At 43.1% G+C, this 60,948-nt stretch overlaps 2 protein-coding genes and 1 pseudogene across 2 annotated transcripts; 1 reads left to right on the plus strand and 2 right to left on the minus strand.

Moving 5' to 3' along the window:
• Positions 1-8,371: 8,371 nt before the first annotated feature.
• On the minus strand, positions 8,372-59,805 carry LOC121538978 (platelet-activating factor receptor-like). Its single transcript, XM_045212337.1, has 2 exons — positions 59,657-59,805; positions 8,372-11,015 (listed from the first exon to the last, which is right to left on the minus strand). Exon 2 carries the CDS (start codon positions 10,971-10,973, stop codon positions 9,849-9,851), a length of 1,125 nt encoding a protein of 374 aa, XP_045068272.1. The 5' UTR covers positions 10,974-11,015; positions 59,657-59,805; the 3' UTR covers positions 8,372-9,848.
• On the plus strand, positions 26,253-31,201 carry LOC121539702 (peroxidasin-like protein). The gene is made up of 5 exons (XM_041848417.2): positions 26,253-26,516; positions 27,442-27,781; positions 29,525-29,667; positions 29,948-29,975; positions 30,088-31,201. The coding sequence occupies exons 1-5, from the start codon at positions 26,303-26,305 to the stop codon at positions 30,221-30,223; spliced, it is 861 nt and encodes a 286-aa protein (XP_041704351.1). The 5' UTR covers positions 26,253-26,302; the 3' UTR covers positions 30,224-31,201.
• Positions 32,972-34,044, minus strand: LOC121539701 (annotated as a pseudogene).
• Positions 59,806-60,948: the final 1,143 nt, after the last annotated feature.

Consider the following 60,948-nt stretch of genomic DNA (forward strand, 5'->3'; position numbering starts at 1 on the left):
AACGATAATGAGATTTCTTCCATTAGTAGAGAATTACAGCTGATGAGGATGATGTGTGGTAATGGTGGTGTGAGAGTGACAATGTACCAAAATAAAATATAATGTACTGGGATGGTGCCTCTCACATTATCATGTCATTATTCTGGTTTTATAACATTGGATTGCATTTATCAATAGTTTTATATGTTGCCGAACCCTGCTATTCAATGAATGTATCAATATTTGATGCACAGTAGTACTTTATAGCATAGGTTTATAAAGTATTTGATTTTAGTGTAAGCCTGTGGCACATCAATGTCAATACAGTTCAATTGAGTGTTCCTCTTCTTCCCTTAGGCAGTGTGTATGCAGGAGTGACAGGGTTGGTACTGGTTCTCCTTGCCTGGGTCTTACTGCTCTTGGTGCTGCTGTGGTTCTGGAGGCAGCGGGCCAAAGAGAGGGCCGGTCAAGAGACCCTGGCCATCAATAGTGCACCGGCCAAAGGTGAGTGACACTGTCAAGTATACTGCACCATATCAACAGTTCTGCCAAGCCTTCAGCTATACTGTAGAGTAATAATTGTAATATGTAGGCTACTGTAGTTACAGGAAGTAATGGGTTGTTATTTAGCCAACCCAAGTAGAGGCACCTGTGATTCAATCTATGATTCAATTTGTAAATGACCAAAATATAGGACTATAGTAGGTTTCTGAAAAACCTACAATGTTCATTCAGGCATTGTGAGTGTTGGTTTAACATACTGTGATGTATTTTCCATGTACTTCCAGGATTTACTGGACCTGAAAAACCACCAAAGTAAGAGTATGATGAAGAATCATATCTGTGTGTTTTACTTGTGTCTTCCTGTGTATGCGATTATAATTAGCTGATCACTATGTTGATCATGTGTCTGTTGTCATCCACTAGGGGGAGGAGTCAGCCCCAGGCCCAGACTGGGGATGAGGGAGAATTTTACATGAACTGTGGTGAAACCAAACAAGCCTACACCGACCTGTACCCCGCCTACATGACAGGGGATGATACCTACCCCACCTTGGGATGATACCTACGCCACCTTGGGATGATACCTACGCCACCTTGGGATGATACCTACGCCACCTTGGGATGATACCTACGCCACCTTGGGATGATACCTACGCCACCTTGGGATGATACCTACGCCACCTTGGGATGATACCTACACCACCTTGGGATGATACCTACACCACCTTGGCATGATACCTACACCACCTTGGCATGATACCTACACCTTGTCGTGAGAGAGGGTGATGGGACTTACCCAAGGACAGGAACAACATATGCATATGTGACATGAATGTAACACTAAAATAGCCTGCTTGATAAACCACATACTGTAGATAACAGAAGAGATACATCCCCCTTTGCTCACTCTAAAACAATGTGGGGCAGCTTCCCAGACACAGATTAAACCTAGTCCTGGACTTAAAAACTATTTCAAGAGATACGCCATTGACCATGCTTTTTCATCCAGGACTATGTTAAATTGGTGTCAGAGAAACTGGCCTTAAGAGAGTTCGAGTTTGTTTAATATTTGAAGAGAATCTAGATTTGACTTGTAAAAAAGTAAAGAGGTTTGAAAAGTGTTATTTTTCTTGTTTGTCTTCACTCATTTGCAAGACGCTGATAGTGATCTTTCTCAGAATCTTTTAACGGAAGCCTTGAATAAAACATTTATTGTGAAACAAAAAAACAGGTATTTCAATAACAATATATCTGTTATATAATATTTACATTTGAGAATGCAGTACAGCGTGCTACACAACACATTTTAATTGCATCCCAAACATAGAGTTACAGTTACTGCAACATTTATACCAGAGGTCCATTAACTTTATAACCCACTCATCTCTGTTAATACTTCAGTAGCTGGCAGTTGAGAAGTCATCAAGTTCATCACATGGTTACCAGCCTTGTAAAAGGACTGTGAAGCTTGTTATTCCCTCATTCTTTACAATAACTAGCTTTAACAATAATTGCAATGCATCACATATTTTTTAAAGTCTGGTAACACTTTATTTGGATAGTCTGTAAACCATCTACAGATGGACTCTCTACAGACTATCACTAACATTTCAACTATCTTCTAACCCCTAACCCTTATCCCAACCCTAACCTTAACCCAACCCTTATTCTAACCCTAACCCTAACCTTAGCAAGCAGTTGCTTGTCAACAAATAGTGTGTTGATAGTATGACCTCTCTGTAGAGCATCTACAAATGGACTATCTGGACTATCCAAATAAAGTGTGACCGAAAGTACTTCTGGGCTCCCAGTATTTATTTTGCAATCTTACAAATTTGCATTAACAAATACAATTTCACAGCGCACCACACGTGAGAGTAGGCTAAAAGACTCTGTAGTCTAAAATCATAGTAATTCTACATAGCTTGTTTGGCAATTACAGTTTCAGTTCATTACAAAGATTTGCTTATCTCAACATTCATGAACTTTACGGACAGCCAACATCCTGAAAAGCTCATTGTTATTAATATGTGTCCATATTAGACGATCAAGACAGAGGAAATTGTAATTCCTTGCTCATGACTAGCTGTTGTTCAGCACAGAATTTAGAAGGCTCCAACAGCGATAGGACTATCCGAGTAAATGAACCATATCTATTTGATAGATTAATTATTAATGACTCATTATTACACCCTGAAACTGTGTGAAATGTGTTAGAATGTGTGAGCGTAGGACCAGTAAAGATTATGACATTGTGTTACTATTTAACAATGTGAGTAAGAATTAGGCCAGACAACAAAGGACAAGGAGAACTATTTTATCAAACGATCTAGTCTAGTGGCTTGGGACTGAGTTCATAGAGCTATTGTGCTATCATTTATAGAAGCTCCAGTTCCCTATGAAACTTCAGATTTTCTCCTCTGATTACACTAGAAGAACAGGAAGAAACAGAGGTGATGAAATTGAAGTCACAAGTCTGTCACAAGAACAAAGTGTAAGATACGTTGTGAGATCCAATGTACAGTACAACTGAAAAGTGAAAACAAAGAATCAATGGTCCAAAGACTCCTGAAAGCATATATTATAGCTGGCACAGTGGCCAGGAAAAAATCCCTACAGGGAAGAAATCTACAGAGGAACCATACTCTGGGTGGGGCTGTGTGGTGTTGCATCTGTTCATGTGAATGTGTCTGAATGAACATGAGGCTACATAACAGATTGCATGTTCTGCACTATGTGTGCATTGTCAGGTGTGGGTGTGATGAGATGAAGCATCCTGAGGATGTGGTCACTATCAACAGTCAGCATTAGCATTAGCCACAATGTTTACAATACAATGTTAGCTAGAGATTTAAATCTCAAGCTGCTGCTGCTCGCTATGGAGCCGCTGGCTCACATTTACATTTACATTTTCGTCATTTAGCAGACGCTCTTATCCAGAGCGACTTACAAATTGGTGCATTCACCTTATGATAGCCAGTGGGACAACCACTTTACAATATATCAAAAAAATTTTGGGGGGGGGGGGGGAGGGTAGAAGGATTACTTTTATCCTATCCCAGGTATTCCTTAAAGAGGTGGGGTTTCAAGTGTCTCCGGAAGGTGGTGAGTGACTCCGCTGTCCTGGCGTCGTGAGGGAGCTTGTTCCACCATTGGGGTGCCAGAGCAGCGAACAGTTTTGACTGGGCTGAGCTGGAACTGTGCTTCCGCAGAGGTAGGGGGGCCAGCAGGCCAGAGGTGGATGAACGCAATGCCCTCGTTTGGGTGTAGGGACTGATCAGAGCCTGAAGGTACGGAGGTGCCGTTCCCCTCACAGCTCCGTAGGCAAGCACCATGGTCTTGTAGCAGATGCGGGCTTCAACTGGAAGCCAGTGGAGTGTGCGGAGGAGCGGGGTGACGTGAGAGAACTTGGGAAGGTTGAACACCAGACGGGCTGCAGCGTTCTGGATGAGTTGTAGGGGTTTAATGGCACAGGCAGGGAGCCCAGCCAACAGCGAGTTGCAGTAATCCAGACAGGAGATGACAAGTGCCTGGATTAGGACCTGTGCCGCTTCCTGTGTAAGGTAGGGTCGTACTCTGTGAATGTTGTAGCGCATGAACCTACAGGATCGGGTCACCGCTTTGATGTTAGCGGAGAACGACAGGGTGTTGTCCAGGGTCATGCCAAGGTTCTTTGCACTCTGGGAGGAGGACACAACGGAGTTGTCAACAATGATGGCGAGATCATGGAGCGGGCAGTCCTTCCCCGGGAGGAAAAGCAGCTCCGTCTTGCCAAGGTTCAGCTTGAGGTGGTGATCCGTCATCCACACTGATATGTCTGCCAGACATGCAGAGATGTGATTCGCCACCTGGTTATCAGAAGGGGGAAAGGAGAAGATTAATTGTGTGTCGTCTGCGTAGCAATGATAGGAGAGACCATGTGAGGATATGACAGAGCCAAGTGACTTGGTGTATAGAGAGAATAGGAGAGGGACTAGAACTGAGCCCTGGGGGACACCAGTGGTGAGAGCACGTGGTGCGGAGACAGATTCGCGCCATGCCACCTGGTAGGAGCAACCTGTAAGGTAGGACGCAATCCAAGAGTGAGCCACGCCGGAGATGCCCAACTCGGAGAGGGTGGAGAGGAGGATCTGATGGTTCACAGTATCAAAGGCAGCAGATAGGTCTAGAAGGATGAGAGCAGAGGAGAGAGAGTTAGCTTTAGAAGTGCGGAGAGCCTCCGTGACACAGAGAAGAGCAGTCTCAGTTGAATGACCAGTCTTGAAACCTGACTGGTTTGGATCAAGAAGGTCATTCTGAGAGAGATAACAAGAGAGTTGGCTAAAGACGGCACGCTCAAGAGTTTTGGAGAGAAAAGAAAGAAGGGATACTGGTCTGTAGTTGTTGACATCGGAGGGATCGAGTGTAGGTTTTTGAGAAGGTGTGCAACTCTCGCTCTCTTGAAGACGGAAGGGACATAGCCAGTGGTCAAGGATGAGTTGATGAGCGAGGTGAGGTAAGGGAGAAGGTCTCCGGAAATGGTCTGGAGAAGAGAGGAGGGGATAGGGTCAAGCGGGCAGGTTGTCGCAAGATTTCATCTGGAGAGAGAGGGGAGAAAGAAGTCAAAGCACATAGGGTAGGGCAGTGTGAGCAGGACCAGCGGTGTCATTTGACTTAATAAATGAGGATTGGATGTCATCAACCTTCTTTACCAAAATGGTTGACGAAGTAATCCAAAGAGAGGGAGGAGGGAGGGGGAGGAGGAGGAGGATTCAGCAGGGAGGAGAAGGTGGCAAAGAGCTTCCTAGGGTTAGAGGCAGAGGCTTGAAATTTAGAGGGGTAGAAAGTGGCTTTAGCAGCAGAAACAGAGGAAGAAAATGTAGAGAGGAGGGAGTGAAAAGATGACAGGTCGGCAGGGAGTCTAGTTTTCCTCCATTTACGCTCGGCTGCCCGGAGCCCTGTTCTGTGAGCTCGCAATGAGTCGTCAAGCCATGGAGCAGGAGTGGAGGACCGAGCCGGCCGGGAGGATAGGGGACATAGAGAGTCAAAAGATGCAGAAAGGGAGGAGAGGAGGATTGAGGAGGCAGAATCAGGAGATTGGAGGGAGAAGGATTGAGCAGAGGGAAGAGATGATAGGATGGAAGAGGAGAGAGTAGCGGGAGAGAGAGAGCAAAGGTCGCGACGGTGCATTACCATCTGAGTAGGGGCAGAGTGAGTAGTGTTGGAGGAGAGCGAGAGAGAAAAGGATACAAAGTAGTGGTCGGAGACTTGGAGGGGGAGTTGCAGTGAGATTAGTAGAAGAACAGCATCTAGAAAGATGAGGTCATGCGTATTGCATGCCTTGTGAGTAGGGGGAGACGGTGAGAGGGTGAGGTCAAAAGAGGAGAGGAGTGGAAAGAAGGAGGCAGAGAGAAATGAGTCAAAGGTAGACGTAGGGAGGTTAAAGTCACCCAGAACTGTGAGGGGTGAGCCATCCTCAGGAAAGGAACTTATCAAGGCGTCAAGCTCATTGATGAACTCTGCAAGGGAACCTGGAGGGCGATAATTGATAAGGATGTTAAGCTTGAATGGGCTAGTGACTGTGACAGCATGGAATTCAAATGAGGAGATAGACAGATGGGTCAGGGGAAAAAGAGAGAATGTCCACTTGGGAGAGATGAGGATTCCTGTGCCACCACCCCGCTGACCAGATGCTCTCGGGGTATGCGAGAACACATGGTCAGACGAGGAGAGAGCAGTAGGAGTAGCAGTGTTTTCTGTGGTAATCCATGTTTCCATCAGCGACAAGATGTCGAGGGACTGGAGGGTAGCATAGGCTGAGATGAACTCTGCCTTGTTGGCCGCAGAACGGCAGTTCCAGAGGCTGCCAGAGACCTGGAACTCCACGTGGGTCGTGCGTGCAGGGACCACCAGGTTAGAGAGGCAGCAGCCATGCGGTGTGAGGCGTTTGTATGGCCTGTGCAGAGAGGAGAGAACAGGGATAGACAGACAAATAGTTGACAGGCTACAGAAAAGGCTACACTAATGCAAAGGAGATCGGAATGAAATTAACTAAACATCTGGGGAAATGAGGCCTCCCTCACTAACCTTTCACTGAAACACACATTCTTGCACTCCACCATAGAAATTTGTGTGATGGTTGTTTCCGGTCATCCTTTGCCCCTCCCCAACTTTTTCAGATGGTCCTTGATGTACAGGAAGAACTTCCTGGTGGCGAAGCAGTAGACCACAGGGTCCAGGAGGCAGTTGAGCCCCATCAGCATCAAGGTGACCTGGTGGGCGTCGTTAAGCCACTGCCTGGTCCGCTGGTCCCAGTCCATACTGCCCCAGCCCTCCTTGATCTCCAGTACAGCCAGAGTCCAGGGGCCCTGCACCACGTGGTGGGGGAGGAAGCACACCACAAACACCCCCACCACGGCACACAGCATCTGCAGGGCCTGGCCCTTCACCCCCCGGGGCATGTATGAACTAGAGCCCCGAGTCTGGATAGGGGACTGGGCGAGCAGGGCCCGGGAGATGAGCAGGTTACAGACTACTACTACGAAGAAGACCAATACGAAGCACACCACGATGATGAGGTGGGTGGCGGCCACCGCCGCCACTACAATCTACAACCTTGCCCCCCTTCTTGGCTTGACAAATTCTTTGATGAGTGTGTTGATGGGTATGGTTTGGATACACAAAGACAGTGTGTTCATGGTGTGTCACATGTAGTGCAGTCAGGTTAGAGGTTTATGGGGTCAAACCTTTCAACAGAGGGTTCTACGTGGAACCCAAAAGGGTTCTACCTGGAACCAAAAAGGGTTGTCCTATTGGAAGCCTTTTCTAAGAGTTAAATCTGGATCTGTAATCTGTGTGTATTTCAGTACCACAAAGTAGTTCTCCATGTCCCCTCCTATCTCCCTAGAGAGACTCTCCAATGTGAGGGTGTGGTCCACACCCAAGGACCTGGTAACCAGGGAGGGGCAGAGTGTCACCCTGTACTGTCAAGCCACCTACCACCCTCCCTCTGTCGTCTTTGTAAATAATCAAAATATAGGACTATAGTAGGTTTCTGAAAAGCCTACAATGTTCATTCAGGCAATGTGAGTGTTGGTTGAATTTACTGTGATGTATTTTCCATGTACTTCCAGGATTTACTGGACCTGAAAAACCACCAAAGTAAGAGTATGATGAAGAATCATATCTGTGTGTTTTACTCGTGTCTTCCTGTGTATGAGATTATAATTAGCTGATCACTATGTTGATCATGTGTCTGTTGTCATCCACTAGGGGGAGGAGTCAGCCCCAGGCCCAGGCTGGGTATAAGGGAGAAGTCTACATGAACTGTGATGAAACCAACCAAGCCTACACCGACCTGTATCCCGCCTACACAACAGGGGATGATACCTACCCCACCTTGGGATGATACCTACACCACCTTGGGATGATACTACACCACCTTGGGATGATACCTACACCACCTTGGGATGATACCTACACCTTGGCATGAGAGAGGGTGATGGGACTTACCCAATGACAGGAACAACATATGCATATGTGACATGAATGTAACACTAAAATAGCCTGCTTGATAAACCACATACTGTAGATAACAGAAGAGATACATCCTCCTTTGCTCACTCTAAAACACTGTGGGGCAGTTTCCCAGACACAGATTAAACCTAGTCCTGGACTTAAAAACTATTTCAAGAGATACTCCATTGACCATGCTTTTTCGTCCAGGACTATGTTAAATTGGTGTCAGAGAAACTGGCCTTAAGAGAGTTAGAGTTTGTTTAATATTTGAAGGGAATCTAGATTTGACTTGTAAAAAAGTAAAGAGGTTTGAAAAGTGTTATTTTTCTTGTTTGTCTTCACTCATTTGCAAGATGCTGATAGTGATCTTTCTCAGAATCTTTTAACGGAAGCCTTGAATAAAACATTTATTGTGAAACAAAAAACAGGTATTTCAATAACAATATATCTGTTATATCAGATTTACATTTGAGAATGCAGTACAGCGTGCTACACAACACATTTTAATTGCATCGAAAACATAGAGTTACAGTTACTGCAACATTTATACCAGAGGTCCATTAACTTTATAACCCACTCATCTCTGTTAATACTTCAGTAGCTGGCAGTTGAGAAGTCATCAAGTTCATCACATGGTTACCAGCCTTGTAAAAGGACTGTGAAGCTTGTTATTCCCTCATTCTTTACAATAACTAGCTTTAACAATAATTGCAATGCATCACATATTTTTTAAAGTCTGGTAACACTTTATTTGGATAGTCTGTAAACCATCTACAGATGGACTCTCTACAGACTATCACTAACATTTCAACTATCTACTAACCCCTAACCCTAATCTTAACCCTAACCCTTATCCCAACCCTAACCTTAACCCAACCCTTATTCTAACCCTAACCCTAACCTTAGCAAGCAGTTGCTTGTCAACAAATAGTGTGTTGATAGTATGACCTCTCTGTAGAGCATCTACAAATGGACTATCTGGACTATCCAAATAAAGTGTGACCGAAAGTACTTCTGGGCTCCCAGTATTTCTTTTGCAATCCTCCAAAATTGCAAAACAAATACAATTTCACATTGTACCACAGGTGAGAGTATGCTAAAATACTCTGTAGGCTAAAATCCATGCAATTCTACATAGCTCGTTTGGCAATTACAATTTCAGTTCATTACAAAGATTTGCTTATCTCAACATGCATGAACTTAAATATGTGTCCATGTTAGGTGCTCAAGACCGAGGAATTTTCAATTCCTTGCTCATGACTAGCTGTTGTTCAGCACCGAATTTAGAAGGCTCCAACAGTGATAGGACTATCCGAGTAAATGCACCATCTATTTTATCTAACGATCTAGTCTAGTGGCTTGGGACGGAGTTTATAGAGCTATTGTGCTATCATTTATAGAAGCTCCAGATCCCTATAAAACTTCAGATTTTCTCCTCTAATTACACTAGAAGAACAGGAAGAAACAGAGGTGATGAAATTGAAGTCGCAAGTCTGTCACAAGAACAAAGTGTAAGATACATTGTGAGATACAATGTACAGTACAACTGAAAAGTGAAAACAAAGAATCAATGGTCCAAAGACTCCTGAAAGCACTGATTATAGCTGGCACAGTGGCCAGGAAAAAATCCCTACAGGGAAGAAATCTACAGAGGAACCATACTCTGGGTGGGGCTGTGTGGTGTTGCATCTGTTCATGTGAATGTGTCTGAATGAACATGAGGCTACATAACAGAGTGCACGTTCTGCACTATGTGTGCATTGTTAGATGTGGGTGTGATGGAATGAAGCATCCTGAGGATGTGGTCACTATCAACAGTCAGCATAAGCATTAGCCACAATGTTTACAATACAATGTTAGCTAGAGATTTAAATCTGGAGCTGCTGCTGCTCGCTATGGAGCCGCTGGCTCATAATCTTGCACTCCACCATAGAAATCTGTGTGATGGCTGTTTCCGAGCATCCTTTGCCCCTCCCCAACTTTTTCAGATGGTCCTTGATGTACAGGCGGAACTTCCTGGTGGCGAAGCAGTAAACCACAGGGTCCAGGAGGCAGTTGAGCCCCATCAGCATTAAGGTGACCTGGTGGGCGTCGTTAAGCCACTGCCTGGTCCGCTGGTCCCAGTCCATGCTGCCCCAGCCCTCCTTGATCTCCAGTACAGCCAGAGTCCAGGGGCCCTGGACCACATGGTGGGGGAGGAAGCACACCACAAACACCCCCACCACGGCACACAGCATCTGCAGGGCCTGGCCCTTCACCCCCCGGGGCATGTATGAACTAGAGCCCCGAGTCTGGATAGGGGACTGGGCGAGCAGGGCCCGGGATATGAGCAGGTTACAGACTACTACTACGAAGAAGACCAAGACGAAGCACCCCACGATGATGAGGTGGATGGTGGCCACTGTACGCTTTTCGTCGTCAGTGTTGTGGTGGAAGCCCTCGAAGCAGCGCGACACGTTGCGCTCATCCACCTGGATGCCCGTCTTCAAGAGGTGCGGCACGGACATGGACAGAGTGAGCGTCCAGATAACCATGGTGACAGCCACTCCGCGGCGCCAACGGTCGGACGAGGCGGCATCAAGCGGGCGCGTGATGGCCCAGTAACGGTTGACGCTGATGGCGGCGAGGAAGAGGATGGAGCAGTAGGTGTTGATGAAGAAGAACACGCCGGTGACACGGCACAGGAAGTCGCCGTAGCGCCAGTCGCCGCTGCAGTGGTAGTAGCCAATCCAGAAGGGGAGGGCGCACACGAAGAGGAGGTCGGCCACAGTCAGGTTGGCCATGTAGATGCGGATCTCGTTCATGGCCTTGGCATTGCGCATGCGCCGCAGCACGAACAGCACGTAACTGTTGGCTATCAGCCCAAGGACAAACACAACACCGTAGAACACTGGGAAGAGTGTGTAGCGGAACTCCGAGTCCAGAAAGGTTGTTTTACCGACTGTCGTTAAGTTCACTTTCCTGGACACTGCTAAGTCCTCTGGCATCCCCATGGTGGCCTCCACTGTTGGTTATGCTAAAGAAAGCAACTCCCTCTGTGAGAAAAAGACTTCATATTAGACTCATATTTCAAGAATCACTCTTTAATGTTCACTTTAGTACTACTCTTACTGTAGTCAGTAGGAGAACGTTGGACATGTCTAGTGTCTCTCTCAGGTGAAATGAATAGCTATAGGCCTATCCAGTCTGAGCAGTTGTTGATTCACTGAATCAACTCCTGACAAACACACAAAGTGTGTCACACACCACCATATTTGAGAGTTTCTCAACTTACTGTAAATGTAAATCAAATGCAGTTGTATCTATAGAAACCAAAAAACACACCTATCATAACAGTCAGCTATGACACATACAGGAATTGTCTTACAACACTTGTGTCACCAGCCTTTTCTGGTCTGCTTTCAAGAAGCAACACTTGCCGCGTTCACATGCTAGTCAGAAGTAGGAAACTCTGAAATGTCCAACTTGCTGATTCGTTGAACGTGGCACATGTAAAACTAGAACTGGAAATGTCAGAGTTTCCTAGTTCCGACTAGCACGTGAACATCAAATCAAATTGTATTTGCCACATGCGCCGAATAGAACAGGTGTAAACCTTAAAGTGAAATGCTTACAGTGAGGGAACAGCCCCGGTACCACTTGCCGCACTGTAGCCAAGAGAACAGTCTATGACTAGGGTGGCTGAAGACGTTGACAATTTTTAGGGCCTTCCTCTGACACCGCCTGGTATACATTCACATTTTTTAAATGTTTAGTCATTTAGCAGACGCTTTTACCCAGAGCGACTTACAGTTAGTGAGTGCATACATTTTCATACTGGCCCCCCGTGGGAATCGAACCCACAACCCTGGCGTTGCAAGCGCCATGCTCTACCAAATGAGCTACACGGGGGGCTATAGAGGTCCTGGATGGCAGGAAGCTTGGCCCCAGTGATGTACTGGGCCTTACGCACTACCCTCTGTAGTGCCATGCGGTCGGAGGCCGAGCAGTTGCCATAACAGGCAGTGATGCAACCAGTCAGGATGCTCTCAATGGTGCAGCTGTATAACTTTTTGAGGATCTTTTCAGTCTCCTGACGGGGAATAGGCTTTGTCGTGCCCTCTTCACGACTGTCTTGGTGTGTTTGGACCATGATAGTTTGTTGATGATGTGGACACCAAGGAACTTGAAGTTCTCAACCTGTTCCACTACAGCCCCATTGATGAGATCCTACCATCGTTAAAGCTGGAATCCTTAATTGGTTTAAACTGCCACATCAATTTGGGGTATTACAACAACAAATAACTTACTGCAAATAACGAACAGTTTTTTCCCTCAAACATCATTGCCCATGTAATAGGACAGCAGAATATGCACTGCAATGTTTTTTTTTTTACCATGATGCCGAATGCTCTTCTCCTCTGTTTCCTCTGCCTGCCCTCCAGGACACACCCGATGTCACAGGAAAGCCAAAAAGATAATCAAGGACCAATAACATTTGACTTGATTTGATTTAGAGACAGACCAAAGCGTGGCGGATGCTGTGGTGGCCGTTGCTGTGGTGAGAGAGAGATGCGCGCCTGAATCTCTCACCATTACTAGAGCGAAATTCACTAAAATGAAATAATTCAGAATACAACACCAGGAGTAGGCCTATAATTTAGCCACAGAGGATCAATAGCTTTAAAAAAATATGTATAGCCTAGCTGTGATTTGTATGTAGGCTAGACCAATCACAAGACATACCCTACAGTAGGGAACAGCATGCAGCTCAGGGTCTACCTCCTTGCCCGTCCAAATACAATATTGAAATAATAATAATTGATTTCCCAGTGTGGAGCGCCGACAGAAAGACGCATCAATCTCAGTTAAAGCATCCGAGCGAGCAAAACAGCGCCCCTCAATCTCAGTATGTGTAGAGTGCAGACCATGTATCTGATGCTGTCTGGACCAAAATTCGTACCATATCATACTTTTTGCAAATTCGTAGCATATTGTACGTTTTCTGCAAATTTGTAACATATAAAATGAATTCCAATTCGTAACATATCATATGAAATGGGTGATGGTCATACATAAATGAATACATATGATACGAAATGCAACATATCACACTAAATTATTGTAGTGGATTCGCACAAGAGCAGATGACTGCTGTTTTACAGGCTCCTAACCAATTGTGTGTTTTTTCGCGTTATTTGTAACATATTTTGTACATAATGTTTCTGCCACTCTCTCTTATGACAAAAGGTTTAATGAAGAAGCGATGTAGATATAGGGGACCTAGCACGGGGTACCTTGTAAGAATCCGACGGTGAGTGGGTAACCCACCTCTACCTTCCGTACGATTAGCCAACATGCAATCATTGGATAATAAACTGGATGAGCTCCAATCAAGACTATCCTACAGACGGGAAATTAAAAACTGTAATATCTTATGATTCACCGAGTCGTGGCTGAACGACAACATGGATAACAGACAGCTGGCTGGGTTTTCCGTGCATCAGAAAGATAGAACAGCTGCCTCTGGAAAGACAAGGGTGGCGATCTGTGTCCATTTGTCAATAACAGCTGGTGCACGAAATCTAATAATAAGGAAGTCTCAAGGTTTTGCTTGCCTGAGGTAGAGTATCTCATGATAAGCTGTAGACCACTCTATTTACCAAGAGAGTTTTCATCTATATTTTTTGTAGCCATCTATTTACGACCACAAACCGATGCTGGCACTAAGACCGCACTCAACGAGCTGTATAAGGCCATAAGCAAACAAGAAAATGCTCATCCAAAGGCGGCGCTCCTAGTGGTCGGGGATTTTAATGCAGGGAAACTTAATTCCGTTTTACCTAATTTCTACCAGCATGTTACATGTGCAACCAGAGGAAAAAAAACTCGAGACCACCTTTACTCCACACACAGAGACACGTACAAAGCTCTCCCTCGCCCTCCATTTGGCAAATCTGACTATAACTCTATCCTCTTGATTCCTGCTTACAAGCAAAAACTAAAGCAGGAAGTACCAGTGACTCGCTCAATATGGAAGTGGTCAGTTGACGCAGATGCTAAACTACAGGACTGTTTTGCTAGCACAGAGTGGAATATGTTCCGGGATTCTTCCGATAGCATTGAGGAGTACACCACACCATTCACTGGCTTCATCAATAAGTGCATCGATGACGTCGTACCCACAGTGACCATACGTCCATACCCCAACCAGAAGCCATGGATTACAGGCAACATCCTCACTGAGCTGAAGGGTAGAGCTGCTGCTTTCATGGAGCGGGACTCTAACCCAGATGCTTATAAGAAATCCTGTAATGCCCTCCGACAAACCATCAAACAGGCAAATTCGTCAATACAGGACTGAGATTTCATCCTACTACACCGACTCAGATGCTCGTCGGATGTGGCAGGGCTTGCAAAGTATTGCAGACTACAAAGGGAAGCACAGCCACAAGCTGCCCAGTGACACGAGCCTAACAGACTAGCTAAATGAATTATATACGCACTTCGAGGCAAGCAACACTGAAGCATGCATGAGAGCACCAGCTTTTCCGGACGACTGTGTGATCACGCTCTCCATAGCCGATGTGAGTAAGACCTTTAAACAGGTCAACATTCAAAAGGCTGCAGGGCCAGACGGATTACCAGGACATGTACTCATAGCATGCGCTGACCAACTGGCCAACATTTTCCACCACTCCCTGACCGAGCCTGTAATACCAACATGTTTCAAGCATACCACCATAGTCCATGTGCCCAATAACACTAAGGTAACCTGCCTACATGACTACCGACCCGTAGCACTCACGTCTGTAACCATGAAGTGCTTTGAAAGGCTGGTCATGGCTCACATCAACACCATTATCCCAGAAACCCTAGACCCACTCCAATTTGCATACCGCCCCAACAGATCCACAGATGATGCCATCTCTATTGCACTCCACACTTCCCTTTCCCACATGGACAAGAGGAACACCTACGTGAGAATGCTACAGTGAGGGAAAATTATTTGATCCCCTGCTGATTTTGTACGTTTGCCCACTGACAAAGACATGGTCAGTCTATAATTTTAATGGTAGGTTTATTTGAACAGTGATAGACAGTATAACAACAACAAAATCCAGAAAAACGCATGTCAAAAATGTTATAAATTGATTTGCATTTTAATTAGGGAAATAAGGCTTCTCAACAGCTTCTACCCCCAAGCCATAAGACTCCTGAACAGCTAATCACGGCTACTCGGACTACTTGCACTGCCCCCCCACCCCCACCCCATCTTTTAACGCTGCTGCTACTCTGTTAATTATTTATGCATAGTCACTTTAACTCTACCCACATGTACATATTACCTCAACTACCTCAACTAGCCGGTGCCCCCACACATTGACTCTGCACCCGTACCCCCCTGTATATAGCCTCCCTACTGTTATTTTATTTTACTTCTGCTCTTTTTTCTCAACACTTTTTTGTTGTTGTTGTTTTATTTAACTTTTTTATTAAAAATAAATGCATTGTTGGTTAAGGGCTGTAAGTAAGCATTTCACGGTAATGTCTACACCTGTTGTATTCGGCACATGTGGCAAATAACATTTGATTTGATTTGATTTGTTGATCTTGCCAACCCCCATTGTCACACCTCTGAGAAGCAGAGGTTCTGTTGTGATTAGATCATGTAGATCTGATATCTGATTGGAGATTAACTTTACAGTAATACTATTGTTCAACAACTCAGATGCTTATAAAAGGGTCTTAGATTCACTGATCTTTCTTCTTTGTTCCTGACCTGCGCTGTGAGACACCTACATTCTTCTTTCTCTTCTTCTCCCAATGAGGCACAAGCCATGGTTCTTTATGGAGTCAGATAAACATTTTAATAGGCTACTTCCTTAGTCTTATTATGAGTCACGTGATGTATATACAGTCTAATATATACTACTACACTAGGTGTGTGTAATGGTAGTGATAGCTGAGTGCATTCATCAGCCAGTAGTCCTCTCCTTCCCTCCCATCTCTTTATCTCCCCTCATCCCTCGCTGCCTACTACTTTCTCCCTCCCCTTACTCTCCCTCCTTCCTTCATTTCTCTCTATCTCCTGTTTGTATGTGTGTGTATGTGGAGAGAGAGAGAGAGAGAGAGAGAGAGAGAGAGAGAGAGAGAGAGAGAGAGAGTGTGTGTAAGGGGAGGTAACACCTCCAATCAGATATAGCTACCTAGCCACTAAGAACCTGAGGTTTAAATGTATTAAAGTTTATTTTAGTTTCACCAACGAGAACGCCCCACTTTCTCCCTCAGTAAGCTAACGTTAGCTAGCTGAACAGCTTGGTAACCACCTACTCGAGGTAAATCTAAGATCACTTCAACAATTCAGCATGAAATCTTGATAGCAGCATAGCAAAATGTTCCCAAGAACCTTATCTTTGAAGTGATTTTTTTGTGTGCGTTTCGTCAAAAATATATGGTCATACAGTGTAGATGAAAGCTTGCTTACCTTCGCACTCCACAAAACTCCTTCCAGACTTCAATCAACTTAAGTTGTATACTTCGAGTTGATACTGAAATCGTTTATGATTGGACTAGAAAACACCTCCCGAAATGGACAAATGTGAAAGCAGTATTTTCAGAAGAGCGCAAAAAGTGCATGTCAGAATGGTCAAACCGCTCTGGCCCAACTGATTCAGGAAGCTCCACCGATATCAGAGAGACATGCTCACGAACGGTTAATCAGACAACACTGACATTTACACACGTTCACAACATATTAAGGAAGATATTTATATAAAATTAATTCACAGTTTATCAAAATATTATGATTTATAAACTGAGCACCAGCGTCAAACAGTAGAATTCTCGCTCAGCGTCCAGATTTTAACACCCTACCAGAGGACATTTTTGTTCTTTGCGATCAGAGGTAAGTTGCATTTTAATTACCTGCTACCTTTGTAATATTATATATATTTCTGGAGTAAGATAAATATTTCTAAGATATAATTCAGCTGTTGAAATTGTGTTTTGATGGCGAGTGCAAACCAAATTGCAAATCAAATGGCGAGTGCAAATCAAATTGTAAGAACGGCCCATGTTCTGAATTCTGTCGCTGTACATTTCAAAAGTGCTGAACAAATAGCTCGCTCATTAATTACATTTTTACATTTTAGTCATTTAGCACAGTTAGTGATGTTAATGTCTTAATCGAAATCACGGATTGCCTCTTATCAACTTGTCATCCCCGTATGCAATAGTTTGTCATCTCAATTGTCAGTAGAAACCACATTTGTTTAAGCAAGTCAGGCATATCCGCTATGTTTTTTTTAAAGGCAGTAAATGATGCTGAATTAACTGTTTCGCTGCCAGACAAGGCTCCGCTGATAGCCAGGTGTAGCAGTGGTAAGGTGTTGGGACTGCTGTTGGGACAGCTTTATGTAGGCCCTAACAGTTTGTGGGCACCGTTTGTCACCGTTATAGTGCAATTAATGTATTGTTTAGTGTTGTGTTGTGTAGTGGCTTTGCTGGCATGCATCGTACATGTTTTTTGTTATTTACCCCACCAAGATTGAAATGCTAAAATCGCCACTGCTTGAGCAGTTTCTTAAGAGGGCTACTTTTACTTGAGTAAATTACAATCTAAGTAACAGTACTTTTACTCAAGTACAGATTTTCAGTACTCTACCCACCTCTGCAAATTATACACAGCCTAACTATAAAACGTAGCTGCGCATCCACACTGGAGGAAAGTTTATCGTTCTTGTGGTCCTCTGTATCTCAATTGGTAGAGCATGACGCTTGTAACGCCAGGGTAGTGGGTTCGATCCCCGGGACCACCCATACGTAAAAATGTATGCACACATGACTGTAAGTCGCTTTGGATAAAAGCGTCTGCTAAATGGCATATTATTATATTATTATAAGGCTTACATCTGTCAATCAACTGATGGCCCAAATCAGCTCAGCCAGGGAAACACAAACAGTAGGCTATTATCGGTTTTCACACCTTTCGTTATGTGACAATGGATAGGCTAACGGGTAGCCTACAAAATGTATTGGGATAACATTGGCTTATTTTTTTAATTTTAATTTTATTCAACCTTTATTTAACCAGGTAAGCCAGTTGAGAACAAGTTCTCATTTACAACTGCGACCTGGCCAAGATAAAGCAACCATCGATGACACTAGATTATCGCCAACTGATGTCTCGTTAAACCATCACTATGTGCTAAATTCACCAGCACAGCTGATAATACACACAAAAAAAATGTATGCACGCGTGACTGTAAATCGCTTTGGATAAAAGCGTCTGCTAAATGGCATATTATATTATTATTATTATTATATTATGTCAATTGCAACCATTATTGGTCACCTCATTACCGCTCCCTAAAAGATGTTGGCGTTACCTTTTATTTTACAAGGCAAGTCAGTTAAGAACAAATTCTGATTTCCAATGACGGCCTACACCGGCCAAACCCGGACGACGCTGGGCCAATTGTGCGCTGCTCTATAGGACTCCCAATCACGGCCGGTTGTGATACAGCCTGGAATCGAACCAGGGGGTCTGTAGTGACGCCTCAAGCACTGAGATGCAGTGCCTTAGACCACTGCGCCACTCTTAGTCAGAGATCTGTATATAATGATGAGATGCTCGTGTCTAACAATGGGAGTCATCCCAAAGGCAGGCGACAAGCTTATGTCTGCACATTAAGCCCATAGAAACGCATTGGGCTTATTCTGGATTTATTTTGGCGAGAGTGAGCCCTCTCGCTTCGCCTCTTCCTCTCTGCCTAACTCCTGCTTGCCAGCAAAATCTTTCAAGATATGTTCGCCCTCAGATTGGTATTATCATCGGAACAACATAGTCGTTTTTGAACAGACTAAGGTCGATTTATCTATCTGACACGCATTCTGTACAATTGAAATAAAGTATTTCCTAGTTTACCATGGCAGATCTACTGTGGCAATTTACCCGACACTGTATGAATGGAAACGAATGTTGGTGTAGCCTACCCTACTGAAGTATTATTTCATTTGTTTACTATTTATGTTATCCAAAAGTGTCTGGTATGGTCATATCTCATCAAGATCGAAGGTAAAATAATCCTGGACTGTCCATATTTGAAATGTGTAACTACATCATGCCAATCGGGGTATTGAGTTATTCGTGCCAGAAGGGCGTGGGTCGGAATCGAAGCAAGTGCGCTGAAGGCAGCGGCCTTAACCGCTAGACCACCCCTGGCCATGATTGAACAGAATTTTGATAGTTCATTCATAACCTTAGGATACAATATACAATTGTATGCCGTAGACAAATATCTATCTTGTGTTATTAAGCTACATACAACTAGTTGTTGATGAGCATGGCTGCATTTCAGATACTTTTTTGGACATTTGAATGTTGAAGTTATATATATATATATATAGTACTAGTCAAAAGTTTGGACACACCTACTCATTCCAGGGTTGTTCTATAGTTTTACTATTTTCTACATTGTAGAATAATAGCGAAGACATCAAAACTATGAAATAACACATATGGAGTCATGTAGTAACCAAAAAAGTGTTAAACAAATCAAAATATATTTTATATTAGAGGCTCTTCAAATAGCCACCCTTTGCCTTGATGACAGCTTTGCACACTCTTGGCATTCTCTCAACCAGCTTCATGGGGTAGTCACCTGGAATGCATTTCAATTAACAGGTGTGCCTTCTTAAAAGTTAATTTGTGGAATTTCTTTCCTTCTTAATGCATTTGAGCCAATCAGTTGTGTTGTGACAAGGTGGGGGGTATAAGGAAGATAGCCCTATTTGGTAAAAGATCAAGTCCATATTATGGCAAGAACAGCTCAAATAAGCAAAGAGAAACGACAGCCCATCATTACTTTCAGACATGAAGGTCAGTCAATACGTACATTTTCAAGAACTTTGAATGTTTCTTCAAGTGCAGTTGCAAAAACCATCAAGCGCTATGATGAAACTGGCTCTCATGAGGACCGCCACAGGAAAGGAAGACCCAGAGTTACCTCTGCTGCAGAGGATAAGTTCATTAGAGTTACCAGCCTCAGAAATTGCAGCCCAAAGCTTCACAGAGTTCAAGTAACAGACACATCTAAAAAATAAACTGTTCAGCGGGGACTGTGTGAATCAGGCATTCATGGTCGAATTGCTGCAAAGAAACCACTACTAAAGACACCAATAATAAGAAGAGACCTGCTTGGGCCAAGAAACACAAGCAATGGACATTAGACCGGTGGAAATCTGTCCTTTGGTCTGGAGTCCAAATTTGAGATTTTTGGTTCCAACCGCCGTGTCTTTGTGAGACGCGGTGTGGGTGAACGGATGATCTCCGCATGTGTATTTCCCACCATACAGCATGGAGGAGGTGGTGTTATGGTGTGCTGGTGACACTGTCTGTGATTTATTTAGAACCAGCATGGCTACCACAGCATACACCATCCCATCTGGTTTGGGGGTAGTGGGACTATCATTTGTTTTTCAACAGAACAATGACCCAACACACCTCCAGGCTGTGTAAGGGCTATTTTACCAAGAAGGGGAGTGATGGAGTGCTGCATCAGATGACCTGGCCTCCACAATCCCCCGACCTCAACCCAATTGAGATGGTTTGGGATGAGTCAGATCGCAGAGTGAAGGAAAAGCAGCCAACAAGTGCTCAGCATATGTGGGAACTCCTTCAAGACTGTTGGAAAAGCATTCCAGGTGAAGCTGGTTGAGAGAATGCCAAGAGTGTGTAAAGCTGTCATCAAGGCAAAGGGTGGCAAAAAAAACAACCTGGAATGAGTAGGTGTGTCCAAACTTTTGACTGTTATTATACACACACACACACACACACACACACACACACATTGATGGAATCTACAATCTATCTGCAATATTAAAGCTGATCTACCCCCTAAAAATAAAATACCAAAATAAAATAAAAATATATACATTATTTTCGGTGTTTATCGAAAAACCCTACAGAAACTCCATACATTTTTCCATAGGCTTTGTCCAACAAACAATGGCGGAGTTAGTGCCTGCAAAAAGACACCATTACTATTGCTTTCTATTGGACCGGTAGGAATCTCAGCCTATAGGAGATGTGTGTGCTCCTTCTCCCACCACTGATATCTGATAGGGAAACTGTCTAAATGCATGAGGATAGGGCGCCACCCAGTGGCCAAATCCATACATTGTGGGGAAGAATCTAGAGGAGGGTTCCCCAACTGTCGGCCCGCAGGCCAAATTTTTGTTTGGCCCACCAAGTTTGCTGAGCAAAAAATCATTTCTAAGTTATTTTAATTTGTGAAATCTGTTCCCAAGTATTTCCACTCATAATAGAGAGACACGTGATCATATACAAATGTAAGCAAGGTTTGAAATTATGTTTTAGTAAAATATTATATCTGTTTGGGCTTCTTGCGGTCAATTTGCAGTCTCCAAATTATTTGTAATTATGTTCAGGCCCCCCGACCATCGGCTCATGAAAAAATTGGCCCGCGGCTGAATCTAGTTGATGATCCTTGATCTAGAGTAAGGGTGGGCAACTGTGTTGTCTTAAGTAGAACACATCACTATGGAGACATAGACATGGCTCTCTCAGAATGACTTGGTGAGCTTGGAAAGACCGTCATTGGTGTAACTGAAAGGACATTCAAAAAAAATATTGGCTAGTAAGAAATCTAAAACAGAAGCAGAAAGATGAAGCCATTGAGAAGTTATCATTGCATGCAAGTCTTCTACTTTTAGTTACATTTAGTAAGTAAACCTTGTCTGAGCCAGAATGGTCCATAGGGCAAGAGCCTATTTCCTGTTTCTGTAGCATGAGGCAGCTTGATGTACACGCCCTGAAAAGGACGCTAGTCTATCACAGGGACCTTAGGCCCAATCCATCCCCAATCCAGTACCAAGCAGAGAGGTATCATGCCCCAAGAGTCTTTGGTATGATGACTGGTAGTTGGACCACCATCTTTCCTAACGCTGGGCAGTCACGCTCACCACAAGGCCACTGATTTGGTTTCTTATTTTAGTTCCTACCCCTAAAGAGACCCACAGACTTATTTTGATGCATTCTTTCATAAATATTTATTCTTGAACACATTACTATGTTGACTAGACAGGTCAAGAGGTTCCACTGAATGATGTGATCTGACCTACTCATGTCATGGGAGGGGACAGAGCTAGTGGAGACACGCAGAACACATCACGTTTCCATTTGCACAGCTCACACAGTGGATGCATTTCCATGTACAGATGAAGTCAGAAGTTTACATACAACTTAGCCAAATACATTTAAACTCAGTTTTTCATAATTACTGACATTTAATCCTAGTAAAAATTCCCTGTCTTAGGTCAGTTAGGATCACCACTTTATTTTCAGAATGTGAAATGTCAGAATAATAGTAGAGAGAATGATTTATTGCAGCTTGTATTTCTTTCATCACATTCCCAGTGGGTCAGAAGTTTACATACACTCAATTAGTATTCGGTAGCATTGCCTTTAAATTGTTTAACTTGGGTCAAACGTTTCGGGTAGCTTCCACAAGCTGCCCACAATAAGTTGTGTGAATTTGGCCCATTCCTCCTGACAGAGATGGTGTAACTGAGTCAGGTTTGTAGGCCTCCTTGCTCGCACAAGCTTTTTCAGTTCTGCCCACACATTTTCTATAGGATTGAGGTCAGGGCTTTGTGATGGCCACTCCAATACCTTGACTTTGTTGTCCTTAAGCCATTTTGCCACAACTTTGGAAGTATGCTTGGGGTCATTGTCCAAGCTTTAACTTCCTGACTGATGTCTTGAGATGTTGCTTCAATATATCCACATAATTTTCCTTCCTCATGATGCCATCTATTTTGTGAAGTGCACCAGTCCTTCCTGCAGCAAAGCATCCCCACAGCATGATGCTGCCACCCCCGTGCTTCACAGTTGGGATGGTGTTCTTCGGCTTGCAAGCATTCTCCTTTTTCCTCCAAACATAACGATGGTCATTATGGCCAAACAGTTCTATTTTTGTTTCATCAGACCAGAGGACAATTCTCCAAAAAGTCAGATCTTTGTCCTCATGTGCAGTTGCAAACCGTAGTCTGGCTTTTTTATGGTGGTTTTGGAGCAGTGGCTTCTTCCTTGCTGAGCGGCCTTTCAGGTTATGTCGATATAGGACTTGTTTTACTGTGGATATAGATACTTTTGTACCTGTTTCCTCCAGCATCTTCACAATGTCCTTTGCTGTTGTTCTGAGATTGATTTGCACTTTTTGCACCAAAGTACGTTCATCTCTAGGAGACAGAACACATCTCCTTCCTGAGCGGTATGACGGCTGCGTGGTCCCATGGTGTTTATACTTGCGTACTATTGTTTGTATAGATGAACGTGGTACCTTCAGGCGTTTGGAAATTGCTCCCAAGGATGAACCAGACTTGTGGAGGTCTACAATTTCTTTTCTGAGGTCTTGGCTGATTTCTTTTGGTTTTCCCATGATGTCAAATGAAGAGGTACTGAGTTTGAAGGTAGGCCTTGAAATACACAGCTCAAAAAAATAAAGGGAACACTTAAACAACACAATGTAACTCCAAGTCAATCACGCTTCTGTGAAATCAAACTGTCCACTTAGGAAGCAACACTGATTGACAATAAATTTCACATGCTGTTGTGCAAATGGAATAGACAACAGGTGGAAATTATAGGCAATTAGCAAGACACCCCCAATAAAGGACTGGTTTTGCAAGTGGTGACCACAGACCACTTCTCAGTTCCTATGCTTCCTGGCTGATGTTTTGGTCACTTTTGAGTGCTGGCGGTGCTTTCACTCTAGTGGTAGCATGAGACAGAGTCTACAACCCACACAAGTGGCTCAGGTAGTGCAGCTCATCCAGGATGGCACATTAATGCGAGCTGTGGCAAGAAGGTTTGCTGTGTCTGTCAGCGTAGTGTCCAGAGCATGGAGGCGCTACCAGAAGACAGGCCAGTACATCAGGAGACGTGGAGGAGGCCGTAGGAGGGCAACAAGGAGCAGGAGGAGCACTGCCAGAGCCCTGCAAAATGACCTCCAGCAGGCCACAAATGTGCATGTGTCTGCTCAAACGGTCAGAAACAGACTCCATGAGGGTGGTATGAGGGCCCGACGTCCACAGGTGGGGGTTGTGCTTACAGCCCAACACCGTGCAGGATGTTTGGCATTTGCCAGAGCACACCAAGATTGGCAAATTCGTCACTGGCGCCCTGTGCTCTTCACAGATGAAAGCAGGTTCACACTGAGCACGTGACAGACGTGACAGAGTCTGGAGACGCCGTGGAGAACGTTCTGCTACCTGCAACATCTTCCATTATGACCGGTTTGGCGGTGGGTCAGTCATGGTGTGGGGTGGCATTTCTTTGGGGGGCCGCACAGCCCTCCATGTGCTCGCCAGAGGTAGCCTGACTGCCATTAGGTACCAAGATGAGATCCTCAGACCCCTTGTGAGACCATATGCTGGTGCGGTTGGCCCTGGGTTCCTCCTAATGCAAGACAATGCTAGACCTCATGTGGCTGGAGTGTGTCAGCAGTTCCTGCAAGAGGAAGGCATTGATGCTATGGACTGGCCCGCCCGTTCCCCAGACCTGAATCCAATTGAGCACATCTGGGACATCATGTCTCGCTCCATCCACCAACGCCACGTTGCACCACAGACTGTCCAAGAGTTGGCGGATGCTTTAGTCCAGGTCTGGGAGGAGATCCCTCAGGAGACCATCCGCCACCTCATCAGGAGCATGACCAGTCGTTGTAGGGAGGTCATACAGGCACGTGGAGGCCACACACACTACCGAGCCTCATTTTGACTTGTTTTAAGGACATTACATCAAAGTTGGATCAGCCTGTAGTGTGGTTTCCACTTTAATTTTGAGGGTGACTCCAAATCCAGACCTCCATGGGTTGATACATTTGATTTCCATTGATCATTTTTGTGTGATTTTGTTGTCAGCACATTCAACTATGTAAAGAAAAAAGTATTTAATAAGATTATTTCATTCATTCAGATCTAGGATGTGTTATTTTAGTGTTTCCTTTATTTTCTTGAGCAGTGTACATCCAGAGGTACACCTCCAATTGACTCAAATTATGTCAATTAGCCTATCAGAAGCTTCTAAAGCCATGACATCATTTTCTGGAATTTTCCAAGCTGTTTAAAGGCACAGTCAATTTTGTGTATGTAAACTTCTGACCCACTGGAATTGTGATACAGTGAATTATAAGTGAAATAATCTGTCTGTAAACAATTGTTGGAGAAATTACTTGTGTCATGCACAAAGTAGATCTCCTAACCGACTTGCCAAAACTATAGTTCGTTAACAAGACATTTGTGGAGTGGTTGAAAAACAAGTTTTAATGGCTCCAACCTAAGTGTATGTAAACTTCCGACTTCAACTGTAGGTAGTAGAGATGGGGAGAAACAATGATGATTGGACAGATATAAACAGGAAGTTTATCTAAAGCATAGACATGCAATAATCGTGTTCTAATTCAACCCCAGGGTGAAAATCTGTGGACAGATTAACAGTCAGGGGGAAGCTTGAAGTTCCTGTCCCTTTTGTTTCACATTTTAAACTTCCCCCATCAGGACTTTTAGACAGAGTAAAGAACAACTCCTTTAACATACCGGTCCAGAGTGCCATCATATCAGGTGGCAACGTCTATCAGGTATAGCGAAAAACAACAGCTACTAAACATGCAACTTGTGTTTCTTCTGGTCTGTTTGTTTGTTAAACCAGGTAAGACCTCTCATATGTTCTACTGTATATTGGTTAATATTAAGTATGTATTGTATTAGGGCAGAATCCTAACTGGAGATCTGCACCGTAACTAAATGTTTTTTGCATGTATCCCTATTTACATAATTTACGCAAAAGTTGAAGTTAAGTGCATGGATCTCAAATTAGGATTTGGGCCTTTAATGATTACAGTCATCACAACAAATGTATTTGCTGTGTCACAGCAAAGAGAAAGACAACATTTACATTTACATTTTAGTCATTTAGCAGACGCTCTTATCCAGAGCGACTTACAGGAGCAATTAGGGTTAAGTGCCTTGCTCAAGGACACATCAACAGATGTTTCACCTAGTCGGCTCGGGGATTAGAACCAGCGACCTTTCGGTTACTGGCACAACGCTCTTAACCACTAAGCTACCCATTAAAATATAAGTTGTGACACCAGTTGGTGAGTACAGTGTAGTTAAGGCTAAAAGAGTCAATTTCGTACAGTAAGTGTTCCATTTACAATCGCCCACTCTAACCATTGTCTCATTGTCTCTTTTACCAGCTTTTCTTCAGGCAAAGCTAAGGGTCGAATTGAACTTCCTGATTGGAGCTCCGGTCATGCTTGTTGGTCAGAAAGTCCAAATGCATTGTATGGGATCATTGGATGAGAAGAAATACAGCTGGTACCATCTGAACCAAACCACATCTATGAACAATGACAGTAACCTTCTGACTCTACTTGTCACCACTGAGGACTCTGGAGAATACAAGTGTTCAGGTTATTACAATGGAACAGTGTACTACAGTAATGCTGTACACCTGACAGTAGTAGGTACATGACTGGAAGTTATTCTAAATCATAAAAGTCCCATTAACTTCATAGTTATCAAGAAACAAATAGTTAATTTTCATGGGATGTTTGTGGATGCTAGAATATGGGATTGTGTTTATCAACCTTTTCCACCCACTAATTATTTTCCCGTCCCAGCGGAACATACACAGCCAACACCAAGGCAACCCCAAATAGCTTCCCTGCTTATTTAGAGACACAAAGGGATGGCAGGGACTGCAGTTAAAGCCACATCTCCTGTTGGAAAACCACTAAGACGAGAGAAGCATAGCAGGCAGGGAGTGAGTTGAACAGTTCAGCCAGGCTTCATTCTTTTGACTGGTTTTCACCGGAGCAGAACGTGGCACAGTTATGTGAGTGTTTATAGTAACAGCCCCGCCCCCTGGCTAGGATAATGACCAAGCACTTCCACCCTTCTGCACCCCCCCCCCTATTCTATCCTTCTACAATTTTCATATCCCCCTCTCCCTCTCCCACCCCCTCTATCCATCTACAATATACCCCCCAAACCACAGTGTGTTCATGGTGTGTCACATGTAGTGCAGTCAGGCTAGAGGGGTATGGATAATGTGGTTGAGGCTAAGTTTATGGGGTCAAACTATGGTTACGTTAATCTTGATTCAAATAAGTGGGTGCTATCTGGAACCTTAATGGGTTCTTCGGCTGTCCCCATAGAATAACCCTTTTTGGTTTCAGGTAGAACCCGTTTGGTTCCAGGAATACGTTTTTTGTGTTCCATGTAGAACTCTTTCCAAAGAGGGTTCTACCTGGAACCCACAAGGGTTCTCCTATAGGGACAGCCAAAGAACCCTTTGGAACCCTTTTCTAAGAGTTTAGTCTGGATCTGTAATTTGTGTGTATTTCAGTACCACAAAGTAGTTATCCATGTCCCTTCCTATCTCCCTAGAGAGACTCTCCAATGTGTCTGTGTCATCCACACCCAAGGACCTGGTAACCATGGAGGGGCAGAGTGTCACCCTGTACTGTCAAGCCACCTCCCACCCTCCCTCTGTCGTCTGGAGCTGGAGCAGGTTGGATGAGCAGGGTGGGTGGCAGGAAGTGGGCATCGGGCGAGAGCTGACCCTGAGACTGGCAAGGGAGAGTGGGCAGTACTTTTGCCAGGCTCACAGCAAGATCTTGGTCCTGACACAGCAGCAAAAAAGCCCCTTCCACACAGTCTGTATCCTCTACTTCCCCATGACTGGTAATCTACTCATCCATCATAACATCCACCTTGATTCTCATATGTTTCCAATACATTTAGCTTCCTCTCAGCTCAAGATGGAAAACAGCTCAGTTTGAGGAAATGATGAACGATAATGAGATTTGTTCCATTAGTAGAGAATTGCAGCTGATGAGGAAGATGTGTGGTAATGGTGGTGTGAGAGTGACAATGTACCAAAATAAAATATAATGTACTGGGATGGTGCCTCTCACATTATCATGTCATTATTCTGGCTTTATAACATTGGATTGCATTTATCAATAGTTGTATGTTGTCGAACCCTACTATTCAATGTACACTACCAGTGGACACACCTACATTGTAGAATAATAGTGAAGACATCAAAACTATGAAATAACACAATTTGGAATCATGTAGTAACCAAAAAAGTGTTGAACAAATCAAAATATATTTTATATTTGAGATTCTTCTAAATAGCCACCATTTGCCTTGATGACAGCTTTGCACACTTGACATTCTCTCAACCAGCTTCATGAGGTACTCACCTGGAATGCATTTCAATTAACAGGTGTGCCTTCTTAAAAGTTAATTTGTGGAATTTCTTTCCTTCTTAATGCGTTTGAGCCAATCAGCTGTGTAAGTGACAAGGAAGATGGACCTATTTGGTAAAATACCAAGTGCATAATATGGCAAGAACAGCTCAAATAAGCAAAGAGAAAAGACAGTCCATCATTACTTTAAGACATGAAGGTCAGTCAATACGGAACATTTCAAGAAGCAAATAAATGTTTCACAGAGTTCAAGTAACAGACATATCAGAACATCAACTGTTCAGAGGAGACTGTGTGAAATCAGGCCTTCCTGGTCGAATTGCTGCAAATAAACCACTACTAAAGGACACCAATAAGAAGAAGAGACTTGCTTGGGCCAAGAAACACGAGCAATGGACATTAGACCGGTGGAAATGTGTCCTTTGGTCTGGAGTCCAAATTTGAGATTTTCGGTTCCAACCGCCCTGTCTTTGTGAGACGCGGTGTGGGTGAATGGATGATCTCCGCATGTGTATTTCCTACCGTAAAGCATGGAGGAGGAGGCATTATGGTGTGGGGGTGCTTTGCTGGTGACACTGTCTGTGATTTATTTAGAATTCAAGGCACACTTAACCAGCATGGCTACCACAGCATTCTGCATCAATACACCGTCAAATCTGGTTTGGGCTTAGTGGGACTATCATTGGTTTCTCAACAGGACAATGACCCAACACACCTCCAAGCTGTGTAAGGGCTATTTTACCAAGAAGGAGAGTGATGGAGTGCTGCATCAGATGACCTGGCCTCCACAAGATGGTATGGGATGAGTCGGACCGCAGAGTGAAGGAAAAGCAGCCAACAAGTGCTCGCATATGTGGGAACTTCAAGACTGTTGGAAAAGCATTCCAGGTGAAGCTGGTTGAAAGAATGCCAAGAGTGTGCAAAGCTGTCATCAAGGCAGTATCAAGGATACTTTGAAGAATCTAAAATCTAAAATATATTTTGATTGGTTTAACACTACATGATTCCAAATGTGTTATTTCATCGTTTTGATGTCTTCACTATTATTCAACAATGTAGAAAATAGTAAAAATAAAGAAAAGCCCTGGAATGAGTAGGTGTCCAAACTTTTGACTGGTACTGTATGTATCAATTTTTGATGCACAGTAGTACTTTATAGCATAGGTTTGTAACGTTTTTGATGTTAGTGTAAGCCTGTGGCACATCAATGTCAATACAATTCAATTGAGTGCTCCTCTTCTTCCCTTAGGCAGTGTGTATGCAGGAGTGGCAGGGTTGGTACTGGTTCTCCTTTCCTGGGTCTTACTGCTCTTGGTGCTGCTGTGGTTCTGGAGGCAGCGGGCCAAAGAGAGGGCCGGTCAAGAGACCCTGGCCATCAATAGTGCACCGGCCAAAGGTGAGTGACACTGTCAAGTATACTGCACCATATCAACAGTTCTGCCAAGTCTTGAGCTATACTAGTAATAATTGTAATAGGAAGGCTACTGTAGTTACAGGAAGTAATGGGTTGTTATTTAGCCAACCCAAGTAGAGGCACCTGTGATTCAATCTATGATTCAATTTGTAAATGACCAAAATATAGGACTATAGTAGGTTTCTGAAAAACCTACAATGTTCATTCAGGCATTGTGAGTGTTGGTTGAATTTACTGTGATGTATTTTCCATGTACTTCCAGGATTTACTGGACCTGCAAAACCACCAAAGTAAGAGCATGATGAACAAATCATATCTGTGTGTTTTACTTGTATCTTCCTGTGTATGAGATTATAATTAGCTGATCACTATGTTGATCATGTGTCTGTTGTCATCCACTAGGGGGAGGAGTCAGCCCCAGGCCCAGGCTGGGGATGAGGGAGAAATCTACATGAACTGTGGTGAAACCAACCAAGCCTACAGCGACCTGTGCCCCGCCTACATGACAGGGGATGATACCTACGCTACCTTGGGATGATACCTACGCCACCTTGGGATGATACCTACGCCACCTTGGGATGATACCTACGCCACCTTGGGATGATACCTATGCCACCTTGGGATGATACCTATGCCACCTTGGGATGATACCTACACCTTGGAATGAGAGAGGGTGATGGGACTTACCCAAGAACAGGAACAACATATGCATATGTGACATGAATGTAACACTAAAATAGCCTCCTTGATAAACCACATACTGTAGATAACAGAAGAGATACATCCTCCTTTGCTCACTCTAAAAGACTGTGGGGCAGTTTCCCAGACACAGATTAAACCTAGTCCTGGACTTAAAAACTATTTCAAGAGATACTCCATTGACCATGCTTTTTCGTCCAGGACTATGTTTAATCTGTGTCAGAGGAAACTGTCCTTAAGAGAGTTAGAGTTTGTTTAATATTTGAAGAGAATCTAGATTTGACTTATAAAAAGTAAAGAGGTTTGAAAAGTGTTATTTTTCTTGTTTGTCTTCACTCATTTGCAAGATGCTGATAGTGATCTTTCTCAGAATCTTTTAACAGAAGCCTTGAATAAAACAATTATTGTGAAACAGAAAAACAGGTATTTCAATAACAATATATCTGTTAGATCATATTTACATTTGAGAATGCAGTACAGCGTGCTACACAACACATTTTAATTTTATCACAAACATAGAGTTACAGTTACTGCAACATTTATACCAGAGGTCCATTAACTTTATAACCCACTCATCTCTGTTAATACTTCAGTAGCTGGCAGTTGAGAAGTCATCATGTTCATCACATGGTTACCATCCTTGTAAAAGGACTGTGAAGCTTGTTATTCCCCTCATTCTTTACAATCACTAGCTTTAACAATAATTGCAATGCATCACATATTTTTAAAAGTCTGGTAACACTTTATTTGGATAGTCTGTAAAACATCTACAGATGGACTCTCTACAGACTATCACTAACATTTCAACTATCTACTAACCCCTAACCCTAATCTTAACCCTAACCCTTATCCCAACCCTAACCTTAACCCAACCCTTAATAATAATAATAATAATAATAATAATAATAATAATATGCCATTTAGCAGACGCTTTTATCCAAAGCGACTTACAGTCATGCGTGCATACTAACCCTAACCTTAGCAAGCAGTTGCTTGTCAACAAATAGTGTGTTGATAGTATGACCTCTCTGTAGAGCATCTACAAATGGACTATCTGGACTATCCAAATAAAGTGTGACCGAAAGTACTTCTGGGCTCCCAGTATTTATTTTGCAATCTTACAAATTTGCATAAACAAATACAATTTCACAACGCACCACACGTGAGAGTAGGCTAAAAGACTCTGTAGGCTAAAATCATAGTAATTCTACATAGCTTGTTTGGCAATTACAGTTTCAGTTCATTACAAAGATTTGCTTATCTCAACATTCATGAACTTTACGGACAGCCAACATCCTGAAAAGCTCATTGTTATTAATATGTGTCCATATTAGACGATCAAGACAGAGGAAATTGTAATTCCTTGCTCATGACTAGCTGTTGTTCAGCACCGAATTTCGAAGGCTCCAACAGCGATAGGACTATCCGAGTAAATGAACCATATCTATTTTATCTAAATATCTAGTCTAGTGGCTTGGGACTGAGTTTATAGAACTATTGTGCTATCATTTATAGAAGCTCCAGTTCCCTATAAAACTTCAGATTTTCTCCTCTAATTACACTAGAAGAACAGGAAGAAACAGAGGTGATAAAATTGAAGTCGCAAGTCTGTCACAAGAACAAAGTGTAAGATACGTTGTGAGATCCAATGTACAGTACAACTGAAAAATGAAAACAAAGAATCAATTGTCCAAAGATTCTTTAAAACACTGATTATGCCGACACAGTGGCCAGGAAAAACATTCCTACAGGGAAGAAATCTAGAGAGGAACCATACTCTGGGTGGGGCTGTGTGGTGTTGCATCTGTTCATGTGAATGTGTCTGAATGAACATGAGGCTACATAACAGAGTGCATGTTCTGCACTATGTGTGCATTGTTATGTGTGGGTGTGATGAGATGAAGCTGGTCACTATCAATAGTCAGCATTAGCGTCACCGCCTGGTATGGCAACTGCTCGGCCTCCGACCGCAAGGCACTACAGAGGGTAGTGCGTACGGCCCAGTACATCACTGGGGCCAAGCGTCCTGCCATCCAGGACCTCTATACCAGGCGATGTCAGAGGAAGGCCCTCAAAATTGTCAAAGACTCCAGCCACCCTAGTCATAGACTGTTCTCTCTGCTACCGCATGGCAAGAGGTACAGGAGTGCCAAGTCTAGGTCCAAAATACTTCTCAAGAGCTTCTACCCCCAAGCCATAAGACTCCTGAACAGCTAATCATGGATACCCAGACTATTTGCACTGGCCCCCCACCCCATCTTTTTACGCTGCTGCTACTCTTCATTATTTATGCATAGTCACTTTAACTCTACCCACATGTACATATTACTTCAACTACCTCCACTAGCCGGCGCCCCCGCACATTGACTCTGCACCGGTACCCCCCTGTATATATAGCCTCCCTACTGTTATTTTACTTCTGCTCTTTTTTCTCAACACTTTTTTGTTGTTGTTTTATTTTACTTTTTTATTAAAAAATAAATGCACTGTTGGTTAAGGGCTGTAAGTAAGCATTTCACTGAAATGTCTGCCCCTGTTGTATTCGGCGCATGTGGCAAATACAATTTGATTTGATTTGATTTGAGATTTAAACCTCAAGCTGCTGCTTGCACTCCACCATATAAATGTGTGTGATGGCTGTTTCCGAGGATCCTTTGCCCCTCCCCAACTTTTTCAGATGGTCCTTGATGTACAGGCGGAACTTCCTGGTGGCGAAGCAGTACACCACAGCCCCATCAGCATCAAGGTGACCTGGTGGGCGTCGTTAAGCCACTGCCTGGTCCGCTGGTCCCAGTCCATGCTGCCCCAGCCCTCCTTGATCTCCAGTACAGCCAGAGTCCAGGGGCCCTGGACCACGTGGTGGGGGAGGAAGCACACCACAAACACCCCCACCACGGCACACAGCATCTGAAGGGCCTGGCCCTTCACCCCCCGGGGCATGTATGAACTAGAGCCCCGAGTCTGGATAGGGGACAGGGCGAGCAGGGCCCGGGCGATGAGCAGGTTACAGACTACTACGAAGAAGAAGACCAAGACGAAGCATACCACGATGATGAGGTGGATGGTGGCCACTGTACGCTTTTCGTCGTCAATGTTGTGGTGGTAGCCCTCGAAGCAGCGCGACACGTTGCGCTCATCCACCTGGATGCCCGTCTTCAAGAGGTGCGGCACAGACATGGACAGAGTGAGCGCCGAGATAACCATGGTGACAGCCACTCCGCGGTGCCAATGGTCGGACGAGGCGGCATCAAGCGGGCGCGTGATGGCCCAGTAACGGTTGACGCTGATGGCAGTGAGGAAGAGGATGGAGCAGTAGGTATTGATGAAGAAGAACACACCAGTGACGCGGCACAGGAAGTCGCCGTAGCGCCAGTCACCACGGCGGTGGTAGTAGCCAATCCAAAAGGGGAGGGCGCACACGTAGAAGTCGGCCACAGTCAGGTTGGCCATGTAGATGCGTATCTCGTTTATGGCCTTGGCATCGTGCATGCGCTGGAGCACGAACAGCACGTAACTGTTGGCTATCAGCCCAAGGACGAACACGACACCATAAAAAACTGGGAAGAGGGTGTAGCGGAAGTCAGAGTCCAGGAAGGTTCTGTTTATGACTGTCGATAAATTCACTGGCCTGGTCACTGCTAAATCAACTTGCATCCCCATGGTCGACTCCACTATTGGTTCTGCAAAAGCAAGCAACTCCCTCTGTGAGAAAAATACTTACAGTGAGGGAAAAAAGTATTTGATCCCCTGCTGATTTTGTACGTTTGCCCACTGACAAAGACATGATCAGTCTATAATTTTAATGGTAGGTTTATTTGAACAGTGAGACAGAATAACAACAAAAAAATCCAGAAAAACACGTCAAAAATGTTATAAATTGATTTGCATTTTAAATTAGGGAAATAAGTATTTGACCCCTCTGCAAAACATGATTTAGTACTTGGTGGCAAAACTCTTGTTGGCAATCACAGAGGTCAGACGTTTCTTGTAGTTGGCCACCAGGTTTGCACACATCTCAGGAGGGATTTTGTTCCACTCCTCTTTGCAGATCTTCTCCAAGTCATTAAGGTTTCGAGGCTGACGTTTGGCAACTCGAACCTTCAGCTCCCCTCCACAGATTTTTATGGGATTAAGGTCTGGAGACTGGCTAGGCCACTCCAGGACCCTAATGTGCATCTTCTTGAGCCACTTCTTTGTTGCCTTGGCCGTGTGTTTTGGGTCATTGTCATGCTGGAATACCCACCCACGACCCATTTTCAATGCCCTGGCTGAAGGAAGGAGGTTCTCACCCAAGATTTGACGGTACATGGCGCCGTCCATCGTCCCTTTGATGCGGTGAAGTTGTCCTGTCCCCTTAGCAGAAAAAGACCCCCAAAGCATAATGTTTCCACCTCCATGTTTGAAGGCAACATTCCTCCTCCTCCAAACACGGCGAGTTGAGTTGATGCCAAAGAGCTCGATTTTGGTCTCATCTGACCACAACACTTTCACCCAGTTCTCCTCTGAATCATTCAGATGTTCATTGGCAAACTTCAGACAGCCCTGTATATGTGCTTTCTTGAGCAGGGGGCCCTCGCGGGCGCTGCAGGATTCCAGTCCTTCACGTCATAGTGTGTTACCAATTGTTTTCTTGGTGACTATGGTCCCAGCTGCCTTGAGATCATTGACAAGATCCTCCCGTGTAGTTCTGGGCTGATTCCTCACCGTTCTCATGATCATTGCAACTCCACGAAGTGAGATCTTGCATGGAGCCCCAGGCCGAGGGAGATTGACAGTTAATTTGTGTTTCTTCCATTTGAGAATAATCGCACCAACTGTTGTCACCTTCTCACCAAGCTGCTTGGCGATGGTCTTGTAGCCCATTCCAGCCTTGTGTAGGTCTACAATCTTGTCCCTGACATCCTTGGAGAGCTCTTTGGTCTTGGTCATGGTGGAGAGTTTGGAATCTGATTGATTGATTACTTCTGTGGACAGGTGTCTTTTATACAGGTAACAAACTGAGATTAGGAGTACTCCCTTTAAGAGTGTGTTCCTAATTTCAGCTCGTTACCTGTATAAAAGACACCTGGGAGCCAGAAATCTTTCTGATTGAGATGGGGTCAAATACTTATTTCCCTCATTAAAATGCAAATCAATTTATAACATTTTTTATATGCATTTTTCTGGATTTTTTTGTTGTTATTCTGTCTCTCACTATTCAAATAAACCTACCATTAAAATTATAGACTGATCATGTCTTTGTCAGTGGGTAAACGTACAAAATCAGCAGGGGATCAAATACTTTTTTCCCTCACTGTACTGTACTGACGTTAGAAGGTGAGAAGACAGGGAGGCTGATTTTTTATTAGCTACAGAAGAATGGATTCACTTTTTCAATGCTAGTTAAGGATATTATAGGTCTAGTTATCAAGTTTCATTATGGATTTATTAACTACTAAAAGGTAAGATGTGTTTTTAATTCTGGTGCCGCTCTGCACACACAAGCTTGTTTAGCTTGCTAGCTCAAGCTTGTTAGCTAGTTAGCTCAATCTTGTTAGCTAGCTAGCTCAGAGGACATTAAAAGTTATTTCATAGAAGCTGCTCCTCCTAGGTATAATTCTGTGGACCTAATTCAGATAATGCATGTCATAACAAGAGGCCTAGCGCTTCAAGTCTGCTCCTCAACCCTCTCGCTCTCTCCACACCCCTAACATTTCTGTCAAATCTTGCGCATAGGCTACACTTGTCTGTCCATCTTGCATGTAAACAACTAGCTTGCTTGTGCTATCCGCACTGATTGGTGAAGTAATTTAATGAGCTAAATGTAGAAAAAAAAATATGTATTTCACAGGTTAAAAAAAAGACCAGAAAGGAACGATATAAACTGGTATGTTTTTGGGTGTTCGAATCGGTTCAGAACTTTATTTGGCTGTTTGATGCATGGAACTAGGAAGTGTTGAATTGAGTGACGTGTGCTGTCACTTGTTGAATAGAATTCTATGGGAAACCCATCCATTCCTGGTGCCTTTCTCCGTGTGAATGTTTTAACAGTATCTAATATTTATTTTTGGGTGATCTCTGTTTTTAGCGATAATTTTTTATCTACTAATAATTGCTTCAGGGTTGATGAGTCTAAGAAGTTTATAGGATCCATCCAACTGTTGTTTAATTCTTTATATACATTTTCATAGAAGTGTTTAAAATTGTCATTAATCGTGTTGTTGTTTCTAATTACCGCATTTGTATCTTTATCTTTTAAAATTATAACTGGTTTAGCGAGTATTCATTTTGTGGGAGCAACAAGATATTTACCAGATTTATTTGACATTAAGTAGTATGCCTTCTTTGAGTTTAACCTGTGGTTGTTGGCTCTCTTCAAAAGTAAAAGATCGTATTATTGTTTAAGTTCATCTTTTTTATAAATTTTTATTTTAGATTTTTTATGGGCTTTTTCTTTAATTATTTTTTTAAAATCAGATTTAACATTTGCTGAGTATGAGATTATCATTCCCTAATGTACGCCTAAAGGCATCCCAAATTATATAGTTGGCCGGCTTTTCCCTGTCCTCTATGTCTACATTTGTAATGTTTTAATTTTTTCGTTTACATATGTAATACTTTCAGATGTTCATTCTCCAAATTCTGTTGCTAAGTGTATTTTCTATTGGTGTGATTAAGCATGATACTCAAGAATAATCCAATATCACTATATCATGAATTTTTTTATCCAGTAAATTGTTGAGTGCATTTTTGGAAATAAAAATATAGTACATTCTTGAATAGCTTTTCTTACTTTTAGAAAAAAAGGAATAGTCTTTTGAAGTTTGAAATTGTAATGTCCAGGTGTCCTGTAAATTATTTGTAGAGATTATATTTTTCAGCCTCTTCGGAGGCTCCCTAAATTTGCCTTTTTTATTACTACATCTGTCAATCTTATCGAATGTATGATTTAGGTCACCTGCTAAAATAATAGTTCCTATCTGGATTTGATCTAATATAGCTTGAATTCTTTCTAAAAACACCAGATTGGCCCCTGGTGGGATATACAATGAAATCAATGTGTATTTTTCACCATGTAAGGTACAACTCAACATTTGAAAACAGCCTTCCATGTGTTGGGATATAAGGGAAAAGGGTGTATTCTTCTTTATCAGGAGACCTACACCTATGCTGTTATTACAGTAGGTGGCAGCATAGGCCTCTCCAAGCTCCTCTTTAAATACAAAATGTCTCCTTTTTAAAATGTAACTCTTGCAAGAAAACCACATCTGCTGACAATTTCTTTAAGTGTTTGAAGAACCAAATACATTTTTTTAGCAGACACGACATATGAGGGTGGTGGGCATTCCATAGAATGGAAAGTTCATAGTATGAATACATAGTTATTGTATACATTACATACAGTATATAGAGCATGTGGGCATGTGGGCTGAGCAGCCATTTAACACAAAGCAAAGTACGTCTTTGTACTTGAGGCACTATGTCTTTTAAAGCTCCAACTCCTCTCCTGATGTACACTACATAACCAAAAGGTATGTGGTTGAATATCTCATTCCAAAATCATGGGCATTAATATGGATTTGGTCCCACCTTTGCTGCTATAACAGCCTCCACTCTTCTGGGAAGGCTTTCCACTAGATATTGGAACATTGCTGCGGGGAATTGCTTCCATTCAGCCACAAGAGCATTACTGAGGTCGGGCACTGATGCTGGGCGATTAGGCCTGGCTCACAGTCGGCGTTCCAATTCATCCCAAAGGTGTTCGATGGGGTTGAGGTCAGGGCTCTGTGCAGGCCAGTCAAGTTCTTCCACACTGATCTCGACAAACCAATTCTGTATGGACCTCGCTTTGTGCACAGGGGCATTGACATGCTGATATAGGAAAGGGCCTTCCCAAACTTTTGCACAAAGTTGGAAGCACAGAATCTTCTAGAATGTCACTGTATCCTTAGCGCTAAGATTTCCCTTCACTGGAACTAAGGGGCCTAGCCCAAACCATGAAAAACAGCCCCAGACCATTAGTCCTCCTCCACCAAACTTTACAGTTAGCACTATGCATTCGGGCAGGTAGCGTTCTCCTGGCATCCGCCAAACACAGAATCGCCCGTCGGACTGCCAGATGGTGAAGCATGATTCATGACTCCAGAGAACGTGTTTCCACTGCTCCAGGTGATCTTAGGCTTGTGTGCGGCTGATCGGCCAAGGAAACCCATTTCATGAAGCTCCCGACGAACAGTTCTTGTGCTGACGTTGCTTCCAGATGCAGTTTGGAACTCGGTAGTGAGAGTTGCAACCGAGGACAGATGCTTTTTACGCGCTACGCACTTCAGCACTCCGTGGTCCCGTTCTGTGAGCTTGTGTGGCCTACCACTTCGCAGCTGAGCCTTTGTTGCTCCTAGACATTTCCACTTCACAATAACAGCACTTACAGTTGACCGGGGCAGCTCTAGCAGGGCAGAAATTTGAAGAACTGACTTGTTGGAAAGGTGGCATCCTATGACGGTGCCGCGTTGAATGTCACTGAGCTCTTCAGTAAGGCCATTCTACTGCCAATGTTTGTCTATGGAGATTGCATGGTTGTGTGCTCGATGAAATACACCTGTCAGCCTGAAGGGGTGTCCACATACTTTTGTAAATATAGTGTATATCGTAAACTTACAACAGCAACATTAACACATGACAGATACAAATGCTATACAAGATAGAAGATAAGCATAGTATGAGATTCCGGTTTTACTTAGTTTTGTCATTTTCCTTTTTCAGAGCGGGGTTATAGGTACAACAACAATCAAATAAAGGCATATAAAGATACCCCGACCCCTTCCCCCCTCAGTCCCAATCCAACCGCCTGCATCCTCCACCCACACCCGGAAACCATGTATATTTAAATTCATAAGTTCGAAATGTATTTTGTAACTTTGCCCCAGAAGCATTTAACTGCAGAGCACTCCCACATCATATGAAGGAATGTGCCTACCAGATTTAGGGTACACAGTGAACAGTTAGGAGTTGGGGCCAATTTAATCGTAAAATGTTTCTTTGGTGTTAAATACACTCTGTGAACAAACTTAAAATGTATAAATGTATCGTTCAGGTTACAGGAGGCCAAGGTCATATTTTTCCATATTCTGTTCCAGTTCAAGCGTGGTTCAGATTCAATTAGATCTGTGGACCATACTTTTTAATGGCTAGCTCAGAATATGAGCTTTCCAAAAGTTGTTTATATATAATAGACATCAGTCCTTTCGGGAGCCCAGATAATTTATTTATAAATCCCATCATTGGCTGTTTCAGTAGTTGGGTTTCCCAAGGGACTCCATAGGCCAGTATAGCTGACCTAAGTTGTACATATAGAAAAAAGGAGTGGCCTGGTAATGTGCATCTATCTTTCAAATGTTGGAATGTTCTCAAACCATTACTGTCCATGATATCGGTAAGGGTATGGATTCCACATTTGGATCATTGGAGGGATGCAAAAGGCCGCCATCCAGATCGCAAGGCATTATTGTGAAATATTGACGTATGGGCATGCCATTTTGATTCCCAGCTACATTGTTTTATTAATTTTGCACCAAATATAAATTGTGTGAGCAATAATAGGACCAAAGCGTAATTTACATTGTTTAAGGGATATATCAATGAACACCACCTCTTCCAGGGCAATAGGGGACACCATATTTCTCTCTATACTCAGCCAGGCGGTAATATAATCACATCTAAACTAATTTAGGATGGGGCGAAATGCTAGAGCGTGGATATTTAAAGTCATATGTCATTCCCTTTGTATATTCATTTAAATCGATGAACTTGCCAAATACATTTTGAAACCGCACTATGAATTGTATCCCAATAGCCAGAAGGGGGAGCCATGGGAAGCATTGAACTACAGAAAGTCAGCCGTGGCAACATATTTATTTTGACAATAGATATTCTGCCGGTTAAAGCAACTGGGATATTAATAGATATTCGGTCGGATTGAATTGATTTGAGCGTTCTGTTAAAGTTTTTGGCGATGTTTTTATCTAAAGAAGGAAATATATCTATTCCATAAGTAGCGATAGAGTCCTCCATCGGGGTCTTGAGAGGCAGTAGGGGTGATTTGGTTAGATTAATTTTATAACCTGAGATGAAGCTGAATTTATCTATGATTTTTTAGATACATTGTCTAGATATAGTAAAATATAATCTGCATATAATGAGTGTTATTTCCTTCAATTGACAAATTGCCTGGGCCAGAGGTTCCATGGATAATACGAATAGCAGAGGCGAAGTTGGTCCCCTTGTCTGATGCTTCTAGTGAATCTGAACGGAGCAGAGCAGATATTGCCTGTTATAACTATGGCTGAGGGATTGGCATATGGTATTTTAATCATATTAATGAAATTGGAGCCAATTCCCATATGTTCCAAGACAGACAAGAGACATGACCATTCTAGTCTATCAAAAGCTTTTTCTGCATTGAGTGATAATACAGCCCAAGGAGATGTTGTTTTTGATTAAGCCTCTAAGATACAGTGCTGTGAAAAGGTATTTGCCCCCTTTCTGATTTTCTCTATTTTGGCATATTTTTGATACTGAATGTTATCAGATCTTCAAGCAAACCTAATATTAGATGAAGGAAACCTGAGTTTACAAATAAAATTAATAAATTATATTTATTTAATTTATTTAATCAACAAAGTTATGCAACACCCAATTCCCCTGTGTGAAAAAGTAATTGCCCCCTTACACTCAATAACTGGTTGTGCCACCTTTAGCTGCAATGAGAACTTGTTCTCAACTGGCTTACCTGGTTAAATAAAGGTGAAAAAAAAAAATGACTGCAACCAAATGCTTCCTGTAGTTTTGGCCCACTATTGCATGCAGAGCTGTTTTAACTCAGCAACATTTTTGGGTTTTCAAGCATGAACTGCTCGTTTCAAGTCCTGCCACAACATCTCAATTGGGATTAGGTCTGGACTTTGACTAGGCCATTCCAAAACTTCAAATGTGTTACTTTTTAACCATTTACATATAGACTTGATTGAGTGTTTTGGATCATTATCTTGCTGCATGACCCAGCTGCGCTTCAGCTTCAGCTCACAGACGGATGGCCTGACATTCACCTGTAGAATTCTCTGATACAGAGCCCAGGCCCTGAGGCAGCAAAGCATCCCCAAAACATCACACTACCACCACCATGCTTGGTTCTTACTGTGGAATGCAGTGTTTGGTTTTCGCCAGGCATAAATGGCACCCATGTTGTACAAAAAGTTATACTTTTGACTCATCTGTCCATTGAACATTCTTCCAAGAGTCTTGATGATTATCCAGGTGCTTCCAGGTGCTTTTTGGCAAACTTGAGTCAACTTTTTGGACGAGTATCTTAAATTATTGAAGAAGAAGAAGTCTTGAGCCTCCTTGGCAGTGGAAAACGTGTGTTGTATTCTGGAAGGTCAAGATTAGTTTTGCCAGGTGGATAGCTTGCGTAGCTGGGATCTCACCTCATTGTAGGTCACCCTCTGTTTCAGCAGTTCGGCACTCAGATCTGGGTAGATACTGATCCTCTTCTCCGCATAGGTCAGAGCCCCCGATTCAGCTGCAAGGCGAACAATTTGCCGTTTGACTTCAAAACTGTGGAGTCATCTAATCATACACTGAGATCCGTTCTGGAGTGGACCCGCACAGTGTTCAGTTTATCAGCAGCATGGGACCCAGCTTCTCCCGACAAAACATTTCATAGAAAAGATTGCTCATGAAGGAAGTTGGGTTGCTCGCACAAGTCCTGACTGTCCTGTGACTCGCACATTGAATTTACAGGAATGATTTGAGTGATTCTGTTTTCTTTTTTAGGAAATTGATTTCCCTTCTAGCTTAGTTTGCGCTGTTTCCAGGTCATGGAGTCACCCCTCTGTCACACTGACCACTGTCTACAAATTTTCCACTTTAGTTGAATAGGTTAGAAATGAGCAGGGCAAGAGATTAATTTATCGGTTTTAATTGCAAGTCGAGGGCAGAGGTAATTTCCTCACGAACAATCTCTCGGATAGTAGTGGCCAACTCTTTCTGTTCTCGGGTGTTGAGAGCCACAACGTTCCCACGGGTGAATTGTTCCTTGTAATACAGTGAAAGTCCCACACCTTAATGTGATGTTATATGTTGACAATTATTTGAAAATAAGTCTGTTAATTCATAGTTATTTTCAGGGACGCAACTTTGGTTTTAGAAGTGGGGGGGGGGACATAATTTTAAAAAAGCTTTAATATTGCAGATAGATTGTGGCTTCCATCAATTTAATTGTCTGCATCATTTCCAATCCCCATATATTTTGTTGTAAATATAGATACAGTGCTATGAAAAAGTATTTGCCCCCTTTCTAATTTTCTCTACCTTTGCATATTTGTGATACTGAATGTTATCAGATCTTCAACCAAAACCTAATATTAGATAAAGGGAACATAAGTGAACAAATAACACAACAATTACATAATTATTTCATTTATTTCATAAACAAAGTTATGCAACACCCAATTCCCCTGTGTGAAAAAGTAATTGCCCCCTTACACTCAATAACTGGTTGTGCCACCTTTAGCTGCAATGACTCCAACCAACTGCTTACTGTAGTTGTTGATCAGTCTCTCACGTCGCTGTGGAGGGATTTTGGCCCACTCTTCCATGCAGAACTGCTTTAACTCAGTGACGTGTGGGTTTTAAAGCCTGAACTGCTCGTTTCAAGTCCTGCCACAGCATCTCAATTGGGATTAGGTCTGGACTTTGACTAGGCCATTCCAAAACTTCCAATTTGTTGCTTTTTAGCAATTTTCATGTAGACTTGGTTGTGTGTTTTGGATCATTGTCTTGCTGCATGACCCAGCTGCGCTTCAGCTTCAGCTCACAGACGGATGGTCTGACATTCTCCTGTAGAATTCTCTGATACAGAGCAGAATTCATGGTTCCTTCTATTAAGGCATGTCGTCCAGGTCCTGAGGCAGCAAAGCATCCCCAAACCATCACACCACCACGCTTGACCTTTGGTATGATGTTCTTACTGTGGAATGCAGTGTTTGGTTTTCGCCAGGCATTACTGGAACCATGTCGTCCAAAAAGTTATACTTTTGAATCATCTGTCCATAGAACATTCTTCCAAGAGTCTTGATGATCATCCAGGTGCTTTTTGGCAAACTTGAGTCAACTTTTTGGACAAGATGGGTCCCATTATGCCTGGTGAAAACCAAACACTGCATTCCACAGTAAGAACATCATACCAATGGTCAAGCATGGTGGTGGTGGTGTGATGGTTTGGGGATGCTTTGGTGCCACAGGACCTGGACGACTTGCCTTAATAGAAGGAACCATGAATTCTGCTCTGTATCAGATAATTCTACAGGAGAATGTCAGACCATCCGTCTGTGAGCTGAAGCTGAAGCGCAGCTGGGTCATGCAGCAAGACAATGATCCAAAACACACAACCAAGTCTACATGAAAATTGCTAAAAAGCAACAAATTTGAAGTTTTGGAATGGCCTAGTCAAAGTCCAGACCTAATCCCAATTGAGATGTTGTGGCAGGACTTGAAACGAGCAGTTCATGCTTGAAAACCCACACGTCACTGAGTTAAAGCAGTTCTGCATGGAAGAGTGGGCCAAAAGTCCTCCACAGCGACGTGAGAGACTGATCAACAACTACAGGAAGCAGTTGGTTGGAGTCATTGCAGCTAAAGGTGGCACAACCAGTTATTGAGTGTAAGGGGGCAATTACTTTTTCACACAGGGGAATTGGGTGTTGCATAACTTTGTTTATGAAATAAATATGTAATTGTTGTGTTATTTGTTCACTTATGTTCCCTTTATCTAATATTAGGTTTTGGTTGAAGATCTGATAACATTCAGTATCACAAATATGCAAAAGTAGAGAAAATTAGAAAGGGGGCTGTCACGCCCTGACTCAGGGGACTCTTATATGTTGAGTCAGGGTGTGAATATTCTATGTTGTGTATATCTATGTGAATGATCTAGTATGTGTAGATCTATGTTGGCCGGTGTGGTTCCCAATCAGAGGCAGCTGTTGCTCGTTGTCTCTGATTGGGGATCATACTTAGGCAGCCTGTTTGCACTCGTTAGTTGTGGGATCTTGTTCCGTGTTTAGGCTAGTTTTGTGTTCAGCCTTAGGACTTCACGTTTCGTTTGTTTTGTCGTGAGTTTATCGGTAAATAAACATGTACGCATTTCACGCTGCGCCTTAGTCTGACCCGTCCTTAAACGACCATGACAGGGGCAAATACTTTTTCATAGCACTGTATTTTAAAATATATTTTCCTTTATTATTTTCCCCTAAACCTTCCATCCCTCCCCTAATTGGAGTAAACTAATGTACAACAACACTTAGGCTTCTACTTCCAGCTTATACAGTGGGGCAAAAAAGTATTTAGTCAGCCACCAATTGTGCAAGTTCTCCCACTTAAAAAGATGAGAGAGGCCTGTAATTTTCATCATAGGTACACGTCAACTATGACAGACAAATTGAGAAAAAAAAATCCAGAAAATCCCATTGTAGGATTTTTAATGAATTTATTTGCAAATTATGGTGGAAAATAAGTATTTGGTCACCTACAAACAAGCAAGATTTCTTGCTCTCACAGACCTGTAACTTCTTCTTTAAGAGGCTCCTCTGTCCTCCACTCGTTACCTGTATTAATGGCACCTGTTTGAACTTGTTATCAGTATAAAAGACACCTGTCCACAACCTCAAACAGTCACACTCCAAACTTCACAATGGCCAAGACCAAAGAGCTGTCAAAGGACACCAAAAACAAAATTGTAGACCTGCACCAGGCTGGGAAGACTGAATCTGCAACAGGTAAGCAGCTTGGTTTGAAGAAATCAACTGTGGGAGCAATTATTAGGAAATGGAAGACATACAAGACCACTGATAATCTCCCTCGATCTGGGGCTCCATGCAAGATCTCACCCCGTGGGGTCAAAATGATCACAAGGACGGTGAGCAAAAATCCCAGAACCACACGGGGGGGACCTAGTGAATGACCTGCTGAGAGCTGGGACCAAAGTAACAAAGCCAACCATCAGTAACACACTACGCCGCCAGGGACTCAAATCGTGCAGTGCGAGACGTGTCCCCCTGCTTAAGCCAGTACATGTCCAGGCCCGTCTGAAGTGCATTTGGATGATCCAGAAGAGGATTGGGAGAATGTCATATGGTCAGATGAAACCAAAATATAACTTTTTGGTAAAAACTCAACTCGTCGTGTTTGGAGGACAAAGAATGCTGAGTTGCATCCAAAGAACACCATACCTACTGTGAAGCATGGGGTTGGAAACATCATGCTTTGGGGCTGTTTTTCTGCAAAGGGACCAGGACGACTGATCCGTGTAAAGGAAAGAATGAATGGGGCCATGTATCGTGAGATTTTGAGTGAAACCCTCCTTCCATCAGCAAGGGCATTGAAGATGAAACGTGGCTGGGTCTTTCAGCATGACAATGATCCCAAACACACCGCCCGGGCAATGAAGGAGTGGCTTCGTAAGAAGCATTTCAAGGTCCTGGAGTGGCCTAGCCAGTCTCCAGATCTCAACCCCATAGAAAATATTTGGAGGGAGTTGAAAGTCTGTGTTGCCCAGCGACAGCCCCAAAACATCACTGCTCTAGAGGAGATCTGCATGGAGGAATGGGCCAAAATACCAGCAACAGTGTGTGAAAACCTTGTGAAGACTTACAGAAAACGTTTGACCTGTGTCATTGCCAACAAAGGGTATATAACAAAGTATTGAGAAACTTTTGTTATTGACCAAATACTTATTTTCCACCATCATATGCCAATAAATTCATTAAAAATCCTACAATGTGATTTTCTGGATTTTTTTTCTAATTTTGTCTGTCATAGTTGACGTGTACCTATGATGAAAATTACAGGCCTCTCTCATCTTTTTTAAGTGGGAGAACTTGCACAATTGGTGGCTGACTAAATACTTTTTTTCCCCACTGTACATACTACAGTGGGGGAAAAAAAGTATTTAGTCAGCCACCAATGTGAAGTTCTCCCACTTAAAAAGATGAGAGAGGCCTGTAATTTTCATCATAGGTACACGTCAACTATGACAGACAAATTGAGAAGAAAAAAATTCCAGAAAATCACATTGTAGAATTTTAATGAATTTATTTGCAATTATGGTGGAAAATAAGTATTTGGTCACCTACAAACAAGCAAGGTTTCTGGCTCTCACAGACCTGTAACTTCTTATTTAAGAGGCTCCTCTGTCCTCCACTCATTACCTGTATTAATGGCACCTGTTTGAACTTGTTATCAGTATAAAAAGACACCTGTCCACAACCTCAAACAGTCACACTCCAAACTCCACTATGGCCAAGACCAAAGAGCTGTCAAAGGACACCAGAAACAAAATTGTAGACCTGCACCAGGCTGGGAAGACTGAATCTGCAATAGGTAAGCAGCTTGGTTTGAAGAAATCAACTGTGGGAGCAATTATTAGGAAATGGAATATACAAGACCACTGATAATCTCCCTCGATCTGGGGCTCCATGCAAGATCTCACCCAGTGGGGTCAAAATGATCGCAAGAACGGTGAGCAAAAATCCCAGAACCACACGGGGGGACCTAGTGAATGACCTGCTGGGACCAAAGTAACAAAGCCTACCATCAGTAACACACTACGCCGCCAGGGACTCAAATCCTGCATTGCCAGATGTGTCCCCCTGCTTAAGCCAGTACATGTCCAGGCCCGTCTGAAGTTTGCTAGAGTGCATTTGGATGATCTAGAAGAGGATTGGGAGAATGTCATATGGTCAGATGAAACCAAAATATAACTTTTTGGTAAAAACTCAACTCGTCGTGTTTGGAGGACAAAGAATGCTGAGTTGCATCCAAAGAACACCATACCTACTGTGAAGCATGGGGGGTGGAAACAACATGCTTTAGGGGCTGTTTTTTCTGCAAAGGGACCAGGACGACTGATCCGTGTAAAGGAAAGAATGAATGGGGCCATGTATCGTGAGATTTTGTGTGAAAACCTCCTTCCATCAGCAAGGGCATTGAAGATGAAACGTGGCTGGGTCTTTCAGCATGACAATGATCCCAAACACACCGCCGGGCAACGAAGGAGTGGCTTCGAAGAAGCATTTCAAGGTCCTGGAGTGGCCTAGCCAGTCTCCAGATCTCAACCCCATAGAAAATATTTGGAGGGGAGTTGAAAGTCCGTGTTGCTCAGCGACAGCCCCAAAACATCACTGCTCTAGAGGAGATCTGCATGGAGGAATGGGCCAAAATACCAGCAACAGTGTGTGAAAACCTTGTGAAGACTTACAGAAAACGTTTGACCTGTGTCATTGCCAACAAAGGGTATATAACAAAGTATTGAGAAACTTTTGTTATTGACCAAATACTTATTTTCCACCATAATTTGCAAATAAATTCATTAAAAAATCCTACAATGTGATTTTCTGAAAAAAATTCTCATTTGTCTGTCATAGTTGACGTGTACCTATGATGAAAATTACAGGCCTCTCTCATCTTTTTAAGTGGGAGAACTTGCACAATTGGTGGCTGACTAAATACTTTTTTTCCCCACTGTAGTATGTACAGTGGGGAAAAAAAGTATTTAGTCAGCCACCAATTGTGCAAGTTCTCCCACTTAAAAAGATGAGAGAGGCCTGTAATTTTCATCATAGGTACACGTCAACTATGACAGACAAAATTAGAAAAAAAATCCAGAAAATCACATTGTAGGATTTTTAATGAATTTATTGGCATATGATGGTGGAAAATAAGTATTTGGTCAATAACAAAAGTTTCTCAATACTTTGTTATATACCCTTTGTTGGCAATGACACAGGTCAAACGTTTTCTGTAAGTCTTCACAAGGTTTTCACACACTGTTGCTGGTATTTTGGCCCATTCCTCCATGCAGATCTCCTCTAGAGCAGTGATGTTTTGGGGCTGTCGCTGGGCAACACAGACTTTCAACTCCCTCCAAATATTTTCTATGGGGTTGAGATCTGGAGACTGGCCAGGCCACCCAGGACCTTGAAATGCTTCTTACGAAGCCACTCTCGTTGCTCGGGCGTGTGTTTGGGATCCTTGTCATGCTGAAAGACCCAGCCACGTTCATCTTCACTGCCCTTGCTGATGGAAGGAGGGTTTCACTCAAAATCTCACGATACATGGCCCCATTCATTCTTTCCTTTACACGGATCAGTCGTCCTGGTCCCTTTGCAGAAAAACAGCCCCAAAGCATGATGTTTCCAACCCCATGCTTCACAGTAGGTATGGTGTTCTTTGGATGCAACTCAGCATTCTTTGTCCTCCAAACATGACGAGTTGAGTTTTTACCAAAAAGTTATATTTTGGTTTCATCTGACCATATGACATTCTCCCAATCCTCTTCTGGATCATCCAAATGCACTTCAGACGGGCCTGGACATGTACTGGCTTAAGCAGGGGGACACGTCTCGCACTGCAGGATTTGAGTCCCTGGCGGCGTAGTGTGTTACTGATGGTAGGCTTTGTTACTTTGGTCCCAGCAGGTCATTCACTAGGTCCCCCCGTGTGGTTCTGGGATTTTTGCTCACCGTTCTTGCGATCATTTTGACCCCACTGGGTGAGATCTTGCATGGAGCCCCAGATCGAGGGAGATTATCAGTGGTCTTGTATATTCCATTTCCTAATAATTGCTCCCACAGTTGATTTCTTCAAACCAAGCTGCTTACCTATTGCAGATTCAGTCTTCCCAGCCTGGTGCAGGTCTACAATTTTGTTTCTGGTGTCCTTTGACAGCTCTTTGGTCTTGGCCATAGTGGAGTTTGGAGTGTGACTGTTTGAGGTTGTGGACAGGTGTCTTTTATACTGATAACAAGTTCAAACAGGTGCCATTAATACAGGTAATGAGTGGAGGACAGAGGAGCCTCTTAAATAAGAAGTTACAGGTCTGTGAGAGCCAGAAACCTTGCTTGTTTGTAGGTGACCAAATACTTATTTTCCACCATAATTTGCAAATAAATTCATTAAAAATCCTACAATGTGATTTTCTGGAATTTTTTTTCTTCTCAATTTGTCTGTCATAGTTGACGTGTACCTATGATGAAAATTACAGGCCTCTCTCATCTTTTTAAGTGGGAGAACTTGCACAATTGGTGGCTGACTAACTACTTTTTTTCCCCACTGTATGTACATTTTACGGACACAGCATATTTGACAATAGTTATCTTTTGTTTGTTTTTAGTCCCAACCTTCAGCTCCATTCAACCCCTCCCATCTATCTCTGAACACCATCCAGTTCTGATTTATATTTGCTATACATTTTTTCAACTGTGCTGTGATGTTTAACAAAAGTTCTGAACCTTTCTATTCTCAATGATTCTACTTATTGTAAATTAAAAATAAACATTTTATTATTATATTATTGATAGATTTACTATTATTTTTTAAATCACCCAGCAGCGCTATTTGCAGATGGGGACATAAATTGGCAGGGGGTCTGGGGGTCCTCCCATTTTTGGGGGCATCTAAAGAACATTTCCTGCATTTCTACACAATCTAATATGACCCATGACCCTTCTAGCCGTCTCTATTTAGAACAACATAAAGTATGCAAGAATGCCCACAGTCATCAAGATGGGTAAGAGATTAGTAAATATGTTTAAGTGATTGATAAGACTAAACTAGATCCATGATAATTCAATAATCAATATTGTGTTGCACCTTTAACCAATAGCCTAACAAATGAACAAAGTACAAGGACAACTTTTGATTGTCTTTAAGACATCCTCTATATTACATTTCAGCCAGACCAACCAGCCAACCCGAGCCGTCTACACGCCCGACCCAGTCTAGTCAATAACTCAACTCTCTCCCCGACCCCCACCAGTCTAGTCAATAACTCAACTCTCCCAAACACAATTTCCTTCCCATAACATTTTTTTGTTTCAAGAAAAAGGTTTGGAAAACTAAAGTTTAATGAAAACACACCTACACATTAACACACAGAAACAGTACACCCTCCATATCATTAATATCATAGGCCTAATAGTACTGTAGAGCTCTTTTTACTTGCACACAATATAGCTGGGTCACCCCGTCCTGCCCCTAGGGATCCACGGCCCTGTAGCGCCCCAACCCAAAACACCCCACTCAGCTTTAGGATCTTTCAGGTGTGTTAGGCCAAGGCCAGAGTGACAACAGTACAGCAGACCCCCAGGGCCAGGACTGAGTAGCCCAGCAGCTAGGGATTTCCTAAATCTCCCCTGACGTGGGCATGTTTTCAATACAGACTCCTTTTTTTCGTACAGTATTCCATATTAGACATCGAGACCTTATGAAAGTTGCAAAGTATACCCTTAATCTTAAAACAAATGTAGTGATACTGTACATAACTAGACATTTCTTCCATACATTGTGGGAGGATAACCAACCTTCCAATTAATGGCAATGCATTTATTAGCCACTTTAAATGCTTGGTTACACAGTTTCTTTTGATAACAGTCTCCAGTATCAACATTTCCAAGCAAACAAAAACAGAGAGAAGAGAGAATCTGTAGACATGCTGAGATAAAAGAACATACTCTTTGCCAGAATTCAGCCAGCTTTCACAAGACCGCAACATTTGTAAATATGTCCCCTTTTGTGCTTTACACCTCCAGCAGAATAATACAATTTGAGTGCATGATATTCAGTTTCACTGGCATATAGTTCATTCTATGGATGGTCTTAAACTGCAGTAATTTATGTCTGAGATGACATCAACATGACTGAGCATTCAAACATATCTGTATCCATTCATCATCATCAATAGCTTCTACCAGATCTTCCTCACATTTTTGTTTTGTGTCATCGGGTAAAGCCTCTATCAACCCTTGATACAGTTTGGAAATCAACTTTGGAGGTTTGTCAGACTGCCTTAAAAGAGCATCTCACTTGTCCAGTGTTTGCTGCATAGAGAGAATGAAGTGTTTTATCTGCAAAAATTCACCTCTGTCACAGACTGGTTTTCCCTGGCTGCCTGACTCTGTGGAGACCCCTGTCACCATCTGATCATCCTAAAATGAGGCATGACAAAGAATTACCTTGGTGTACATTTATACATTATATTATTCTAGAATAGAATCGATGGTTCAATAATTGAAATGACCATTATTCCCAGATCCCAGACTGTAGCTTTAAACTTAAACTGCTGTCCTGTGGCTACTGTAGGTCTACCCATCAATTCAAGATGGAACTGTTTATTATTCACTGAATATACTGCAGAATTCACCTGAGCTCCGTAGACTGGTCTTCCCTGGCTGTCTGACCCTGCTGGGACCGCTGTCACCATCTGATCCTGCTAAGACATGATGAGCATAGTCACGGATTCAGCCGAGGCTGCCCCTCCTCCTTGCTCGGGCAGGCTTCGACGTTCGTCGTCACCGGAGTACTAGCTGCTACCGATCCATGTATCGATGTTCGACTTGTTCTGTCTTTATTGGTTACACCTGTTTCCCATTATGTAGTGATGTCTTCCCTATTTAACCCTCTGTCTTACACTGTTTGTTGTGTGTGTTTGTTCATGTTTCGGCTGTCGTTAGTGTGCGGGTTTGTTCCCTCCCTGTGTGGAGGTTGTTGTTCTTTATTTTACCTTCGAGTAAAGTACGTCTTCTGATCAGCTCTGTGTCCTGCGCTTGACTTCGCCTACCGCATTTCACTGACACCCTGACAGAAACACACACCCTCTACATGGAGTCAGCAGGTACAGCGATGCCAGCCGGATCGATGGAGGAACGCGTACAACAACAAGCGGCCATGATCCAGGCTCTCGGCACCGCCATGGAACGAGTGGTGAACACTATGGAGCGATGGGAGAGAGGAGGTCTTCCTATACATCCTCCGATTACACCACCACCTACACCGATATCCATCGCTTCACCTCCTGGGTCCAGTGGGATTCGGCTCTCGCTCCCGAGGGCTTATGACGATACAGCTGCCGGGTGTCAGGGTTTTCTGCTCCAGGTAGAGCTATACCTGGCAACCATCCGCCCGGCTCCCTCGGGATACGAGAGCGTGTCCGCCCTCATCTCCAGTCTGTCCAGTAAAGCGTTGGAGTGGGCCAACGCCGAGTGGGGGGGAATAGACGCCGCAACTGTCAGCTATGCGGTGTTCACCCGCCGCTTTAGGGCGGTATTCGATCATCCACCAGAGGGGAGAGCGGCGGGTGAGCGTCTATTCCACCTCAGACAGGGGAAGAGGAGCGCGCAGGAATTCGCACTGGACTTTCGGACTCTGGCTGCCAGCGCAGGATGGAATGAGAGGGCCCTCATCGACCACTACCGCTGCAGCTTGAGGGAGGACCTTCGTCGAGAATTGGCCTGCAGGGACACCAACCTAAACCTGGACCAACTGGTGGATATGTGGATTCGACTGGATAACCTGTTGGCTACCCGCGGACGTCCAAATCAGGGGCCGTCCATTCCATCCCCCAGCACCTCCAACCCTACCCCTATGGAGCTCGGAGGTACTGCTATGAGGGAGACCAGTAGAGGGGCCGTCCCCTGCACCAACTGTGGCCGCAGAGGACACACTGCTGGTCGGTGCTGGGGAGGGCCTCCAAGGAGTCGAGGCAGTAGGCAGCGCACTGATGAACCGTTTCAGGTGAGTAGGCACCCAACTCACCCAGAGCTCCCTGTTGTGCATATGTGTATGAATGTTGTGTTTCCCGAGTTTTCTTCTCATTCCCAGCATAAGGCGCTAGTAGATTCAGGCGCAGCTGGGAACTTTATTGATCGTCAGTTTACCCGTAAGTTAGGGATTCCTATTGTGCCAGTTGATGTGCCCTTCTCTATCCATGCCCTAGATAGTCGCCCTTTAGGGTCAGGTCTGATTAGGGAGGTCACAGCTCCCCTCAGGATGAAGATGCAGGATCACAATAAAATATAGCTATCCATTACCTCTGATTGCGAGTATGACGGAGTCATTGCACAGGGCGCGCTTCTTCACTAAATTGGATCTCAGGAGCGCGTACAACCTGGTGCGTATCCGGGAGGGAGATGAGTGGAAGACAGCATTTAGTACCACCTCGGGGCACTATGTGTACCTCGTCATGCCATACGGTCTGATGAATGCTCCTTCAGTCTTCCAATCGTTTGTTGATGAGATTTTCTGGGACCTGCATGGACAGGGTGTAGTTGTGGATCGGTTTTCGAAGGCCTGCCGTCTCATTCCTATGCCAGGTCTCCCTACAGCCCTACAAACTGCTGAAGCCCTGTTTACACACATCTTCTGGCACTACGGGGTACCTGAGGATATTGTGTCGGATCGGGGTCCCCAGTTCACCTCAAGGGTCTGGAGGGCGTTCATGGAACGTCTGGGCGTCTCGATTAGCCTTACCTCAGGTTTTCACCCCGAGAGTAATGGGCAGGTGGAGAGAGTTAACCAGGATGTGTGGAGGTTGTTGTTCTTTATTATACCTTTGAGTAAAGTACGTCTTCTGATCAGCTCTGTGTCCTGCGCTTGACTTCGCCTACCGCATTTCACTGACGCCCTGACAGTTGTGTATAACTGACTGCACTAGAGGGCTGCATTCCGGTGGGATGCCTGCGGGTCCCGACAGAGATCATTGTGACAGGGTCTGCTTTTTTCACGCTGCAGGCGGGTGCAGGCGGTCAGACAGACGACTTTGGGATGAAAATATTTTTGTTGTGCCACTGATTATTTAGAAACAGACCTCTTTCTGCTTTGTATGCGTTAGCCCTACCTGTTGTATTAAAACACATTTTTCACATTATTCACACACTCAGAATTCTCTGCTTCAACTTCAGTAGCCTCCGTCTCCTTTCCTAGTTGGGCGTGAGAGTTCAAGTGCACCTAATATGTGTGTTCTCAAATAAAATAGGCTGCCTACATTGGCGGAGAATCACGTGGCAGTTAACTTGAATATGAAATTAACTTAAATATGATTAGACTGTAGTTTCCTACAGTGTCTGTAAATACATATTGATAATGAAAAGAAGTGGAGGGCGCTCAACCAACGTGAGTCGAAACGCAATCAAAAAACGTAATCATGATTGAAAAGGAAAAGGCACCATGCGCACATACGTTAGGCTAGTATGGTGAGCTAGCATTGGGCCTTTTCATTTTCAATAAGTATGGATTACCCATTTGTTTGTCTCTGCCTGCAAATTGTCCTCCTAAAATGTAGGCTATATCCTATAGGACTATGCAAAACATAGCAAGTGTTGCTGTCATCATTCTTGCTGCTTCCAGTTCAGTAGCCATACCTGCAAGATCAGGTGCACGTGTGGTCTTAATTAAATAGAGTAGGCTATAGCCTAAGTATACATGGGCGGAGAAGCATGGGACAGTTCCAATGAAATGTACATCCTAAATAGGCCTATTATGATTAGGCTATAGTTTACTACATTGCCTAGAAATAGGCCTAAATATTGATCACCCATATTTCTCAGTCTAAAAATCTTCCCACTCCTAAAAGGTAGGCTATGAAAATAGCTCAAGAGAAAGTGCAAGTCTCGCCAACTCTGCTCTCTTCAAACTACATCTAGCATATTGGCTGATATAGCCCAGTAATACAATGTAAGGGCCATGTGAGAATCTCTGGTAATTTAACCTATTTCTTAAGTTATTTTTGTGCATTTGATATTTTCTATAGGGCGCAAAATTGCTGGGATCATGGCTGGCAAGTGAGCTGCGTCACATACGCCTAAAATAACATTGCGGGACTGCGGTTTGGGACCAGTTCTTGCGGTAGCGGGAGGGAGTCGGACAGAATGCCAGCAGGTGCAGGAGGGAGCAGGATTAGGGCTGTGGTGGTCCCAACATTTTGTCAGCCTGTGATTGTCAAGCAAATAACTGTCGGTCTCACAGTAATTGACCGTTAATTAACAAACACATTTAGCATCTCCTGGCTTCCACACATAGCCTACAAGCCTCTAATGCAGACCTTTGGAACATCTACATTTAAAAAAGTATAACAAATCCTTGTAATATAGCCTACACCTTCACAATAAATCCATTATTTATTTTAGACAGGTCTACAGAAACATGATATGAAGAAAATGTAGTCTATTTCAAAAGAACAGAGTAGCATATGAGTTGTCCTTATGTTAGGTCCTGATCTGGCTATGCCAAATGGCTGTGGGATACACTAGTTCATTTAGCAGACAAGATTTGCTTAGAATTCCGTGGCATTCTTTTATATTATAGTATGAAGAATACAATTGAACAAAGCTGAATAAAATAGAAAGGATATTTTCTCCAAACAATTTTAGGGAGTGCGCACATGCGGCTATTCTGTGTTGAGCAGTTAACAAAGAAATAGGTACTCCTATATGCTTAATTTAGAGGTATTAATGTAACTTTAGTTGTTCTAAAAACGTTGGGCTATATGTTTTTATGTTTAATACATTGTAAGGCTGCATGATGCGACTCTAATGATGATTTGAAAAAAGTTGCTTGGAAGGCATGAGCTCTGCTTTGTTTTTTGCGCAGGCTGTACGCACTTCATCAGTCTCTCATTCACAATTTGACAAGCACTTGATAAATCCTCTAATTTCCCGGCAGCATCCCGTTTGTGTGGCCTTAATGCACCCTAAAAAAATCCATGCCTTTTGCGGCCAGTGGCCGTTGTGCCCTTGGCCAGGAGTGCTGCGTTGTGCTTTTCTCCCTGAGTGCTGTGCACTCCGAAGCCCCTCTCACTCACATGACTCTCCATCACGTGATCCGGTCTTTCTCACAGGCTACAAGTGAAGACAGACACGTCGGGGACACAACTGTGCGCGTCCTTATCCAATTCCGAGGTGCATATTGAAGATATTGGAACAACTGTCCACATTTACTTTTCGTCAGCCAACAAGATGAGTTGGCCTAACGAACAGCAAAAGCGCTAGCCTATGTCAATCTACTATCCCCCAAAGTACAAAGAAAGTACAAAGAATTGACCTATTCTATTCTGTGCGAGAAATAAATATTCCAAACATAGTCTGGGACAGTTGTGGGATGCGATAGATCTTAAATTAATACAACCACTAACAACAACAAAAACGTTTTTATGCAATGTGGCTGACGCAACAGATCAGAACGTTTAGCTTAAAATGTTGATAAACTATTAGGCTATTTATTCACATTATAAGCGCAGCAATGCTCACATGGCAGTAGGCTATAAGCGCAAATGTTCCATTAGCGGGAAAACACCATTATCAAAAGTGACCGCAAATATGATTATGCATGTAATGCTTTTATTATAAAGGTGCATTTTATGGTGAAAATTAACTTCCCCAAACTTGAAACTAACGAGCTGCTTATGTATGCCAGTTAGGCTCTACAACCCTTGTAAAGCGGATTCATGTGCTGAATTTTAAGAGGTTATTTGGCCACTTTAGTTGTGATACAAACCTTTTCAAAACATATAGGCCTATGGGCTAGGCTACATGAGGTGTGTGACTATGATTCGAAAAAGTCGCAACGAAAAAGGCTTTGTTTCTTATGCTGGGCATCATTCACAAGTGATAATATATAATTCACAAGTGATAGGCTAATATTATCACCCATCAGACTATTCTCGATTTAATCTTTACATATACTAAATAATATATGTGTGACATTTGTTTGATTTAGAAAGGTACATGATAATGGTCCAATCTCGAAACAGGGGCAGCGGGAAAAAAGACATGTAATCTATACACTTAAATTGCGAATGGAGGACGCTTTTCCCGTGGTTCATTTTCATGCCAGCCAGGTAGGCTATACTCCTGTTGTAAAGATAAGCAAGGTGCTTAATATTAGGAAAGTTGAGAAATAAATATAGTAGGCTTAGCCTATAGAAAGCTGATGGGATCCTCCTCTTTTTAGTAGAGGCCATCACTCTGTTTTCTTGCGCAATTGCATAGCCTATGTAGTCCCGTGTAGCTCAGTTGGTAGAGCATGGCGCTTGCAACGCCAGGGTTGTGGGTTCAATTCCCACAGGGGACCAGTATGATTTATTTTGGTCCTCTGTAGCTCAGCTGGTAGAGCACGGCGCTTGTAACGCCAAGGTAGTGTGTTCGATCCCCGGGACCACCCATACACAAAAATGTATGCACGCATGACGGTAAGTCGTGTCTGAGTACCAGGCAGTTAGCAAGTTTGGTAGGCTACTAATGACCATCTGTCACAACTCCCTCCGAAGCTGCCACCTCTCCTTGTTCGGGCAGGCTTTGGCGTTCATCGTCACTGGCGTTCTAGCCACTGCCGCTCCTCATTTCATCATTCCATTGGTTTTGTCTTGTTCATTACACACACCTGGTTCATATCCCCTCATCAGTACCTGTATAAGTGTTCCCTCTGCCCCCTTGTCTTTGTGTGTGATTGTTTATTGTGAGGACAGTGAGGCTCGGTGGAGCTCCTTGTATTTTGTATCGCCAGGTTATTTACCCTGTGTGCCTTGTTGGTTCCAGTGCGCCTGTTTTGTGCACTAGACTGTTTTGACGCATTACTGCATCTCTGTTTTCCGGAATAAATCCTGTTATTCTGTGATTTACCCTCCTGCGCCCGACTCCTTTAAAATCACCCATCACACCATCAGCAGCATCTGAGCTTGGAGAAGCCTAATTACCGGAACTAAACGGTCACGTGGAATTTGAATGCCTTCATGACTTGTTACCGACGGTGTGGGGTAATACGTTCACTGCAAGAGCCCTAAGCGGGATGAAGAATTCGTCCCCCGCAGGCTTCTACTGTGCACCATGACAGTGAAGCCTGTAATGTTAGAGCTGTTTATTACTGTGTCAGTGTGAAAAGTAGGGAATTAGCTAGGGAAACTGACAGGTCAATAACGTTACATTGACATACTGACTAATACAACTCACATTGCACTGAAAAAACATCAGAATATCAATCTTAAATCGTTTGGCCGATGGTTTCATCGTTTGATTCAGGTCTAGTTTGATTGAGGCAAAAATAATAGCTAACATCGCTATCTGACAGATGGCTAGAGCTGACCTGGCTGTGGTACCTACTCACTAGCGTAGCTTATTCATTCACCTCAGTCGAGAGGGGATGAAACATTAGCTAACGTTACAAGTCAGTTACAATACTAGCTCAGCACTGCGAATAAACACTAGTTAAGTTGAACAGCAGTTACCTTGCCAGCTACATCAGTCAACTAAAGAGTAGCCCGTTTCTGTTCCTTTTACAACTTGGTGAAAGAGTGCAACGCGTAATCACTGAACTATGCTCAACTCTCCTGTGCTGGTCCAGCCAGCCTTCCAGAAGCTTTGCCTTCACACAGCCTGTCAGCCCACTTTGTAGTGTCCGCGTGATCCTAAATTCAGTTGGATAAACACTCCAAACACTCCTTCTGCTTTTGTCCTAAATTGCTCCTCTATTGTTCCCACAAGGAAGGCGGGATTTCAATTACATCAGAGTGCACCATAAGACCAACTCCTTGAATTGACAAACCCTTGCATTTCACGATTGTGTCTAAAATACACAATTTTGCTCAAAACGTATTTGTTTACCCTTCAGTGTGTGTACTTTCTTGTATTTTTTAATTGGACTGACGTTTTTCAATAGGAAAAGTAAAACTATAGTGTTTCCTGTTTTTCCAGTTTAGCATTTTGCATGATCCAGCACACTGTTTTTGGGTGTGCAGAAGATTCTGCCTATTAAGAGCAACAAAGCAGTTCCCCCACCACTTTTTTGTTAAACAGCTGAGGGATGTTGCTGAAAATGTTTTACCACTCAAATTCATAGACAGAGCTATGGATGGAAGGACTGACCATCCATGAGATCAAAATTATATTTTAACCATTTGTATATGTTAGCTATACACTAGTGTTTGTTATTCCATTGTATACAAACAATGGAATAAAACAAGCTTAGGCGATATTTTGGGTTCTGATGGGGTACGAAAGTTGAACTAAAGAATGAATGGCTATATGTAGTTAATTTAAAAGTCCATAAATGGATGTACCAATCCCAGATTTCCCTTTTAAGAATGGCTTGTTCAATGTTTTCTAATACTGTATGATATAATTTAGGTTTCTAGGAGTCACCTCTGGCTCTAGTAGAGACTCATTATTAATGCAATGAAAGATGTTAGACGTCTACATTTGTTAAAACTTTTAAACACTAAATAATTGTAAATTAACGAACATTTTCACAGGTAGGCTAATAATGAAAAGCAAAATATATTTGAAATCTCAATCAGAATCTTAACGCGGATCCTAGTCTGTGTATAGCATTTACTCTACTTGTCTACTTTTTCTGTAAAAAAAAAACCAAATACATACATTTTCTAAGAGAATAGTAAGAAATGTGCGCTTACCCGAGCACGTGGCTCCTTCCTCGTTGCGTTCTGTATTTCCAAGCGTGTGTGTTCTAGATAAACCAGGGTATTTTAGACTACATCGTAAACATTTGCGCGAATGTACATAGTACAATAACGTAATCCACCATGAAGCACGGAGGCGCGCGTACTAGACTGACTCAATGAGCTACACTCCAGGATAATCTGCCCTACCTATATAAAGAGGTGTGAACATGCGTTAACTTAATGGGAAAAGCCGAAGTATTGGTCGTTGCAGTATGTGCACCCCTGGTGGTACTTGGGAAGCTCATGGGCATAGACCTACTGTCAGTGATGTAAAGTAACTAAGTAAAAATACTTTGAAGTACTACTTAAATCGTTTTTTGGGGTATCTGTACTTTACTATTTATATTTTTGACTACTTTTACTTTTACTTCAATACATTCCTAAAGAAAATACTGAATGCACTTTTTACTCCAATACATTTTCGCTGACACCCAAAAGTACTCCTTACAATTTAAATGCTCAGATAGGCAAGACATGGTCCAATTTACGCACCTATCAATAAAACGTGTTTCATCCCTACTGCCTCTGATCTGGTGGATTTAGTATGACTGGGTCAACTCAACATGACAATCGACAGCTGCACCATCCACTCCAACTCCACAGTCAGGAACCTTACATTTGACCCCACTATGTCATTTGAACCCCACATCCTGAACATCAACACGTCAACCTTCTTCCACCTCAAAAACATCTCACGACTCACATCCTCTCACTGACCTCACTACTGAAACCCTCATTCATGCCTTTGTTTTATCAGGCCTGGACTACTTCAATGCCATTCTCTACAGACTCACCGCCAAAACACTAGACAGACTTCAACATATTCAAAATTCAGCTGCATGAGTCCTCACACACATCAGACCTTGGGACCACATACTCCCCACCCTCATCAAACTCCACTGTCTCCCAGAATTCGGAAAGTATTCAGACCCCTTGACTTTTACCACATTTTGTTACGTTACAGTCTTATTCTAAAATGTATTATAATGACAAAGCAAAAACAGGTTTTTATAAATTTTTGCAAATTAAAAAAAATCTATACAAAATGGAAATATTACATTTACATAAGTATTCAGACCCTTTCCTCAATACTTTGTTGAAGAACATTTGGCAGAGATTACAGCCTTGAGTCTTCTTGGGTATGACGCTACAAGCTTGGCACACCTGTATTTGGGGAGTTTCGCTCATTCTTCTCTGCAGATCCTCTCAAGCACAGCTATTTTCAGGTCTCTCCAGAGATGTTC

This window comes from Coregonus clupeaformis, unplaced genomic scaffold, assembly GCF_020615455.1.
Source record: "Coregonus clupeaformis isolate EN_2021a unplaced genomic scaffold, ASM2061545v1 scaf0007, whole genome shotgun sequence".
Classification (NCBI taxonomy): domain Eukaryota; kingdom Metazoa; phylum Chordata; class Actinopteri; order Salmoniformes; family Salmonidae; genus Coregonus; species Coregonus clupeaformis.

Coding starts and splice junctions, on each gene's coding strand:
- LOC121538978 (XM_045212337.1), bottom strand. CDS start 10,973: ATGGGGATGCCAGAGGACTTAGCAGTGTCCAGGAAAGTGAACTTAACG.
- LOC121539702 (XM_041848417.2), top strand. CDS start 26,303: ATGCTTGTTGGTCAGAAAGTCCAAATGCATTGTATGGGATCATTGGAT. Junction 29,668..29,947: donor CAATAGTGCACCGGCCAAAG/GTGAGTGACACT, acceptor ATGTACTTCCAG/GATTTACTGGACCTGCAAAA. Junction 29,976..30,087: donor GGACCTGCAAAACCACCAAA/GTAAGAGCATGA, acceptor GTCATCCACTAG/GGGGAGGAGTCAGCCCCAGG.